Source organism: Papio anubis, chromosome 3, assembly GCF_008728515.1.
Source record: "Papio anubis isolate 15944 chromosome 3, Panubis1.0, whole genome shotgun sequence".
Taxonomy (NCBI): domain Eukaryota; kingdom Metazoa; phylum Chordata; class Mammalia; order Primates; family Cercopithecidae; genus Papio; species Papio anubis.
In genome coordinates, this window is record NC_044978.1 from 113,650,299 (window position 1) to 113,722,387 (window position 72,089).

Consider the following 72,089-nt stretch of genomic DNA (forward strand, 5'->3'; position numbering starts at 1 on the left):
GTTCATAGGAGTTTCACAAAGACTCATCTTGCTACCCCCGACCATGGCGTCCAGCTGGCTGTAAGCTAGACCTGCTCAGGCATGTCTAGTGACCTTTGCTATACTGCTTAGATGAAAAAGCAGGAACCTACAATCATTAACTATAGGGAAAACAGGACCTCATAAAACCTACAGAGCAAGGAGCAAGATATAATTACATAGCAGACAGGATGGAATTTGAGGTAGAAGTTCACTTACACTAAAGGAAAGATAGAACTTATCTCCTCACATCTCTATGTTGCAGGCATGCTGGGAGAGTCTTCAGAACACATCTCTTTGAACTCTGGCCCTAGATAACATTATCAAAACTTTGCCTGTTACTGCCTTTGAAATGAGTCTGCCTAACACAAACAGCTTGTTTTATTTTTTTCTTTTAATTTTTATTTCACTTTTCTTCCTTTAACATCCTGCCTCACTATATGTACCTAAGTACAAATTATGGTTCTGCAATTTATATGGAACCCTAGGCATGATACTTGGTTTCCTCATCTAAAACATATTATGATGTTTTAGATGAGGGATGTGATACCAGTCAACATCGTTGATATGAGAATTAAAATGTAATACTACGTAAAATACCTAGTTTCATGTGGCTGCATGGTGTACACTCAACATCTTAGTATGAAAATTGCTTTCAGGCCTACAAAATATCTCGTATTACAATACAGTGGCCAGAAAAGGCATGCTTTTGGAATACAATGTGATTTCCTGATAACAGACTTCTTACTTGTACAGATAACTTTGGTAGAATTTCCATGCATGACTGAAATCACTAAGGAACTTACTGTCTGGTTCCTTCATAAACAATTGAAGGCAAGTGTCAATCTGAAATTCTGAGTAGTTTCTTATGCAATGTACACTGTGCCAAGAGGTAAGTTGAGAAGCCTTGCCAACAAGTAAAGGAACAGTGAAGAAGATCAAAATATATTATAAGTTTAAGTAGCACATGCCTTTTCTTGCCATTTTTCCACTAATAATTTACTGAATATTAATCATAGGCTAAGTACTACCAGTTCTCTCCACTCTTTCACAGTCAATCTACTTGTAGGAACTTATATTCCTATTGTTTCTATTCCTTTTCCTCCCTTTCATGGGACTAACCCACGGAAACATGGATTCTTCTCGCACCATCTCACCACTCCACTGTCATTTGCAAATAATACTATGTTAAAATCTATCAAAGAATAATCACATTTGTTGTTACATTTAAAGCCAATACTTTCTAATTGTATCTACCTTCCCTATAGCATTTGACCATTTGACCACTCCCTCCTTTGAAAAGTTGTTTGTAGCTTAGCTTTAGTTGTATTGGTTTCTTCTGGTTTTCCTCCTTTATCTTGAAACATTCTGTTTTGGGGGGTTGCTTATTACCTCATTTTCTTCTGCCCATTCCCTACATATTGATAATTATCCAGATCCTACTCCTTCCAAGCTACAAGCCTTCTTTTCTGATAAAACTACACTTTCTCCCCTGGGAAATCTCCTATATCCACTTCTGTATTTAAGTCTCCTGAGCTCTAGGTTTGTATAGTAAGCTGATTACTGGACATCTTCTTTAGATATCTCATAACATTTCAAATTTGACACATTCAAAATTGAATTCATCATTGTATCCGTACCCTGCCTCAAACAAAGGGAGGAAAATACTTCTATTTTGCTATTTTTGTCAATGACAATCAGGCAATATCATAAACTATAACCTTGTCTTCTCTCACTTCCTTCATATTGCCTCAATTAGTCACCATGACATTTTTGGATCTATTCATGTAAACCATCTCTTCAATTGCCCACTTCTTATATTCAGTGTTCCTCTCAAGCTGCTGTCTTCTTTCAGTTGGATAACAACAGCTTCTTAACTGTTTTATCCATCTCTGATTTTATCTCTTCTAATAAGTGGTCTACTCTTAAGCCAGAGTGATCTTGGTAAATCACCAGTTTGTGAGAACCAATGAGTTAATTCATCTGTTTTGTTCCTCTAAAGTACTTTTAAAAAGGTGTCTATCACAGTTGTAGTAGTAACAGTAGCATCAGCAGGAGAAGAAAGTATAGAAGGAGAAAGAGCAGAAAGATATCCTTATTATAAATCTAATCCAGTGGTAAGATTAACAGTAGGATCATAAAATTTCCAAATAAATATCTTGCAGTCACAGGGAAAATCCCTGTTTCTATTTCCTCATTTTTATTTCACCCCTCATTCCCTGTCAGCATGGATCCTCTCCCTATATTTGATACTCCACTGAGTCTGCTGGTTACAAAGCTGCTGAAGAATTGTTACCACATCAAAAAGGCAAAAAAATTTTATGTTCTTTATTAATGCTCTCAAGTTTCTTTACTATCAAGAATATGCATAACTCCAGCCTTACCTCTTACTTTCTGCATCACATATTCTGAATTACATTACCCTAAACTCATTTACCTAGTGCTTCACACATATTTTTCCCTCTGCCTAGAACATCATGCTCCATTATTGTCCAGCTGATTGCTAATTGTCCTTCAGTTTCCATATCACTTTCCCTAAGAAACCTTCCATTTTTTGGGTAGGTATCCTTTATGTGTTTCCAAAGCATCCTGTTGTCATGCTAAATGCATATGGCTAATATTAGAGTTGATTGTTTAATTTATGTGGCATTACATCATAAATTCCATAAAGGTGGAACTGTGTGTGTCTTACTGTCCTTGCATGCTCAGCACTTAACGCTTTGGTACCACTGGATCTTGAATAGAGAGAGTAACTTGAACTATTATAAAAGTGTTAGAAACAGAAAGATAGCCATTATGTCTATTTGGAGAACTGGAAGATTCAAACTGAATTTATGATAAGTGGAGACAGAAAGTCTATGATTGGGACTGTAAAGAAGATAAAGGTGTAATAATAAACAGGAATAGTGACCAATGTACATTTATTAAAGAAAATAAATGTAGAAGATAAATATTTATCAAATACTGATTGATAGGTATGATTTCTGTTTCATACACTAACATTTCAACCTAATAATAATAGTTTTGAAATTCATAGTATCATTAGAAATGTTCAGTTACCAAATAGGTATCTTTGGGCAAATGAACTCTGTTATTGAGTAGAGGATTATTTATGTATTTTATTTTTATTTTTGTAGAGACTGTGTTGTTTTGTAGAAACTAGGCTGTTCTGCCCAGGCTGGTCTCAAACTCCTGGCCTCAAGCTATTCTCCCTCTTGGCATCCCAGTGTGCTGAGCCACAGTTCCTGGCCTAGGATTCTTTATCTTAGCAGATTCTTCATAGAATCATGCTATTATGTCTTTTTCATTGTTAAAATTTCATAAAAGGAATGATTTAACATGTAAATATTCAGTATGCTGTTTGGCGTGCAAAAATTACCCAATATAGCTTAATTATTACTAAAATTATTACATTATCACCATGTATGCTATCAGAATCTAAGAGTTAATTCTTTTTTCATTTCAATACTGCCTTAAAACAAAAGAAAATATATTAAATATATTATCTTTCACATAAAGAGCCATTCTCAATCCTCCATTCAGTCCCATTTAAAAAAGAGATAATGAGTTTAAGTTTTTATACTAAAACTCTTCCTACTAGTCAGTCTTGAACAAGTCATTTATCTTATAAGTGTTTGCCAATTTTAGACTTTAAGTGGAGATAATTGCATTTATTTGTTTTCATCTTACAGAGACATTCTAAGGTTAAATACACCTTGTCCTTTTGTATCCTCAGGCGCAAGTGTAGTCAAGAAGTAGGATGCCATTTGCTACTAGGCAAACATTCATTCTCAAGGTCTTCTAACACAGGTATTTGATGGTGAAGAGTTAATTACACTCTATTCCATCTGGAATCCCTGGGGCCTTATAATATTCAGAAAACAGTTCCCAATGAAAGAGATTGGTTAGATCATTATCTTCCTTCCTGAGAGTATAAACAACTCTGATTCATAAGAGATCTTCTTGCTTGTTTTGCAGTCTAAATGAAACATATTTCAAAAGCAAAACCTGTATCTTTATTAAAAATATAATTTTGTATACATGTGTTTGTGTATCTGTATTAATTTATTTTGTCTTTGTTTCCATAATAATACTATGTTCCTGTCATCATGCTTTTACGATAATATGGTTTTATCTGAAATTTTAAATTGGAGATTGAAATATCGACAATATCGAACAGCTTGTTATAAAACAATTAGCGAAAAGTTTTCTATTTTGTAAAATAAAAAGTAGGTCAGGGTTGAACCAAGCATGATAGCATCTGCCTATAGTCTCAGCTACTTGGGAAGCTGAGGTGGGAAAATGAAATAAGCCTAGGAGTTTGAGTTTGAGGCTGCAGTGAGCTATGATTGTGCCACTGTACTGTAGCCTGCATGACAGAGCGAGACCCTCCCTGTCTCAAAAAAAAAATTTAGGTAGGGGTTAGATAGATAGATGCAGAAATTACCATTTAGGGAACATCTACTATGGATCTGGGACCAGGTTTTCACAAGGACTTTCCATGTGTGATTTTTGGATAATTTGTATAGATTGTACAGATTTTCTTTGCCATAATGTCATTATCATTAAAATGGGAATGACTTTATGTTCCATTTTATTGAAGAGTTGTGACAATGAAATGAATAAAGCACTTGGAACAATCCGTGACACATACAATGATAAATAAAATATTAACAGTAATAATAATTATTATTTGTATTAAGTTTTTTTGGCTTTTTCCCTGAAAGAGAAGAAAAAAAAATTAATCAAGACCTTTTTATAGAGTCAAATAAAGTATTAGTTTAGGATGTTCAGAAAGGATGAAGATATAACTGTATCTTCATATTTTGTTAAATGAGAGGGTTCAACTTCAACTTTAAGTTCCATTATGGTGCAGATTGATAGACTTGAAAATTTAAAAACTTTGCCACTTCTCAGCATCATGATTCAAACCCTAAAGACAAAAAAGAACCACATAATAGAAAATATATTGGTTATGTGAAAAATTACAAGAATCTCAAACCAGTTATACATACATAGTAGAGATGGGGTCTCACTATGTTGCCCAGGCTAGTTTTAAACTCCTAGATTCAAGCAAACCTCCCACCTCGACTTCCCAAAGTGCTGGGATTACAGGTGTTAAGTCACTGCCCCTGGCCAGTTTTTAATATTTTAAGACAGGTATCATTACAATTACTAGGTGTCTTTTCTAAATGTTTCATAAAATTTGCTGAAGTCATCTAGGCTTTGGGAATTCTCTTTCAAGAGTATTTTATTACATGTGTAATGGTTATAGGACGATTCAGGTATTTTATTTTGTCTTCTACGAGTTTGGTAGTAGGTGGTTTTTAAGGAATTGGCCATTCTTTCTAAATTGTCAAATGTACTAGCATAAAGCTTACAGGCTTTTCTTCTTATGCTTTCACTGGTTATAGAATCTGTGGTTATATTTCGTATTTTATTGCTGATTTTAGTGATGTAGGTCCTTTGTTTTCCCATCTTTGTCAGTCTTTGTAGAGGTTTATTAATGTTATTAATCTTTTTTGAGAAATAGCTTTTGCTTTCATTAATTCTCTCCATTGTTTTCCTGTATCCAGTTTATTTCTGTTTTTGTTTTTATTTTTTACTTTATTCTGCTTATTTTAAGCTTATTTCATTTTGCTGCACTGAGAAGAAAATTTTTAAATATTGGGCCAAAACCTAGAAAGAACAGAATTCAAGAGAGTTAAATCTTGCTATTCCAATGAAGACATGTCTTGATTTCTCAGAAGTTACCTGAGACATGAACTAGAACCTTTCCAAGTCTTCTGGCTTATGAGGATAAGGTAGATGTCAGCAAAGGGAGAAGAAGGAGGTCTTTTATGACGCTGTACTTTTGATTGAACCCTGAAGACATTAGATCTAAAAATAAGTGAAAATTCCTTTTCTCTCTTCTTTTTGTTTCCATTTGTTTCTTTGAAAATGGTAGCATGACAAGGGGCTAAGGAGTTTCAGAGGCCTAGCAGACAGTAGCATCCCTGTGGAATGTGGAAGTGGCAGTGAGATCAGAGGTCTGATAGGGAGCAGAACACAGAAGGTGATCCGCGTGTTCAGGTAATTAGTCATATACAAAAGGGGAATTACCTGGCTGAGGTAGGGTTTCTCCACTCTAAAATTACTCTTCCACCCATACTGTACTCCTTGCCCTTTATAAGAAAATCCCTATATGAATCTCACACTTAAGGAATGGCATGGGGAACTATATGTAAGTAGGTGAAATTCTTCTATATGGTAGATTTATTTACCACATTTAATTATTTAATCATTTATTTATATCAACATGGATGCTTGTTTATTTCATGCTGCCAGGTATAGTCCCATACAATCTCATTTATTCATTTTTTAAGTTGAATTCTTAGGTATTTTAATCATATGAAGGAACTTTATGGGATGACTCCAATTATGAATAATTACCACACCCATAAGTGCTAACTGAGTACTTCCTAGTGTTGACAGATGTCGATTTTCTGTTACTATACAGAACACCATAAACTGGGATTTATAAAATCCAGAAGTTTCTTTGGCTCAGTTTGGGAAACTGAAAAGTCCAAGAGCATGGCACTGGCATCTGGTGAGGACCTTTTTGCTGCAACATAACATAAAAGGTATCACATGTGAGACAGCAAGAGCCAAAGAGGACTCACTTTTGTAACAAAGTCTCTCTGGCAATAATGAACCCACTGCTGGGATAGTGACATCAATCCATTCATGAGTGCAGAGCTCTCATTAGTCAATTAATCCATTCATGAGGGCAGATTAATTGAGTTTTCAACACATAAACTTTTGGGGAACACATTCAAATGATAACACATGATATTAGTCAGTCAACAAACCTTTAAAAAGTATTTCTATGAATTTATCTGGGCCTGAAGGCATTGCTCTAGAGATACAATTATTTGGAAATACTAAGCAATGAGATAAAAATTTCTGTAGGTTTCTTGGAAGCACAGAACCAAAACTACACTGGCCTCCTCTATGTATTTTACCACATGATGCTGTCCAAAGTTTTCATTGTCTCCAGTCCATATGGACTGTAAGCCCAGCTCCAGCAAGATGCCAAGAGCCTAAAGGGGTTGAAGTTTCCATGTGAAATTGAAGCTAGATCCCAGCCCTATTACTTCTCCAAAGAAGATACAACAGCTTCTGGGCAAGCTTTGGAAAGATGTAATTGGTTCAATTTTTATTCAGGCTAAACTGGAATATGTTATTCCACTAAGGACTGATGTCAGAAAGATATGTAGATTTATTATTTGCTTACTTACATCAATTATAATGTGGGCAACATCAACTATGAGTCTTACAAAATGCATGCTAACAAAGTTATTGGACATTATAATGTGAAACTTAAAATATTATGACTAAATGGGCACACAAAAAATGTATAACAACTGTTGTTTTCAGGGATTGATTCTGATTCCCCTGGCAAAGACTGTCCTCCGCAATATCTTAATAGTTTCCAAGACTCTCCAATTTTTGTATAATGAATAACTGTGTTAAACATTTAAAGAAAAACTTTGATTCTGAAAAACTGTAACTATTGAACAGGGTGCTCAGAAATCCATGAACTTTTCTCCAAAAAATAAGAAACTAAATCATCTGGATTTCTCCCCAGATTTGGCCTTTTAGTCTATTGTAGTCTAGATAAGTGTTCTACTGAAGACCCAAGGTAAATATGTAATGATCTTGTGTCTCCTCTGTGTTAATGAAAGGAGGCATTGACTAAACATAGTACAGAAAAAGAATAGAAAGGAACCCTAAAGCATAAATATTTCAAACTAGCTGAAGATAAATAACACTCATTGGAATTATTTTTAGATGTTTGGAAATCAGTTGTGTTATGTTAAAAAAAAATTGAGTTAGACTAAGGTAAATTTAAAATTAACTCATTTTGTAGAAAGTAAAAGAAAATGGGCTGGGCGCAGTGGCTCATGCCTATAATCCCAGCACGTTGGGAGGCTGAGGCGGGCGGATCACGAGGTCAGGAGATCGAGATCATCCTGGCTAACACGGTGAAACCCTGTCTCTACTAAAAATACAAAAAATTAGCCTGGCGAAGTGGCGGGCCCCTGTAGTCCAAGCTACTCAGAAGGCTGAGGCAGGAGAATGGCGTGAACCCGGGAGGCGGAGCTTGCAGTGAGCTGAGATGGCGCCACTGCACTCCAGCCTGGGCGACAGAGGGAGATTCCGTCTCAAAAAATAAATAAATAAATAAATAAATAAATAAAATAAATAAATAAATAAGAAAGAAAGAAAGAAAGTCAAAGAAAATAAGGAAGGAAATCATAGCTATAGTTATGCCTCCAAATTATATATTCTTTCATTCCTTCTTCTAGAGTCTTCAAAGTTCATGCACCATTTGTATTATGTACTAATGTCCTACTAAATGGAAAAATCAATCACAGAAATAATTTGAAATGCTTGTTTATTTTTAATACAACTGTAACAAGATGAATATTCTGTGTTACTACATCATTCCCATAGGTTATAGTTGTGCATAATATTTATAAAAAATAGAAAAGAAGAAGAGGAAGCAAAGAAAAAGAAAACAAAATTTAAGAGATGATATCAGGAAAAAAAAAAGTTTCTTATTTCTCATGTACATGTACAGCTCAATAAACATGTTACCTGGGCCAGGCATGGTGCCTCACGCCTGTAATCCCAGTATTCTGGGAGGCTGGTGTGGGAGGATCACTTGAACTCAAGGGATTGACACCAGCCTGGACAATATAGCAAGCCCCTGTCTGTACAAAAAAAAAAAAAAAAAAAAAAAATTAAAATTAGTTGAGCATGGTGGTGTGTGCCTGTTGTTGCAGCTACTTGGGAGGCTTGAGCCCAGGAATTCAAGATGAGCCTGGACAATATAGTAAGACCTCATCTCTACAAAAAAAAAAAAAAACACACACACACACACACACATTTAAAAAAATTAGCCAAGCATGGTTGCACATGCTTGTAGTCCTAGCTACTTGGGAGGCTGAGTGGGAGGATCACTTGAGTCAAGGAGGTCAAGGCTGTAATGAGCCATGATTGTGCCACTGTTCTCCAGCCTGGGCAAGAGAGTGAGACTCTGTCTCAAAAAAAAATGTTAAACAAAAATTTAAAAAGAAAATGTCACCGTAATCCATGATTATGTCTTTTCTAGCAATCTAAAACAAGAAAAAGTGGAGAATAATGAAAAGAAATCTTTAATATCAGATATTTTAAGTAAAGAAAAACCTTCTTAGATCTCAGTTCGAAACTTTAGTGTAGATTCCTTCATTTGCTCCTCATAGTGTTTATCAAATTTTTCATTCAGGGCTACTGTAAAGTGATTTTTCCAGTCTCCTGTAATTCCTGTAACAAAAAAGAAAGTGCAGTAAGTATTAAGTCTTCAAAAAAGAATCATTAGGTTTGCTAATTTCATAGCTTTCATTTACACCTAATCAAATATTATTCTTGTAATTCTCAATTTTAGGAATAAAATGTATACCATTAATGATATAGTTATTTGGGCTTACAAAGGTGGGCTTGTCCTAATTTGTTTAAAAAAATGACAAATTTAATTCTCTGATTCTTTCTTCTCATGCTACTTTATTTTTTCTTCTCAAGTTTCATCTTAGTTGTTGGGGCTCCCAGGATAAGATCCATGTTTTACCCGCTCTCGAGGTGTTAAATATCATCTTAATGCTGTTAGCACTAAAATCCAGACTTAAGCTTTATATACAACTGCCTACATGACTTTGCCACCTGAAAGATGGCCAAGTTTTTCAAATTCAATTAGTTCAAAAATAAATTCATTTTATTCCTTATCATATTGTGGTTTCTCCATGTACATTTTAATGACCTGTGCAATGTCAACACCAGGTATCTACACATAAGCTTGGAAGTTATTCCCTTAACCACATCTAATTCTTTACTGATATTCAGGCTTTCTTTATATCTACTGCCTCTTTACGACTTCTCCTGCTACTGCCAGCCAGAGAGTGCTTCCCTTCTGGGTAATTACAATAGTCCAGCAGGCTTTTCTTGTTTTGCTTTGCAATACACTTCCAACACTCACCTTGAAGAAGGAAGTCACCCTCTTTTTTAAACTGTTCAAGAGTTCACTTGCCCTCTGGCTCAAGGAGCTCTAAACTTTCCCACTGAAATAACCCAAAACCCAGAAGACAGAAAATGTGTATCCTAAAAAAATCAGATAGGTTCTGAGGGTATAGCAGCAAGCCACCATTTGCAAGTATGACAACTGTTTTAAATCCTTTGTAATATTTATATGTAGAATTTGGACAAAGGAAACAGATAGGCTGGGTGCGGTGGCTCACGCCTGTAATCCCAGCACTTTGGGAGGCTGAGGCGGGTGGATCATGAGGTCAGGAGTTTGAGACCAGCCTGACCAACATGGTGAAACCCCGTCTCTACTAAAAATACAAAAAAGCCGGGCGTGATGGCACACGCCTGTAATCCCAGCTACTCAGGAGGCTGAGGTAGGAGAACTGCTAATTCTGGGAGGCGAAGGTTGCAGTGAGCCGAGATTGTGCCACTGCACTCCAGCCTGAGCAACAGAGCGAGACTCTGTCTCAAAAAAAAAAAAAAAGGAAACAGATAATCAAAAGAGTACATAATTAAAATATAATTTGAGAATTGATTCTCTTTTCAGTGGCTCCTTGTTTTGTTTTGTTTTTCTCCAGTACCAGGTTTGTTATTTCTGTTATTTTAAAAAGTCCCTGATGCTCTCACTGACAATATGGTTCAAAGAGCAAGATTTGATTCTATTCTGTTTGTTTCTGCTTCCTCACATATCAATAGACTGGTGTCACAATACTCTGAATATCTGAATATCTGACATGCCTTTAAATTTGTTAACTGACTATATCTCATCAGGCTGTGCCTCCCCCCAAATAGAATATTTTTCTCCTTATATGTTGATAATTTTTGCTAAACAGAGCTATATTTGAATTTCTATTTTTTGCCACTTACCCTTGATAGGTGTTTGCCACTTATTAAAAAAAAAAATGTTGACGAACTATTCTAAACTTATTTCTTCAACGCAAAAAGAGATAGGAATAAAATGTTTCTGCGGAATTTCTGGTTAGAACTTAAAGGAACTATATGATATATGTTGTAACACTGAGGCACATAGGCTTGGTTAATGACAACTAGTAGGGTGTGATATTATTTCCAGTGCTGCGATTGAGGTGTCTGCTCGTTATTTTTAACATAATATGATGCATATACTAAATATCAACAGGTAATTGCAATATAATAGAAGTGTAACTTAAAGAGTGTGTTCAAATATGAGAGATTGTTGAAGAAAACTGAAGCTGGGTTCACAGGCATTAAAATAGCTCACTAGAGTTTTGCTTATAACCATATCACTTTGTGACTTCCTCTAGTATTGAGGCAAACCACAAGACTTTCTCACCCTTTCTCATGAAGGGCGACACTTTCTGGTTCATAATTTCATCTGGCAATGTTGTGTAATTTGTGGATGGATTGTTCTTCATCTCCTGGAATGAAGTATGATGTATAATCTTGTCCACAAGCTCCTCTGATGGCTTCCTCTCCAGGAAATGTATCAATTTTATCACCTCTTTTCTGATATCCTAGGGAGAAAAAATGTTTTGAGAACTAAATTGCTAAAATTGCTAAAACTGAATAAATCACTATCTAAATGAAAGAAAAAATAAACCTTTCTCTTTTCTCCTACTGATATTAGATTTAGATTTCTAATGAGGAAAAAGAACACTTTTGGAGAAAGTTTTTAAAATCTGTTTTAAGTATAATTTTCCTCATCCATAAAATGTTTATAAAAGATACCTTAAGAATTATTCAAAAAACTAAATGAGATAATATTTGCGAATGTTTATTGTAGTCCTTGATGCATAATCACACATAATAGATGTTATCTATGAATACAAATATCATACTCAAAACCTAAAGTCCCCTGTGAAAAATCAAGTTTGGGGGATAAAAATATGCAGGCAATTTTCATTTTTCTCCTAATTTATTGGTGTGAGAAACAAAGAAACAAGAAAAATTAAGAAAAGTTGTAAAAAGTCAAATACTCACAATGCAACATCAGTTGTCTATATACCATAGCTACAAACATCCCCATATCTGTGCCATTCCTATAATATACCCCATTATTCAGCTATATCACTCAGTGCAACTATTTGCAATACTAAAGTGGGGATAGTTAATAAGTACAAAAATAGAGCTAGATAGAATGATCTAGTATTTGATAGCACATCATGGTGACTACAGTCGACAATAATTTATTGTACATTTTAAAATAATTAAAAACTATAATTGGAATGTTTATAACACAAAGAAATGATAAATGCTTGAGGTGATAAATACCTCATTTACCCTGATGTGATTATTACGCATTGTGGGTCTATATAAAAATATGTCATGTACCCCTAAATATATACACCTACCGTGTACCGATAAAAATTAAAAATTAAAATTAAAAAAGACGATGCTTCAAGACACAAGAAAAAATATTATGTGTATATATGGGTGTAAAGTAAGCATCTCATATGTATGTGTACATATTTAATATACACACATAATCTTATTTTATATATACATATGTGTGTGTGTGTATATATATATACATATATATAGTGATAATATCTTGTTTTTTTTCCTACTGGATACATTGTAGAAACAAATAAAAATTAATTTGTGTATTCTTAGCCTTCTTATTAATTCAAATATAGAGGAAACCTAAACATGGCCATTATTGGCCAAAATCGGGAGTAAGCAGACATGGACAATTTGGAATGGAGGGAGTGGAGTAACTATTTAATTTTGTTTGTGTGCATTTCAAATTCACTGTCATTAGTAGTCTAGTTACAGAGCACAGTATTGGATAATATAATAAACTATAGGTCATGACTGCTTTTCTTATTCAAATTTGATCTAGTATTAAATTCTATAAATAATTTAACTTATAAAATATTATTTATGATTTTATTTTAAATAAATCCTCACCAAAAAAAACTCTAAAATTACTGAACTACTATAAAGGATTTTAAAGGTTATTCAAATATATGAATAAGACATGGAGATCAATCGCTTTTTTGGTGATAGTAAAGGATAGGAAAATAGAAGAAATTTCTCACCTCTTAATAAAGAAACTCATTATGTTTTCTTTGTTTTAAAAATTATGAGATATATGTATATATCTCATTTAAATAATAAAACTATGTACACCACCTACTACTTAACTTATGGAAAAAACGTTCACAGTTTTCTTAGTTTTTTTTTTTTTTTCTTTTGAATTCCCTTCACCCTCTACTCCCATCCCACAAAAACAAAACAACCAAAAAAAAAAAAAAAAGGCGGAGCAAGATGGCCGAATAGGAACAGCTCCAGTCTCCAACTCCCAGCACAAGCGACACAGAAGACCGGTGATTTCTGCATTTGCAACTGAGGTACTGGGTTCATCTCACTAGGGAGTGCCGGACAATCGGTGCTGGTCAACTGCTGCAGCCCGACCAGCGACAGCTGAAGCAGGACGAGGTATCACCTCACCTGGGAAGCGCAAGGGAAAAGGGAATCCCTTTTCCTAGCCAGGGGAACTGAGACACACAACACCTGGAAAATCGGGAAACTCCCACCCCAATACTGCACTTTAAGCAAACAGGCACACCTGGAGATCATATCCCACACCTGGCCGGGAGGGTCCCACGCCCACGGAGCCTCCCTCATTGCTAGCACAGCAGCCTGCGATATCGCGGCAAGGCAGCAGGGAGGCTGGGGGAGGGGCGCCCGCCATTGCTGAGGCTTAAGTAGGTAAACAAAGCCGCTGGGAAGCTGGAACTGGGTGGAGCTCACAGCAGCTCAAGGAAACCTGCCTGTCTCTGTAGACTCCACCTCTGGGGACAGGGCACAGATAACAACAAAAGCAGCAGAAACCTCTGCAGATGCAAACGACTCTGTCTTACAGCTTTGAAGAGAGCAGTGGATCTCCCAACACGGAGGTTGAGATCTGAGAAGGGACAGACTGCCTGCTCAAGTGGGTCCCTGACCCCTGAGTAGCCTAACTGGGAGACATCCCCCACTAGGGGCAGTCTGACACCCCACACCTCACAGGGTGGAGTACACCCCTGAGAGGAAGCCTCCAAAGCAAGAATCAGACAGGTACACTCGCTGTTCAGCAATATTCTATCTTCTGCAGTCTCTACTGCTGACACCCAGGCAAACAGGGTCTGGAGTGGACCTCAAGCAATCTCCAACAGACCTACAGCTGAGGGTCCTGACTGTTAGAAGGAAAACTATCAAACAGGAAGAACACCTACACCAAAACCCCATCAGTACATCACCATCATCAAAGACCAGAGGCAGATAAAACCACAAAGATGGGGAAAAAGCAAGGCAGAAAAGCTGGAAATTAAAAAAATAAGAGTGCATCTCCCCCGGCAAAGGAGCGCAGCTCATCGCCAGCAGCGGTTCAAAGCTTGACGGAGAATGACTTTGACGAGATGAGAGAAGAAGGCTTCAGTCCATCAAACTTCTCAGAGCTAAAGGAGGAATTACGTACCCAGTGCAAAGAAACTAAAAATCTTGAAAAAAAAGTGGAAGAATTGATGGCTAGAGTAATTAATGCAGAGAAGGTCCTAAACGAAATGAAACAGATGAAAACCATGACACGAGAAATACGTGACAAATGCACAAGCTTCAGTAACCGACTCGATCAACTGGAAGAAAGAGTATCAGCGATTGAAGATCAAATGAATGAAATGAAGCAAGAGGAGAAACCAAAAGAACAAAGAAGAAAAAGAAATGAACAAAGCCTGCAAGAAGTATGGGATTATGTAAAAAGACCAAATATACGTCTGATTGGGGTGCCTGAAAGCGAGGGAGAAAATGGAACCAAGTTGGAAAACACTCTTCAGGATATCATCCAGGAGAACTTCCCCAACCTAGTAGGGCAGGCCAACATTCAAATCCAGGAAATACAGAGAACGCCACAAAGATACTCCTCGAGAAGAGCAACTCCAAGACACATAATTGCCAGATTCACCAAAGTTGAAATGAAGGAAAAAATCTTAAGGGCAGCCAGAGAGAAAGGTCGGGTTACCCAGAAAGGGAAGCCCATCAGACTCACAGCAGATCTCTCGGCAGAAACTCTACAAGCCAGAAGAGAGTGGGGGCCAATATTCAACATTCTTAAAGAAAAGAATTTTAAACTCAGAATTTCATATCCAGCCAAACTAAGTTTCATAAGTGAAGGAGAAATAAAATCCTTTACAGATAAGCAAATGCTTAGAGATTTTGTCACCACTAGGCCTGCCTTACAAGAGACCCTGAAGGAAGCACTCAACATGGAAAGGAACAACCGGTACCAGCCATTGCAAAAACATGCCAAAATGTAAAGACCATCGAGGCTAGGAAGAAACTGCATCAACTAACGAGCAAAATAACCAGTTAATATCATAATGGCAGGATCAAGTTCACACATAACAATCTTAACCTTAAATGTAAATGGACTAAATGTTCCAATTAAAAGACATAGACTGGCAAACTGGATAAAGAGTCAAGACGCATCAGTCTGCTGTATTCAGGAGACCCATCTCACATGCAGAGACATACATAGGCTCAAAATAAAGGGATGGAGGAAGATTTACCAAGCAAATGGAGAACAAAAAAAAGCAGGGGTTGCAATACTAGTCTCTGATAAAATAGACTTTAAACCATCAAAGATCAAAAGAGACAAAGGCGGCCATTACATAATGGTAAAGGGATCAATTCAACAGGAAGAACTAACTATCCTAAATATATATGCACCCAATATAGAAGCACCCAGATTCATAAAGCAAGTCCTTAGAGACTTGCAAAGAGACTTAGACTCCCATACAATAATAATGGGAGACTTCAATACTCCACTGTCAACATTAGACAGATCAACGAGACAGAAAGTTAACAAGGATATCCAGGAATTGAACTCATCTCTGCAGCAAGCAGACCTAATAGACATCTATATTGGAAGTAAAGCACTCCTCAGCAAATGTACAAGAACAGAAATTATAACAAACTGTCTCTCAGACCACAGTGCAATCAAACTAGAACTCAGGACTAAGAAACTCAATCAAAACTGCTCAACTACATGGAAACTGAACAACCTGCTCCTGAATGACTACTGGGTACATAACGAAATGAAGGCAGAAATAAAGATGTTCTTTGAAACCAATGAGAACAAAGATACAACATACCAGAATCTCTGGGACACATTTAAAGCTGTGTGTAGAGGGAAATTTATAGCACTAAATGCCCACAAGAGAAAGCAGGAAAAATCTAAAATTGACACTCTAACATCACAATTAAAAGAACTAGAGAAGCAAGAGCAAACACATTCCAAAGCTAGCAGAAGGCAAGAAATAACTAAGATCAGAGCAGAACTGAAGGAGATAGAGACACAAAAAACCCTCCAAAAAATCAATGAATCCAGGAGTTGGTTTTTTGAAAAGATCAACAAAATTGACAGACTGCTAGCAAAACTAATAAAGAAGAAAAGAGAGAAGAATCAAATAGAGGCAATTAAAAATGATAAAGGGGATATCACCACCGACCCCACAGAAATACAAACTACCATCAGAGAATACTATAAACACCTCTACGCAAATAAACTAGAAAATCTAGAAGAAATGGATAATTTCCTGGACACTTACACTCTTCCAAGACTAAACCAGGAAGAAGTTGAATCCCTGAATAGACCAATAGCAGGCTCTGAAATTGAGGCAATAATTAATAGCCTACCAACCAAAAAAAGTCCAGGACCAGATGGATTCACAGCTGAATTCTACCAGAGGTACAAGGAGGAGCTGGTACCATTCCTTCTGAAACTATTCCAATCAATAGAAAAAGAGGGAATCCTCCCTAACTCATTTTATGAGGCCAACATCATCCTGATACCAAAGCCTGGCAGAGACACAACAAAAAAAGAGAATTGTAGACCAATATCCCTGATGAACATCGATGCAAAAATCCTCAATAAAATACTAGCAAACCAGATTCAGCAGCACATCAAAAAGCTTATCCACCATGATCAAGTGGGCTTCATCCCTGGGATGCAAGGCTGGTTCAACATTCGCAAATCAATAAACATAATCCAGCATATTAACAGAACCAAAGACAAGAACAACATGATTATCTCAATAGATGTAGAAAAGGCTTTTGACAAAACTCAACAGCCCTTCATGCTAAAAATGCTCAATAAATTCGGTATTGATGGAACGTACCTCAAAATCATAAGAGCTATTTATGACAAACCCACAGCCAATATCATACTGAATGGGCAAAAACTGGAAAAATTCCCTTTGAAAACTGGCACAAGACAGGGATGCCCTCTCTCACCACTCCTATTCAACATAGTGTTGGAAGTTCTGGCTAGGGCAATCAGGCAAGAGAAAGAAATCAAGGGTATTCAGTTAGGAAAAGAAGAAGTCAAATTGTCCCTGTTTGCAGATGACATGATTGTATATTTAGAAAACCCCATCATCTCAACCCAAAATCTCCTTAAGCTGATAAGCAACTTCAGCAAAGTCTCAGGATACAAAATTAATGTGCAAAAATCACAAGCATTCTTATACACCAGTAACAGACAAACAGAGAGCCAAATCAGGAATGAACTTCCATTCACAATTGCTTCAAAGAGAATAAAATACCTAGGAATCCAACTTACAAGGGATGTAAAGAACCTCTTCAAGGAGAACTACAAACCACTGCTCAGTGAAATAAAAGAGGACACAAACAAATGGAAGAACATACCATGCTCATGGATAGGAAGAATCAATATCGTGAAAATGGCCATACTGCCCAAGGTTATTTATAGATTCAATGCCATCCCCATCAAGCTACCAATGAGTTTCTTCACAGAATTGGAAAAAACTGCTTTAAAGTTCATATGGAACCAAAAAAGAGCCCGCATCTCCAAGACAATCCTAAGTCAAAAGAACAAAGCTGGAGGCATCACACTACCTGACTTCAAACTATACTACAAGGCTACAGTAACCAAAACAGCATGGTACTGGTACCAAAACAGAGATATAGACCAATGGAACAGAACAGAGCCCTCAGAAATAATACCACACATCTACAGCCATCTGATGTTTGACAAACCTGAGAGAAACAAGAAATGGGGAAAGGATTCCCTATTTAATAAATGGTGCTGGGAAAACTGGCTAGCCATAAGTAGAAAGCTGAAACTGGATCCTTTCCTTACTCCTTATACGAAAATTAATTCAAGATGGATTAGAGACTTAAATGTTAGACCTAATACCATAAAAACCCTAGAGGAAAACCTAGGTATTACCATTCAGGACATAGGCATGGGCAAAGACTTCATGTCTAAAACACCAAAAGCAACGGCAACAAAAGCCAAAATTGACAAATGGGATCTAATTAAACTAAAAAGCTTCTGTACAGCAAAAGAAACTACCATCAGAGTGAACAGGCAACCTACAGAATGGGAGAAAATTTTTGCAATCTACTCATCTGACAAAGGGCTAATATCCAGAACCTACAAAGAACTCAAACAAATTTACAAGAAAAAAACAAACAACCCCATCAAAAAGTGGGCAAAGGATATGAACAGACATTTCTCAAAAGAAGACATTCATACAGCCAACAGACACATGAAAAAATGTTCATCATCACTGGCCATCAGAGAAATGCAAATCAAAACCACAATGAGATACCATCTCACACCAGTTAGAATGGCAATCATTAAAAGGTCAGGAAACAACAGGTGCTGGAGAGGATGTGGAGAAATAGGAACACTTTTACACTGTTGGTGGGATTGTAAACTAGTTCAACCATTATGGAAAACAGTATGGCGATTCCTCAAGGATCTAGAACTAGATGTACCATATGACCCAGCCATCCCATTACTGGGTATATACCCAAAGGATTATAAATCATGCTGCTATAAAGACACATGCACACGTATGTTTATTGCAGCACTATTCACAATAGCAAAGACTTGGAATCAACCCAAACGTCCATCAGTGACAGACTGGATTAAGAAAATGTGGCACATATACACCATGGAATACTATGCAGCCATAAAAAAGGATGAGTTTGTGTCCTTTGTAGGGACATGGATGCAGGTGGAAACCATCATTCTTAGCAAACTATCACAAGAACAGAAAACCAAACACCACATGTTCTCACTCATAGGTGGGAACTGAACAATGAGATCACTTGGACTCGGGAAGGGGGACATCACACACCGGGGCCTATTATGGGGAGGGGGGAGTGGGGAGGGATTGCATAGGATTTATACCTGATGTAAATGACGAGTTGATGGGTGCAGCACAGCAACATGGCACAAGTATACATATGTAACAAACCTGCACGTTATGCACATGTACCCTAGAACTTAAAGTATAATAAGAATAAAAAAAAAAGATTAAAAAAAAAAGAAAAGAAAAGGAAAAGAAAAAAATCTGCTAATTTCAAATTTTTCAAATTATCTGCTCTATAGGTTTCACACTTAGGTATGTATCTGTAGACAACATATAGTTTGATTTTACCTAACTGATACGTGTTTTTGAAGCATATTCCCTTTGATTATAATATCTAATTATAATACAATGAAATACATTATATATAGATTCTTTGGTATATGTATATCTGGGTTGTTTTCAAATTTTACAGTTATTAAGAATGCTACTATGAAAATTGTTGAATATATAACATAATGTACACAAGTGAGAGTTTTTCTAGAGTATATGTCCAAGAGTAGAATTTCAGGATCTTAAACTATGTGCATGTTTGCCTTTGCTAGATGACAGGTTGTTTCCATGGTGTTTGTATCTTTTTATGCCATGATCAACAGTGTGTTACTTTTCACTGATTCGCATCCTAATATTTGTTATTGTCAGATATTTATTTATTTATTTATTTATTTATTTATTTATTTAGACAGAGTCTCACTGTCACCCAGGCTGGAGCGCAGTGGCATGGTCTCAGCTCACTGCAAGCTCCGCCTCCCAAGTTCACGCCATTCTCCTGCCTCAACCTCAAGAGTAGCTGGGACTGCAGGTGCCCGCCACCACGCCCGGCTAATTTTTTGTATTTTTTTTTTAGTAGAGACGGGGTTTCACAGCGTTAGCCAGAATGGTCTCGATCTCCTGACCTCATGATCCACCCGCCTCGGCCTCCCAACTGTTATCAGTGTAGTGGGTGCAAAATCGGTATCTCATAGTGATTTTTATTTCGGATTACACTGACTAACAATAAAACTGAAGAAAAACTAGATTATGGGAAAATGTTAAGCCCATAAAAATTTGTGTATTGATATTTCAACGTTCTCTTTACACTCTTCTTCTGGAAGTTTGAGTTGATATATGTGAGACCTTATCACTGTGTCTTACATACCAATAACTTTTTTATTTTTTAAGTGCTAATACTTAGTAAGAACCATTACTTTTCATCAAATAGCCTATTTATCTCACTGTGCTACGTTCTATGGAATTTCCTTAGCTCCATCTTTTACTTCAACTATTCACTATGTAGCCATGTCTAATCTATTATTGAACCCATCTCTTAATTTTCCATATTTATTTTTTAACTATTTTTAGAAATTATATTTGGTTAATTTTTTCAAATCTGCTCTGTCAATTTTAATAGCTTTTGTTTCTTTGTAATTTTTAAAATTTCATCTTTTATTTATTGAAACATAATAAGCATGGTTATTTTATAGTACCTATCTAACAATTGCAACATCTCTACATTTGAAGACTAGTTAATTACTTTCCCATGTTGATTCCTTGTGTGTGTGTGTGTGTGTGTCTATGTGTGTGTTTGTGTGTGTGTGTGTGTTGTTATTGTTTCATGAAGTCAAGTTCTTTCAAAGTTTTTCTTTGACATTTTTGAGACTTGCGGTTTAAAATGTATTTATTTTCAGAATATTTTTATTTGCTAGCTTCAAATCTATGCTAACGTATCTGGATTATTTTGGTCCTTTTCTTATAAAAATTTAGAAGATGGCTGTTATCATTTATTTAAAGGAATATTTTTGTATCCAGAGTATTTTCAAATGCCAACTCTTAGAAATTACCAAGTTGCTTATGTGTTTCAAGTTCCTCACCTCTTTCAGGTCTTCATAGAAAAGAAATAGTATACGTGGACTCTTTTCCTTTTTCCACCAAGATTTTACATGTTTATACCAGGAACCATAAGGAACTAAAATTAGAGAGAAAAACAGCGTGAAAGTGGTATCATCTGTAAAACTGCTTGAAAACTAGTGTTCAAGCAACAATAGCAACAAATAAATATAAATAGATGATCATGAAATGAGAATAGATCAGCTGTATATCCTAAGCAAAGTTCTCTGCAGCAAGAGAGGCAAAGTATGTTAAATAATCTGTGTATGTAAAAATAGTGTGAATTTTATCATTTAACATAGTTTATGACAAAAACAGTAGGGAAAGTTCTCTCATCAATTTGATTTAAAGCTTATGAGAAAATTGTTGAAACTGATGTGTGTGTGTGTGTGTGTGTGTGTAAAATCACGTTGTTAGTGAAGGGAGTTGACTTAGTGAAACTAGCAGTGGTCTAATAGTCAGAAGAATGCAGTTCTGGTCTCAAATTTACCATTTACAAACTAGATTTGGCAACTAAAACTAGTAACTATATGAGTATTTATTACACTATTATTTTACATGGTAAGGGGTGCTCTCCTAGGTACCCTTAGTGTCATTCTTACTCCAGAAAATTAGATTTTAGAAATGATGTAATATAACCAAATGCTGTCTCTTCCTTTTTCTTTCCCTTCCCTCACTTATACTAAAAATGTTTCATAAAATATAAAGCTGACAAAATAATATAATGTTGTGTGAGTTAAAAGGTTCTGCTTTGCCTGAAGTCATTGTATACCTCCTCTGTTCTTTGACTCCATTAGGGAATTTTTCTTTACAGAAAACATTCTACAATGAAATTTATAGTGATCTTATTTATCCCTTTGTAGTGATGCAAAATTATATTTGTCTGCCCTACAGTGGAGGTCTTGACAATCTTAAGGCATATGTTTTACTCATTATGCTTTAGTAGAACTTTTCCCAAAATGTAGCAACATACACAAAGCACATATACTTGTCTTGAGTTAATATTATCACGTGTAGATATGAAAACTCATTATTATTTTTCTTTATAATTGTTGCTACATGATCAGAATGGCCTTCTTTCGTGAATACTAGACTATCTTGCACCCTTTATTCCTCAAATCTAAACACTTGAGTCAAAATGTTTAATGAAAAAGAAAAACTTGCCAGAATATCTGCTCAAGTAACTCTTGACAAATTTGAGAAATCTGGTTAAAATATTCAGATTGCACACTGGGTAGAATGAGGAAGAGTTTTGTAGATAGTCAACCTTCTTTGTGAATTCCAGATTCATATAGAACCTAGCAATTTTATTGAAAATAAACGAACAGTCTCTCTTCTCTAATCTCTTCCCCCCTCCTTATTCAAGAGAGTTGTAATAACATAATGCAAAACATTTTTTCTACTAAAAAGAGACAAGGCTGAAAATCAGACACTGAGTCTCAATCTTATAAAGTAAAATTGCTACCCCCGACCCCAAACATACTTCTATATATTTATTTTTAGATGTTGGACCAGGGTGCTCAGATTCTGCCATCTATCTATATCTGGACACAGTATGGTTGCTCTAAACCTCCAGGTGCCTTTAGAATTTCTATGTTTTAACTATGAATCAGGGAAGAAAGCATACCAAAACAGATAAAAACTTTTACTCGGTGATGGCATTTGTCTTATATCACCTTGAAAAAATTCAGTGAAAAGAAGCTGTTCCTACCCTGTCCTTGCATGAATTTCTCCACAAACTCTGGAAAGGATCCAGGATTTGGATGACCAGCCACCATTAGAAAGAAATAATAAAAGGAAACAGCCACATCCTTTGCATTCCGGGAAAGATAGATTATCTAAGAGGATGAAATTGTATATTAAACCACTTAACATTTTTTTCAAACAATCTCATCAAGATTTTTTATAAAAAGGATTTATGTTTTCAAGTATAAACATAATGCATGTTCATTTTACAAAATACATAAAACATGTACAATTATTTATAAAGACATCTTCAATAACCTGAGATGGCAGTGGTTTTTGTAGTGTTGTTCTGTTTGTTCTCACTACAAACAGAATAACATTATTATGCCATTTTCACACATGATACCTCATTTGAGTGTTGTAAATTTTATCAATATAAATTAAGTCAGTTACATTATTTATTATTCTCAATCTAAAAGTGAAGAGACAAAGCTGAAATTTAGTAATAATATAGCATTGAGAGCAAATCAATGAGAGTAAACCATTTGACATATCATTCAGTCAACTATACTGTGTTCTGGTCTGTATACTACACCACCACTCTACATAATTAAAAAAATATATAGCTCTGAGGTCTCTTCACTTTCAATATTGCAGGAAAAAAAAATGCTTATGAGGTTCTAGTTATATGCACATTGATCTCAGTGAAAATATAATCTCTACCAACAGCTTGTTAGTTTCCATTTTACATGCAAAAGAAATACCAATGAATTAGTTATCAGAAAACTGTGGTTTTAGTTTCTAGTTTTGGCACTAAGAATACAAAGTACCAGTAATTTTTGACCTAAATGTTTTCTTTACTAAACAAATGATTTGAGTTAGATCATCTGTGGTCTACTCTAGGTCTGATACTCAATGTTACATGAAAAGACCTGTGAAAGTAAAGTCCAGTATCCTTATGGGCATCTACTTAGTTCCTCAGGCACCTAAGCAATGTCATGAAAGGATATTGTTGAGTCTCCACTGTTTGTGGAATATGATTAAAGTTACTAAATTGTCTTACCAATGACATTTTCTAACAATTTTATAGAAATCTAGCTTATTCTTAGATGTATAGCTCTCATTTTATAGCCCTCTTGTAAAAGCCCCTAAAACCTAGAGAATAAAAGTGAACATTTTTCATCTAAAATCCATCATTAGCCACATTGAACTTTTCCAATCTTACTTATAACTCTTCCTAGTTCTTTTCATCTGTTAGCTGAGAGGAACCCTTTGCCACAGTATGTATTAATTTACTTCAGAATTTTCACCCCTTGTCTTCTTTGTTCTAGTCTCTCTCTCTTGAATGTTTTCCGTTTCTCAAAATGCTATCCATATTTTGTAACTTGCCTTCAGGTCCTCCATGAGGTTTTTTATTTTCCCAGACAGAAAAAAAGAGTGATCTCTCTTTCCCTAAACTCCTATTCGTTTATATTCTTTCTTTTGGCAAATCTTATTCAATACCCCAAACTTTTTACTGTGCACGCTTATTTTTCTGTTCTCAAGGGAAATCCAGCTCTTTCCTGAAGATATGACTTGCACTGCATCTCTCTTGAGTCAAAGTTATCAGTTTCCCAATGATTCACTTGTGATTATAATCTATCTTAAAAATTCTGCACCTATTCCTATGATACTTTAACTAGTCTATACATCTCCTATCTGATGCCATTTCTAAGCGTGTAGTCATTCCCTTGCTTTAATTGAAGATGTGAATACCTGCCTCATGGTTTCATTCTCCATTCAAATTCTTTTATCATTCTGTGTAATATTATTGTTGGTATGTGTGATCTACTTGATTCTCTAAGTTCATGTAGTTATTGATCATTACTTCTATGTTACTTCAGACTTTTGTAATCACTTTTGTAACCAAATACTGAATAAAGCCTTTACCATAAAGGTTTCACTTTTGAAGCATAATCCTGAGCCATAATCTTTTCTTTCAAGAAATCTCGCTTCTTCCTTCTTCCCCATCAGTTATTCCACATACCTTTCCTACAATCACACCAATGGCTCAAATCCGTTGGCCTGTTATTTATATTATCCACTAGTCTGTTACTTTTTGTCATTTCCTTATCTTTATCACTTTTAGTTTCTGTTCCATCATTCCAAATATCCTTTATCTATTTGCATAAAGAATATTTACAAATATCCTCTATCTATTTGGTTTTTGTTGTTGCTGTTGTTGTTTCTCTGTAAATCACTCTGGAAATAACCAAACATGAATCCCTCCAATTATCTCCTACTCTTTGATAATGCTTGAAAAATAAGCAGTTTTGTGAAGGCTTGGACTATTATAAATGTATGGTACCTGTTTCCATTTGAGAAGTAAGGAGTTAACAGCAAGTCCACCACCTATCCTCCAAAGGAAAAACGTGTATTGGTCAAATCTCTTAAAAAATAATAATGACACATCTCCTGGAAAGTGTATAACTGGTGTTTACTAATGAGACTGCCCTTATGTATGGAATGACTTCAGCAGGACGCATATGGTCGATCTAGGATTGCTAATGATAAAAACAAACTAGCATGGAGATCTTTAATTTTTGTCTGTAGATCTATAGGAAATGTCAAATATGCCATGTAACAGATTACAAAATGGGAATATGTAATGACTGGGATACATCCCCTTTTTGTTAGTGACTGCAAATAGTACTATAAGATCTTGAAGAACAGCACTGGTGGCAGAAAGTTCTTGAAGAACAGAATTTGTGGTCTCAAACTTCATGTTTTTCCTGTATTTTGAGGTCATGTACAACATTATTTTTAAAGAGCAAAACTGATAGTATCAACTATCAGCTTAATATGTCTATTACTCCTCATTACCATTAAAATGGCAGAGTCCAAACATTTTAACTTGACTTTCAATATTTCTTATAATCAATTCCTAGCTAATCTCCCTTTACTTATTTAGCCAATGTGTACACTTAATCAAACTCAACTAATTTCAGATGCCCCCTCAGATTATCTCTGAATTGTCATCCCTCCTATACACCATTCAAATATCTGAGATGTTGCTCCTAGATGCCTTTCCTACCTACAGTGTCTAAGTTAGAATTATCTCTCTTACTTGACTTATGATACTTTTTGTCTTGTCTGTTAACCTGTCCTTTTTCTCCAATGGACTATGTGTCCATGAAGACAAGGCTTGCATGTATCTTATTGTTATGTCCCTAACACGTATTAGGCACTCGATACATAGTTATTATAGGACAATTATCTGACCTATCCTTTTCTGGTTCATTTGCATGCCTAACAACACCAAGCACAGTATTTTGCAAAGGGAGGACATTCAGTACAATTAGTAGTAACAACAAATACAAAAGTAGCTACCATTTATTGTTTACAACATGCTAGGAATTATGTGAAGCACTTTACAAGCATTATCATTTAAACCTTAGAACAACTCTATGAAAAAGATGTTATTATTATCTTTCTTCTACAGATGTAATAACTGAGGCTTAGCTTAGGGAGTTTAACTGGACTTTTTAGAACCACATCTGGCAAAACACAGAGTTGGAATTAAAATATAGACTCTCTGACAATATTGACTGTATTCCACATTTGTTAAATGCCTATAGATTCAACGAAAGAATAAATTAAAAAGTGTTTATAGCTGATGAGATCATTCGATCATTTCTTGGAGTTGGATGAAGTTTTGTGAACACTTGACGCTGGTTACCTTACAATTCTTTTCCCAAAATGAGGCAGGAAGAAGTTCAGGTGGCAAATGAGTCTTCACAATTCTAGGAGAATTCATCTCATCTAATTGTTTTACTCCTGATTTTTAAAAAAGTAAAGGTTAGGCAACTTCAAAAATTATAACTACTTATGTGGATTTATATAGATATTTATAAAACAGAAGTAACTCTAAGATTCTATATTGTAATTGGATTGTACATAACACAAAGTATAAATTCTTGGGGGAATGGACACCCCATATTCCATGGTGTAATTATTATGCATTGCATGCCTATATCAAAACATCTCATGTGCCCCGTTAATATTTACATCTAATATATATTCACAAAAACTAAAAATTAAAAAAGATTCTATGTTGTGTTCCTAATAATAATACTTACTATGAAAGAAAGAACTATAGAGAAAATTACAGAGAAAAATATAAAATGAAATAAAATTTCATCACCTGAGAGAAATCATTAATATTTTGGCAAGCAACCATCTATACAAATCTACTTATATTCTCAAATTTACAGCCATCTCAATACCATGCACACAGATGAATGTTTTGATAGCTCCTAATTCTTTTTCTCTTGATATATTATATTTAAACTGCACTATCAAGAAACATCCAAAAAGTTTTAATGATTTTATAGTGTTATTATACAACTTTTAACTATTCTTTTGTTGATTAGCATTTAGGTTGTTTCTAATTTTCCACAATATTAAAAGAATCTGTGGCAAATATACTTTTGCATGTATCATTGAAAAATGTATGGGTATTTTTCTCAGTATTTAAAATATCATCACATTTAACCCACAGAGAAATACATGTTTACATATTACTAAACTCTACTGAAGGCATATAAGAATTGTCCTTATTCACTATATTCCAGACACATGCCAAACATATGCTATACTGCAAAGCCTGTCAAACTTTAAATTTTTATATAAATTTATATGCTGTCTTATGTAGAAGACCTGATACTAATTTCCCTTCTTGCTTATGATCTTGTTGCTTGTACCATCTACATACACACCTTAGAATATATGCAAATAGTTTTTTAAATCAACTTGAACATTACCATTCATCAGGTCTTCTTTTCTGCATTCCAGGAAAGGTATTCGATTAAAAATTACATCTTCTTTACACTTTTCCACATCACCCTCTGTATAGATCATATATGCAATTTCACTAACCCAGGTTGTGCCTGTAAAAATTAAATAAACCTGAGTCTCCTGCTGACCATGTAGAGTTGATGACAGGAGTGCTGGATTTATAGATGGATAAAGTTGGCAGGTACCAATGCAATGCTATTTAAAGGGTGTCTGAATAGCCACAGACTCAGGAAATGTTTTCTATAATATTTTATGTTTAGGACACAAAAATAACCTCAAAAGATAAAGATAAATATTATAGTAGGGCACATCTGAGACCTGTGTCCAAATTTGTTCATGATGAATTGTGACATTGTGCAAGGTGGTAACAGTTTTGGACTTAAATTTTTGCATCTAAAAAGTAAGAAGTCTTGAATAATACGTGATGCACACAAGCATGTTTCCATTCAAAAATTCTATTGATGGCATATTATGTCTCACGTTGGTTCCTAGGTCAGAAAACTTAGCAACGGATAAATCTGGTTCCTGTCCTATGGGAGCTAACGGCCTTTTGAAGTCAGTGACATTGTTCAATAGCAAAATAAATTTTGTTTTTATTAAGATACTATTGTGTAGTATGGCACAGGGATTTAAATAACTGCAAAGAAGGAATCTATAACACAGTGTTCTGCTGCTACTGTTATTGCTGCTGACATGATATTTTGACAAGAAATGCTTTTGAGAGGATGTGATCTTCAACTTACCCTTAATAATTACTGGCATAAATTCCCCACTTGTGGGAGGTAAGAAACAGTTCTACCAGGCAGAAGCCCAGTCTCTCTTTTTAATCTAAAGTTGATACTTAAGAATGGTATAGTAGTTAGGAAAATAATTGGAAATAGACTATAAGACCTAAATCAAAGAGCCTATCTGAAGAGAGGAGTTGGGGTTCAGGCAAGCAGATAGCAAGCCTTGTAGTTCATACTAAAGAATCCAAGTTGTTTTTATAAAAATCGTGGAAAGTACTGACATATATTATATTAAGCAGAAGAGCAAGATTATCAGAATTGTGTTTTAGAAGAATTTCTTTGGTGCCAGAATAAACACAGTAGTGGAGTGAGGGATCAATAGAAAGGGAGACAAGAGACGTGTTAAGAGGCTGACTGTGAGACATATCTACCAGACTAAATGACCAAAACATTTTGATTGATTACAAATGCCAGATGAATAAGCAAGAAGGATTGAATCTAGAATAGCTCACGGGTTTCCTCTTCAGATGACTGGTATTGAGCTGCCATTTATTCCAATAGGGAAGAAAATAAAGAAGATTTAGAGTCAAGGTAATGAAGAGAATACTTAGTGTGTTTGACTCTATTTTCAAGTGGTAAATGGAACAACCAGATGGAGAAATATGAATTCAGACTAGTCTAATTTCTAGAAGTCTATAGTTGTAAAACTCCAGAACTCTGCTTAAAAATGGAGTTTTGTAGATAGACTTAAAGAGCTGGTGATCTGAAAGAGAGTTTTAGAGTATGTAAAAAGTGGTGGTTATACTCTGTATATACAACAACATTAATGATATAAGGTAAACAATTGGTAGTTTTAAATTTTCATTATGGAATGAATACAGGTTCCTTATGTAAGTTATGTAAGTTTCTAACTGTGCTCAACAACATCCATCTGTCAATATGCTATTCAAGTTATAGGTAAAAACTGTGGTCATGGAATAGAACTACCTTTTCTATGTTCATATCAAAACTACTGCATCTGTTCTTAATATAGAGAACGAGTGTGTATGACATGAACACCTTAATATTTACCATTTACAGTGAGTTTATTATTTTTAGGTGAAAAAAGAATAACAAAGAGATTTACCAGATTTAGGATAGGTGGCAATGACAAGATCATCTGGTCTTGCCTGGAATGTTTCCACATCTTCCCAATATTTGACAAAATCTTTATACATTAGAACCCCATGGAGTTCTTCAAACTTTTCGTAATAGTCAAGTTCAGAATTCATTGTGGTACACTGAAAAAAAAAACTGTGCTTTATACTTTATATGTATTTAACAATATTTTACCATTAACAACTGCATGTATCACGGGACCCTCCTACATACCTAGCACTTCTTAGTTGTTGCACATATGGGGCAAAAACATAGTAAAGTTGCATATGAAATAGTTTTGGCACATAGAGAGTTTTTAACCATATTAGAAAGATGTCTAACACATAAAAGAATAGGAAAGCACAAGTGATTATGAAGTAATATGCTTAAAACTAAATAAAAATATGGATATACTCAATTATATTTATTCTATGATAAATAAAAACCACAGAGCCTTCAATTTCTTTCAGAATTGCTGGGGCATATAAAAAGACAAAGAGGTCAAGAATTACAATATTTTAGCAAATTATCCAATTACGTATACATCAAATAACAATAAAGATCATTACATTTGATTATTATTGCTGGGTATCTAAGTCAAAGATTTTTGATTTCCTGAATATGTATCATTTTATTAAAATAAACCAAATGCTTGGTGAATGTATTTAAAAGAAAAGAAGATGAAATTAATGACCCTGTGGTGGTTATATCAAAGAAATGGAATCTTGAGAGTATAAAGGATTCCTCTGTGACCTTGAAAATTACTTTTTTCCCCATTTGATCAATAAGGTATTGGATACTCCCATTAAATGACTTGGCTAAAAATTATAACGTTAAGCAAGATGGTTATCATTTCCTAATTCATCTCCTGATCCCATGACAATCTATTTCATGTTCAAAGTTACTAACAGAATTTTTAATTAGGCAAACTTTCTTTCATTAGCTTTCAAATTCCTTTAGTATCTTTTTTTTTTCCAACTGCCAAACTTACTTTATTTCAAGTTTCTGACATAGCTTCCCAACATATTTTGCCCTTCCTGACATTAACCTTTCTAGATATTCCTCCTGTTCACATTTGCCCAAAAACCTGCCTAAGTTCTTCTACACACATAAATTGCCCCAGCCCTTAGGACAATCTCAAATTTTAAAAAACTCTCCTCTATGTCATATCAAATGTAATGTCACCAAAAATATGAGATTTCTATTTCCAAACTACAAATTAGTCTTATCAATAAATCACTTGTTCCCTAAGCCTTCTCCTTAGTCTCAGAAAATAGATCTTTCACTAGAAGAAATGTGTATAAAATGCACCACCATTTGTCCTGCCTATTGGTTTGTTTACTCATGTGAATTACTTTCTTGGTGTTCAGCCAAGTTTGTAAGAATTGGCTTATAGTCAGCTGGGAGTGGTAGATTTATCATTAAGTGATGGGCTGACTTCCAGCTACCCCTTCATAGTCTGTTTTGGTCTGAGAGGCAAAGTAGGTGGCATGTAATAAAATATCTATTCTCATTTTGTTCCTTTTGGTAAATGGTCTCATATTACAATGTATGGATTTACTTCCTATGTGATCCCCTTTTTCTCAAAAGATCTATTTCAGTTAGAAATTGTCTACTTCATATCCTGAGTACATAGGTCAGTTCTTCAGAAAGAAACATCAATAAAAATTGTTTACAATGTGACTTATAAATTCAATTATACTCAGAAAGTGTTTTTCCTTCCCTCTCTCCTTCCTCTCTTTCTTCCTTCCTTTCTGCATACTCCTCTCCTGCATCTTCCAACTTGCCTTTTATACAGCAAACACTCCCTGTGTGAATGCCTACCTTGTTCCTAGACCCTGTGGGCAGTGCTGGAATACTACGGTAGATATAGATACATAGGGTTCTTATAGTCCCCACTTTCTTAGATTTACCTGTATGAGGGCAAAGTGACTGAAAGTAGAGACTATTCTTTTGTACATCTTTCTATCTCAGTCTCCAGCACTATGACACAAAGTATATGTTGAGAAATATTTGTTAAGTTTGATTATTAGATCAAGGAGCTCTCTAGTTTCTACTAAGGATTCACAGATTTAAAAGGCAATATATGTCAATGACCTACATATTAATGATTTACCAAGTACTGTGGATTTCTGTCATGTTTATCTGAAGTTTCTTGCATGAAAGTAATGCCATCATTTGCAAGTCCCCCATCACAGGAACACAAAACTAAAATTCAATCTCTATTCTACCTGCTTATACGCTGATTGTTTTATTTTCTCATTAGTAAAATAGAAAACATGTCCAGCATTCAGCACTTTTAAGATAGCAATGCTACTGTAATATTACATTAAAGCAATAAGCAACAAAACACCATATAAACATAAAATATTATTTTTAACAGCAAACAAATCATTTTAAAAGGTTTTAAATACTTTACATCATTAATTAAAGTATCAATGAAGATTTTGGTCTTTGTATATTTCATTTTTTAACAGCTTTGTAATATACAATTTGCATTCTATATTTTCTATATCTAAAATCTAAGTATTGATATGAATAATAAAAAGTACAACCTGTTTAGTTGATCCTGTGAAAGAAATTGATCTAGTTTAGATCTCTTCAAATATCAAGGCAGATCTTAAGCTGCAAAAAAAGATGAGAACCACTTCTGCATTTGGAATGTTTCTGGTGAGTTTATATTCTGAATGCCAGAGAAGGAGGCGGAGATTAATTTGGGGGCTTGGCTTTGTGAAGTCCATGATGCAATAATTAATGTAGATATGAATCCATACGTGCAGCTGCAGTAGCCACACAGTCATGTTCATTCATAGAGATGTAGAAATATCCTGCTGTTATTTTTTAATTATTTGGCTCATATTCAAATTCCTAAGTCTGTTGTCAGGGGTTGGGGAAGAAAGAGGGAGAAAAATTAAGGAAAAGATGAGAAAGAAGAGACCTGGAGCAAAACACAAAAGAGACTGGGAAGGGGGAATCCTTTATTCACTCACTGACAAATAATAACATGACTATGGTTAACTGTCAAAAGAATAAACTTATTCGAGTGAAGAAAGAGAAGTCAATGAGGAAAGAAATAACACAGCAAGGACCCTCAGCCAGACCTAGCTCACTTTACTGAGGCCTGCCAAAGAAGTCATTGGGTTATATCCTAACACGTTCATTGGAAAATACCTATTTAAACTCTTTGCCTTTAACTCTTCAGCAGACCTGAGAAATTTAAAAAGCAGATGACAGCTAAAGAAAGAACGTAAACATCACTCACCTTTCGATTATTATTTTAGAAACCTGACTTTTCTCTGCTCAATCACAAAACAGCGTACTGTGAAATGTTCAGGTAACAGTAGCTACCGACACTTGGAATTTACACAAGAGAATTAGAAAAATAAATGGCCAAGAGTTTGTGGAATCCACCAATGCATTACCTTTCTTTTCATTTTTCTGCACCTACTCTGTCCCTTAATAAAATTCTCGGGCGGGGCGCGGTGGCTCAAGCCTGTAATCCCAGCACTTTGGGAGGCCGAGACGGGCGGATCATGAGGTCAGGAGATCGAGACCATCCTGGCTAACACGGTGAAACCCCGTCTCTACTAAAAATACAAGAAAATTAGCCGGGCGAGGTGGCGGGCGCCTGTAGTCCCAGCTACTCTGGAGGCTGATGCAGGAGAATGGCGTGAACCCAGGGGGGCGGAGCTTGCAGTGAGCTGAGATCGCGCTACTGCACTCCAGCCTGGGGCACAGAGCAAGACTCCGTCTCAAAATAAATAAAATAAAATAAAATAAAATAAAATAAAATAAAATAAAATAAAATTCTCCTTTGCTCCACCCCATCAACACCTCCAACCCTGTTATTTCTTATTTCTCTCTTAATTACAATTAGATAACATTCCTTTGAGAGACTGACTCTTACAAGACTCTATGCTTCTCTTAGTGACTTTTAAAAACTTTGAACTTTCTCCTAACTAGTATTTATTTTACTGTGTTGTAAATCAATGTTTACTTGTCCGGAGTACTTTTTAGATTATAAATAGCTTGAAAACAGGGTCTTACTCTGTAATTAGCATTTTTTCTGGCATCTAGTAGGCTAGGCATTGAATATGCATTTACTGAATAAAAGTGGCTGATTTATTCAAGAAATATAAGAAGTTAAGGGGGCAATAGTTGTTACAGAAAGCAATATCTATCTAGCCTTATGCAAAATGAGAGGTGTTAAGTGGTTTCTGAAAAATGGGGCTTTTCATAATAGAAAATCAAGGTAGAAAAAGAGTAACCAGGGACCCAAATTTAGATTTTGATTTTACTTCGTTTTATGCAGTCAGTCGTATTCTTTGTGTTAAATAAAATGTATATTAAAAAACAATCATTACATGTACAAATTTACTCATTCATATGCCTATTATGTACCTTTAAAAATTAAGTATATATATACAAATTTAATACAAAATATAATTTTTAACCTTGTGACATAGTTTCACCTTATTTTTTTAATGACAAGAATCTATGAAGTTTCCTTTATCGTTTAGCGAAAACATTCTTTAGTCCAAAAAAATCAGAAAATGAGCACAAGCTAATATAAACAGATTTAACCTCAAGATATCTGTCTGTTTTTCACTTGTAAACAATTGGTTGCAGAGATGTCACAAATGCTCCTAAGTCATGTGATTCTGGCAACCACAGATGTTCAATACACATTTATTCTTAGAAAATCTTTCTAACGTTAAGAATTCACCTACTGATAAAAACAAAACAATAGGCAAGATGGTCCTGAAACCTCATTCCTCTCCATGAGGAATGGGTACAGACTGAGTTACAAAATGTTTGAGTCAATGTAAAACAAACAAACAAACAAAAAAATAGATCTCAGAAAAGGACCAATTTTTTAATGTTTATCTTGACCCTCAGAATTTGGGCAGATATCTTGAAAACATGTACATTTATTAAGTATTATAATATTGTCAAACAAAAAGAATGTGGGCAGATATGCAGACAGACATACTGCTGTTATACTCTGAAACACTGAAAACAAGTGTAAAGCTGGCACTTCTGTGTGACAAAGAGTTCCCAAACCAATGGCTATTGCTTCTTTGTGACCATTGGGCTTTTTCTGTAGGACACACTTTCTTTGGATCAAGATTAACGGTCTTATAGAGTCTGTTTTTATAAATAGCAAGATTTCAATATTAATAATGTGAAAATAAGTTGCATGTTTAACTGAACCTTTGTCAAAGTTAACCTGTAATCCCCCTTACTTGGGAAGCTGAGGCAGGAGCATCTCTTGAACCCAGGATGCAGAGGTTGCAGTATGCCAACATGGTGCCATGGTGCCACTGCCCTCCATCCTGGGCAACAGAGCCAGACTAATTCTCAAAAAAAAAAAAAAAAAAACAGTATTGATACATCAGCATTAACTAAAGTCCATAGTTTACATTAGGATTTACTCTCTGTTGCATACAATTCTATAGCTGTTGATAAATGCATATTGCCACACATTTGTCAATACAGTATCATACAGAACAGTTTCACTGCCCTAAAGATCCCTTGTTCTAAACCTACTCTGAAATCCTAGAAATGACGGATCTTTTTATTGTCTGTAGTTTTGCCTTTTCCACAATGTCATGTAGTTGGAGTCAAACAGTATGCAACGTTTTCAGATTAGCTTCTTTGGCCTAACGATATTTATTCAAGAATTCTCCATGTTTTTTGGTGACCTAATAACTCTTTTTTTAGCTGCTGAGCAACACCCTATTATGTGGATATACCACACTTTTTTTTTATCCATTCAACTATTAGAGGACATCTTGGTTATCCCCAATTTTTGGCAATTAGGAATAAAATGGCTAAAAACAATTATGTGCAGGTTTTAGTGTGGACACAAGGTTATACCTCATTTGAGTAAATATCTAAGTGTGTGATTACTGGATGGTGTGGTAAAACAATGTTAAAAAAAAATGCCAAAATGTCTTCCAAAGTGGCTGCACTATTTTGCATTCCTACCAGCTATGAACATGAGTGCCTGTTGCTCCCCATTCTTGCCAGCATTTGGTATGGTCAGATTTTTGGATATTATCTGTTAGGCTGTGATTAATATTTGCTATAGCTAGAGTGTCACCGGCTTTGTGTTCCTTTAATTTCCCTGTATTTATCTCTTCTGTTGTCTTCCAGTTTCCCTAGAAATTCCTTCTAATATTTGTAGTTCTTTAGTTGTAAGCCACTATTATTGTATAGGACCCTTGTTGATATACCAGAAAGGTACTGGGGGTGGAGGTTCTAAAATCCTGTTATCAGGTCTCAGCCTTTCATGGAGCTGTCACCCTCACAAATGCTTCTCAGCCAGTCACGAAGCCTTTATGTCGAACAAGAAGTCTAGATTGGCCTTTATTTGGGTGCTTCCCTTCTCCCAGGTGTCAGAAAAGCCTCTGGTAATGTTATGCATTTGTGTGTGTGCACGTGCACACCCAGGTTTTTGTTGTGAAGAATACTCTAGGTTTATTTCAAAAGAATTATTTTGCCTCTCCTTTTCCCTAAAGCACAAGAGAAGATTTCTCTGTTCTTCATTGTGATTACTTTATGAGGGTCCTGGAAGTAAAGCTCACAAAAAATGTGAGGCATCTCTAAGACTGGACTCCCAAGAGTTTTTAACTCTCAAGTGAATCTCCACTTAGCCTCTAGTATTTATTTCATCAATTACTATTTAATTGTTTCTACCAATTACTGGTTCCAGTGGCTTCTGCTCTCTGTTTGTTCTCATTCTATGTATTTCATTGTATCTGCAGTTTTAGGGGCTGTAGTTCACACTGTGACCTCAATTCTCTGATGGATCTAAAAAGATTCATTGATTCTCATTTTGTTCAGTTTTCTTCTTCTTGTAAGGATATGAGTGACAACTCACATTGTCTTTACATGTCAGACATGAAACTGCAAGTCTCACTGTATGTTGATGCATCTGTGTGGCTTCAGTTTTCAATATTCCATGAGCCTAAAAATTGACTACACAGTCTTCTGTCTCTCATGGAATTCCATGAAAGTCTTATTAGAAAAGAAAGACATAATTAACTTTTTAGTAGCATTTATTTAAGCACATAGATATTAGGAAATTTCAGATATTTTAAATATCAAGTTTTTTAAAAATTCAAGACTTTGGGAGGCCAAAGTGGGCAGATCACCTGAGGTTAGGAGTTCGAGACCAGCCTGGCCAACATGGCGAAACCCTATTTCTACTAAAAATACAAAATTAGCCAGGAGTGGTGGTGGGCACCTGTAGTCCCAGCTACTCAGGAGGCTGAGGCAAAAGAATTGCTTGAATCCAGGAGGCAGAGGTTGCGGTGAGCTGAGGTTGCACCACTGCACTCCAGCCTGGGCGACAAGAGCGAGACTCCAGTTAAAAAAAAAAAAAAAAAAAAAACATTCAAAACTTATCATCTTTGTTTAATTTTAGTAAAAGAAACTTCAGATTTTTTCAACTACAAATTTAGTAGTCTGTTTATTGTCATTCCTATCAGATATATTTCTGCCATCCAATTGTTAGAGTGGGTTTTAAAACTCAAAACCATACTCACTGACATAAATTTTACTGTTAACACCAAATTAGCCTCATCTAATCATTTTGACAAACTGGGATGTTTTAAAATAATCAACCAATGTGAAATAGAATTCATATTGCTTTACTATATTGGTAATCACATAATTACTGCAGAAGCGTACTTCTATACTTATGAAAATGCCATTGCTAGTTTTGTAAATACTTTTGAAAATCCTCATAGTATGAATCTTTATTTGTATGGACTTACATACTTTGTGGATTTTTCCCATGAATTTAAGCTAGTATCAGCTGGTCAGAAGATTGGGAAATCTTATTTTTCTCTTGTTGTTTTGATACCTTCCTTTTTGTGATGGTTTATTTTATGTAACTTAATTGGATTAAGGGATGCCCAGGTAGCTCGTACAGGTTGAGTGTCCCAAATCCCAAATCCAAAATCCAAAATGCTCTAAAATCCAAAAATTTTTGAGCACCGACATGACACTAAAAGGGAATGTTCACTGTAGTATTTCAGATATTAGAATTTTGATACATCTAGTTCTAGATCCTTGAGGAATCGCCATACTGTTTTCCATAATGGTTGAACTAGATGTACCATATGACCCAGCCATCCCATTACTGGGTATATACCCAAAGGATTATAAATCATGCTGCTATAAAGACACATGCACACGTATGTTTATTGTGGCACTATTCACAATAGCAAAGACTTGGAATCAACCCAAATGTCCATCAGTGACAGATTGGATTAAGAAAATGTGGCACATATACACCATGGAATACTATGCAGCCATAAAAAAGGATGAGTTTGTGTCCTTTGTAGGGACATGGATGCAGCTGGAAACCATCATTCTTAGCAAACTATCACAAGAACAGAAAACCAAACACCGCATGTTCTCACTCATAGGTGGGAACTGAACAATGAGATCACTTGGACTCGGGAAGGGGAACATCACACACTGGGGCCTATCATGGGGAGGGGGGAGGGGGGAGGGATTGCATTGGGAGTTATACCTGATGTAAATGATGAATTGATGGGTGCTGATGAGTTGATGGCTGCAGCACACCAACATGGCACAAGTATACATATGTAACAAACCTGCACATTATGCACATGTACCCTAGAACTCAAAGTATAATAATAAAAAAAAATAAAAATAAAAATAAAATAAAATAAAATTTTAAAATAAAAAAAAAAAAATAAAAAAAAAAAAAAAAAATATTGACCATGAAAAAAAAAAAAAAAGAATTTTGAATTTGGGATACTCAACTCATATGTATAATGAAAATATTCCAAAATTGGGAAAAATCTGATATCTAAAACACTTCTGGTCTCAAGCATTTTGGATAAGGGATACTCGACCTGTAAAATATTATTTCTGGGCATGTCTGTGAGAGTGTTTCTGGAAGAGATTAGCATTTAAATTAATAAACTGATTAAAGAAAATTTGCACCCACCAATGTAGGTGGGTATCATCCAATCCACTGAGTGCTAGAATAGAACAAAAAGGTAGATGAAGGGGCATTTCTCTCTCTCTTTCTCCTTTCACATCCATCTTCTCTTGCCCTTGGACATAGGAATTCCTGGTTCTCAGGCCTTCAAACTCTGGGACTTATACCAGCAACCATCCTCCTACATCCCCTTGGTTCTCAGATCTTCAAACTTAAACTGAATAGTATCACCAACTTTCCTGGTTATCTCACTTCCAGACAGCAGATAGTGGGACTTCGCAGCCTCCATAATTACATGAGCCAAATCAACCCATATTAAATCTCCTCTTTTATATACATATATATCCTATTTGTTCTGTTTCTCTTAAGAACCATGATATGATATGTATATTTGTTCCCTCCAAATCTCATGGTGAAATTTGATCCCCAGTGACAGAGGTGGGAGGTGTTTGAGACATAGAGGCAGATGCTTCATGAAAGTATTGGTTCTACCCTCACAGAAATAAATGAGTTATTGCTCTATTAGTTCCCACAAGATCTAATAATAATAATTTTTTAAAAAAACTGAAAAAATACTGAGAAATAAACCTCCCTCCCCTCTCTCTTTACTCCTTTCTTGCAGTGTGATGCCTGTTTACATTTCTCGCTCACCATAACCATGGGCCAAATAATCCTCTTTTCTTTATAAATAACCCAGCTTCAGGTAGTCCTTTATAGTAATACAAATGGACTTAGACAAACTTTGACTAATACAGTATTCGGTACTGAGAGTAGTTCTAGATGAACACAACTGTAAGAATTAATTTTCTGAATCAGTTCTGGGGTTTCTGGAATTGACTAAGCTGATTAGATTTAAAGACACTAATGACTGTATTCCCAGTAGTAAAGAGAGTACTAATAGTCTATGGTGTGATCTATTCATAGAGATACTAAAAATATCTGTACTGGATATTCCGAATCAACCAATTTTAAGAAGCAAGGAATAAATTGACTCTCTATATAATAATTTTGAACATTTTTTTAAACTCAGGAATTTACCATTAGGTGGTTCCTTCTAACGTCACTGGACAAAATGGTGAAATAAAAGGATGAACTCACAGATTCAATTTTCAGTTCTAGTGATGAATAAATGATGTAAGAGCTTCTAGGTGTACCCTGAGGGAAAGCCATATCTCCTGTAACAATAGGGCTGAAATTGCTGAAAATCAACAGCAGGACTTCATCTTGCAACCAAACTGCAATCCTAGTTGGGTACAGTAAATTATAGCCCAAGTTAAACTCCCAGCTTTTCAGGGTATCTACTGTTAAAGTGAGGGCATTGATTGGGAAAGAATTGACATACTGTACGTTGGGAAAGCTGATATGTAGAAAGTTGATGAAGCTGGGGACATTAAGCCCTTAAATTTTTCCAGTGAAAGAGGTCTCTCTACCCTCATCACAATCTTCCATCCAGGCCCGCAGAAATTGTCTCTCTACCCCCATTGGAAGTGACATTCCCAACCCCAGTGGTAACAGCTTCCCATCTACAGTGATATCAGCCTTTCCACTTCTGTCTGATGAGATTATCCCAGAATTGCCTAAGGAAGCTGTAATGGCCTCTCCTGAGACAACTGCCAGGGAGGACAATGATAATTCTCCTCAGGACCCACTCTACAACCTCCTTTGCTTCTAAACTTAAGTCTTAGAAGACCTCTAAAGGCAAGGTAGAGCTCTAAAGAGCTAATTGACTTTTATAATTTATGCAAGCAGAAATATGGGGAACATATTTGGAAATGGATAATAACAATGTGGAATAATGGCAGAAGGAGTGTACAGTTGGATCAAGCCAAATTTATTAATACAGCCTCATTAAGTCAAAATTCCACATTTAATATTGCAGCTCAAGTAGATAGAAAGAATTCTAAAAATCTGTTTGGTTGGCTGAAACAGGTGCTACATTTACCATTGCAGCTCTGGGAAATAGAAGGAGCTCTAACATATTGTTTGTTTGGTAGGCTAAAACATGGATTAAAAGAAGACCCACCGTGTTTGAATTGGAAATGCCCAGTCTGCCTTGGTATAATGTATAGAAAGGGATTCAAAGGCTAGGGTGATTGGAATATTAATAATATATGTTTTATTTAAGACCTCACCTGGGAGGATCCAGAAGATAGACCTTTACTACTAACTTACCAATAATATACCTTTTAATTTATGAGGGGAGCTCCAACATCCTTGAAGAGCTCTATGATTGCCCTTCTCTGTATTTAGGACTTTCAGTGGGAACCACAGTCACTCAAATGAAGTACTTAAATGCAATGGGTGTAATAAAGTCCCATGGTGGCAATGGCTAAGTGGTGGTACTCAACCACCAAAAGGAAGGTAGGGTATAGTTACCATAATGGAGAGCACAGCCAAACTAGTGATCAGCATCACATAGGCCTACAACATTGGCTAGTTAATTATGGTATTACAGAAATGAAATAGACAGGAGGCCTACCAAATTTTTACTTGACCTGTACAAGAAGAAAACTTCCAGATCAAGTGAAAAAAAATTTACAAAAACAGAGAACTGCTAGTTTGGAGTGGTGTCCAGATTAAGAGAAGGCTCTGCAAAAGAGATCTAGGTCATTGTGCAAGCTGCTCTGCCATTTACACCTTATGATCCAGCAGATTCATAGTGCTTGCAGTTTCAGTGGTAGATAGAGATGCTGTTTGGAGCCCAAAAGTTAATTGCAGCAGAGGCCGTGCCATCATCTGCAGATAACTACTCTCCTTTTGAGAGACAGATCTTAGACTGCTACTGAGTCTCAGTAGAACCTGAATGCCTGATCAGGTACCACCAAGTTATGATGACTATTATTAACTGGATATTACCTGACCCACCAAGGTATGAATTTAAGTATGTGCAGCAATACTTCATCACCAAATGGAAGTGGTATAAATGTGACTAGGCACAATAAATTACATAAAGAAATAGCTCAAATGTCCATGGCTCCTACTACTGCTACACTGTCTTCTCTCTCCCAAACTGTATTTTTATGGCCTCATGGGGAATTCTCTACAATCAGTTGACAGGAAAGAGAAAACTTTGGCCTAGTTTATGGACACGACTGTATAATATGCAGGCATCACCTGAAGGTAGATTTATTACCTGATTTGTTTACTAAAATTGTTACTGCAACAGAGGCTACTCATGGGGTTATAAGGAAGAGTATAGTTTAGGCACTTAGAAATATCTTTGTTTAAAACAAAAATTTTTAAGTACACTGTAAAAGCATCATGTGGTCTAGCCTCATAATAATTCTCCCTCTTTGGAGACCCAGGATCCAGTGAGGGCTCTGCCCAGAGCTCAGAGGTCCAGTTAAAATGTAGGTAGTTCCTATTTAAAGAAAATTGGTCTCCTCATACAATCCTATGATAAATTTCTGTAATTTTATGTTTGATTTGGCATCCATCTTTAATTTCCCTCTAGAACTACCAGACTTTTTCTCTCTGTAACTTGATATGTAAATTTTGCTATCTGATTTTTTTTTAATCTAAGAGTTGTTTATTTTGAATATGCAGATTTAGGGTTATTTAGCTGACAACTGCTAGGATAATGAAACAGATTATTGAGTTTGCAGTCTAATTGGAAAAAAAAAAAAAGGAGGTCTTAGGAATCTATGAGATGTACTTCTATTGTTATGCCTAATACATCTATCTATTTATTTGTTGTGTACACAATATTTCACTACTGAAAATATATAAAAGAGCTGTAATTAATTGGCTTAAAGAAAAATAAAAGTACTTGAATCAAATAGTTTATGAGAAAAGAGGAAAGACTAGCCAAATGCTTTTTCACATTTACGAGACTTAAGTAAAATCTTTAATAAATCAGCTAGGTTTAAAATTATTGGTAAAGTAATAATAGAAATGCCTTAAGAGTTGCCAACATACCTTTTTGGTTCCATTTATTAACCAAGCAATTTTATGCTTATCCCTGCCAAATACTATAAGCAGTCAAAATTTGGCATAGGGATTACAAAACTGTGATCCCAGCCCAAAACAGAATGATCTCTGCTTATGTAATTTTTAATAAATAAGATATTTATATTGGTTTAATGAAAGTAGCTACATATATTAATAAATTATAAGAGATTTTAATTTTTTAACCCAAAGCTCAACTTTTATTGCATCTTGCCATTTTCAGTTTTCTCTCTCCTTTTAAAGGAAGTGAGAGAGTAACACTCTCCTTCAACTCATTTTCAGCTCATATAGGTTTTTTTTTTCCTCAAGTTCTGTTTGTTGTTGCCTGATGCTAACAATGTTTTCTTAAAGTCTGTAGGAAATGATTTCTTCCAAAGTAATGTTCTGTGCACTGCAGGAGGTCTTTTCTTTTGCATTTTGGTAACTGGCCTAACAGATTTTATAGTTTATCAAACAATTCCTATATCATTATTATTAAGTTTTGGCTTGCTTAAAAAAATAGATTAAAATAATTTTTAACTAAGGTTATTACATTGTGTGTCTTTCTATATGTGTTTTTAAAGTACTTGTGACATAGAGTCTTAAGCCTTTGACTTCTGGGCCTAAAAAGGACACCAAGTTCTGCTAAATCTTAAACACTGACAGCAATTAAAGTCTCATTTTCAGTCCTGGTAGAAGATGCCTGTTACGGTTAATACTGAATATCAATGTGATTAGATTGAAGGATGCAAAGTATTGATCCTGGGTGTGTCTATGAGGGTGTCGCCAAAGGAGATTAACATTTCAGTCAGGGCATCTGAAAGGCACACTTACTCTTAATTTAGGTGGGCAAAATCTAATTAGCTGCCAGCACAGCTAGAATAAAAGCAGGCAAAGACTAGACTGGCTTAGCCTCCAAGCCTCTTCCTGCCCTAGAATATCAGACCTCAAGTTCTTCAGCTTTGAGACTTGAACTGGTTTCCTTTCTCCTTGCTTGTTGATGGCCTATTGTGGGACCCTGTTTTCATGTGAATTTAAAACATATATATATATATATATATATGAGTATTTTATATTCTATATTCTATATATATAGTAGTCCTTATATATATAGGAGTCCTTAAAGTTCAAATATATCGGTGGCTCAAGCCTATAATCCCAGCACTTTGGGAGGCCGAGACGGGCAGATCACGAGGTCAGGAGATCGAGACCATACTGGCTAACCCAGTGAAACCCCGTCTCTACTAAAAAAAAATACAAAAAAACTAGCCGGGCGAGGTGGCGGGCGCCTGTAGTCCCAGCTACTCGGGAGGCTGAGGCAGGAGAATGGCGTAAACCCGGGAGGTGGAGCTTGCAGTGAGCTGAGATCCAGCCACTGCACTCCAGCCTGGGTGACACAGCGAGACTCCGTCTCAAAAAAAAAAAAGTTCATATATATATATATAGTTCTGTCCCTCTAGAGAACCCTAACTAATACAATGCCAAGCAAAATAAACTGCATTCCTGAGAAACAGTGACAGAAATTAAAGCTATTCAACTCCTCAAGACCTAGGGACTGTTGCAGAATAGGTGGGCGAGTGAGACTGTAAGGACCAACTTTGAGAGATAAAATAATTTCAGTTTCTCCATAAATTAACCATTACTGTCAAAGGCACATTGATGCAAGAGCAGTATATGGGCTTCTATGGCAGATTCACAAGGTTTCCTTGAAGCATTAACTGACTCCTTAATAAAGGTTATAAAGGTTATAAAATGCTTATGAAAGTTTTATCTTACAGTCAAGATGAAAATTTTATAGGTTGTTTATAAAATTTTGAAAAACAAATTTAATTGGCTTCATGCTGTTTTCTTTACAACTTATTGGTTGGAAAATTAAGTCCTCTCTCAAAGAATGAAGGTTTTCACGTTTTTATGAAATCCTTGAGTTATCACTTTGATTAAATAAATGACTAATTTAAAATGACTTGTGATCCTATTTTGTGATATCAAGTGTTTCAAATCTTTGATATTTGACAAGCTGTCTAAACTCAAATTATTAATTATGTCTTTTTCTGTCCTAATTAATCATTTAAGATATTAATCCTTTCAATCCTTAAAGTCCAAAAACTACGTATTTTGTTAATTTGTATAAAAATTATGCAGGAAGCATTACCAAATAGAAAATGGTGTTTGGTTTTCTTTGCACTGTATTTGTATAAATGTTATTGGTATGTATTCCAAAATTATGGGAAACTCCTATAATTGTGATATGACTTAGTGTATGTTGTCAGTAATAATTATATTTGTTATGTTAAATCATTCTGTGCCGCAGAGGTAACAGGTTTTCTTTTCACTTGTGTCTTTGACTATGGCTGTCCTAAAACTTTTTGTAATCCAGGGACAATTTTTGTCTTGTTTTTGTCCTCTTTAGAAAGTGGGTTTATAATCAGCTATAAAACTCTAATAGGTGCTCTTGAATATAAGTTTCTGATAACACTGGAGATTGTGACATCAGAGTAGAGGAAAACCTTTCAGGACTCAGGGAGAGCTGAAATGTTCATGAATATGAAGCAGAACAGGAATTACATGCATGGACTGAACTCACAAAAGACTGAAATAGTCTTTTTTACTTTTTACTTAAAACATTGCTGATCCTTTGCTTTGTTTTTCAGAGTCAAGAAAACTTATCTTTTGAGCTACTGATGGCTTTTAACAATTAAGTATACTCCTATGAACACAATTTGAAGCATATTTGTTATTCTTTACCTGACTTATCCAGAATTTGGAAACTATTTGTGAATATTCCTAATTTATGGAAGTACAGCTATTTTCATAAATGCAATAAGAATCTGTTTTCATTTGTAACAGGCCACAGTTGGAGAAACTGGTTATTTTACCCAGGTTTTGATTGGAAGGGTGTGCTTTTCTCTAAGGAATCAAACTTGACTTATAGAGCCAATAAAAGCCCTTTGAAAAAATTAACCTCATACCTTGACTACACAGACCCTGTACAGGGCTCCTGACTTGTGGTAAGTAAAGAATGACACTTTCTGACAGGTCCAGGATCCCCCAAATTATCTTGGAACCCCAAGAGAAGAATTCACCCAACTCATAGGTATTTGATGGTAAAAATCTATGGCTGGTCTTAGCTTGAAAAATAGTCTTATCTGAAATTTCTTCTATGGAACAAAGTTCCTTCAAAGCCAATTTAAAAAGCCTATGTGAAGAATAATTATTCTTGCTGCACTGTATACAAATAATCTGGACAAGTATAATAAAGCAAAACAGTCCTATTAAGAGTAGTCTTTAGTAAAAGTTGGAAACTGAAGAGAGAAAAGTTATGTTTCAAAAACTATAGTATACCTGTTGTTCGATTCTAGTCTTGCCTAATATTTTTCTGTTTTTCTTATTTTTTTACATTTTGGACTGAATTCTAATTTTTCCGGGCTACAAGTATCCAAAAGAGTTTTCGGTTTTTTTCTTCTTTTCTTTTTTCCTTCATTTTCCTAATTTGACGTCACTGAAAACTAACCTGTGCTTTTCTAAAGCCCTGCAAACTGATTCTAGATAACTTAAACTTCAGAAAAAACAACAACCTATTTACGTAATAAATTCTTTTCATATCTCCCTACTGAAGTATGAACTTCAGAGTGACGTGGCTTATGTTGATTTTCTAGGATTTTTGTTTGTTTGTTGTTGTTTTTCTCCCTTTCTCTCCCTATTTTCTCTTCATAGGACATGAGACTTCGTAACCTGCTAAAAAATGAGCTTTCCTAATAACTCAAGACCTACCTGTTAGGAATAAACCACGATAGACATGAAATATCAGACAAAACCTGAGATCAGAGACTCATTTTCTTCTAAAATGCTTTATCCAAAAGATTTTCAAAAAATAAAAGGGGGAAATGTGAAAGGAAAATAAATAATAGGGCCCCCAAAATCACTAAATTAAAGGGAAGCATCAAGCTGAAAACTGCTTAGGCAAATCTGCCTCTCATTCTATTCAAAGTCATCCCTCTGCTCATTGAAATAAATGCATATGTAATTGCCTCCTTTGGAAAGGCTAATCAGAAACTCAAAAGAATGCAACCGTTTGTCTCTCAGTAAGCTGAGACCCGGAAGCCCACTCCCTGCTTGAGTTGGCCCACCTTTCCAGGCAGAACCAATGTACATCTTACATATACTGATTGGTGTGTCACTTCTCCCCAAAATATATAGAACTAAGCTGTGCTGCGGCCACCTTGAGGATGTGTCATCAGGACCTCCTGAGGCTAAGCCATTGGTACACATCCTAACCTTGGCAATATAAACTTTCTAAATTACCTGACACCTGTCTCAGATATTCAGGGTTCACACCTCAAAACCAACACCACACAGTCAATGTTAAGTTAACAAGAAGACCCTTTTCTATAGAGGAGTGGAAAAGACACCTTAGTTTTTAAAAATAACCATAGTTAGAGAAACACAGCAAAAGAAGTTTATAGCCTCATGAGATTTTATTTTTCACTTTGATTTTCAGCATTTCTTAGCATTGGTTATTGAGAGTAAAGAGAATAATTTGTTCACCAAAGTTGGGGATATTCCTGGGAAAATCCCTGATCTTGCCTGTGATAACTCCGGAAAAATAGTGTGTTGAAAATAAAGTGGCAAGAATGAAAATGCTATACTTCTATCTGTTTTGTTTCTTTCATGGTTTTCACATTAGAAGTACCTAGAATATCAGTTGTGTTCAACTGAAAATAGCACTGGAGGCTGAAGAGAAGATGGTGTCACTTTCCATAACATCAACTGAGGTGTCATAGGATTGGTTCTTGAATGAGAAGACTCATGAAGTTCAGCAGAGCCTAGCTGAGTCATAGCAGTGTGAGCAGTAAAGAAATGTTTCTCCTTGTAAATCTCAGATGTTTTGCAGTGGTCTGTTCTTTCAGCAAATGCTGACTAAAACAGAAGGGGTCCTAGAAAATAAGACTATATCTCTCCAAATTAACATACCCAATTTCCAAATTAAAACTAGCTCAGAATCACTTGCAGACTTCCAATAATCCATATAGATCCATAGAGATGCTTCCTGAATTGTGCCTAAGCTTGGTTAGGTCGTTGGTCCCTGTGCCATGTAGTGCATGGTAATTTAATTGAATTGTTTTCAAGCCAGTCTACTTTATCCCAACTGGCTAGCCTCATCACCTGCTTTTGTTCCTTGTAATTTCAGAGGACACAATCAGAATAAAAATACAAGATTTATAAGCATGCTAATGACCTCTTAATACTTTCTAAAAGGATTAATTCTAATGTAGTTATTAGAAGACCATAGCATTATCTGACAATGATGACATCCTCCATTTTACTTGTCAATCTAATAAACAACTCTAACATTTATTAGAATTAAACAACAAGTATTTTATTATGCTTATAATTTCTGAGAGTTAGTAATGTATTCAGGGTAGAATACAGATGAGGGGTCTCTATAATGTCTGAAGCCTCTGCTAGGGTGGCTCAAATGGCTAGAAATTTCACTTAAAAAGTCCTTGATGGGAACAAAACATCTGGGACTTTAGTTCTTCTTATGTGTACTAGAGTTGAAAAAAATCAAGATTCACTTTTATCATTTAAATGGTCCACCCTGACTTAAGATGGCTGAAACAACTGAGAGATAGCCAGCATCACTCTCTTTCCATGTGTGCTCTTTGTGTGATTCACTTGAGTTTCCTCAGAGTAAGATGAACTCAGGTAGTAAGACGAACTAAGATTTCATATATGAAAATTGACTTCCCCCAGGGTTAATGTATCAATAATCCTAGAAAGAAGCTACTACACTTACAATGACAGCCTCAGGAAGCACAGTGTCATTTCTCTATTCTATTTGTCAAGGGCCAGCAGTACTATTGTGCAGGTTGAGTACAGGAATTTAACAGGGCATCATTACTATCATACCTAGAGGGGGTTTGAATATTTACTATATAATTGATTACATCAATTTTGTAAATCAGTAAAGTGCCTTGTTATTCCAAAAATGGGTACATTGCTGCAACTTTCAAAGAGATGAAAATAAGTTTTCCTGAGTAAAGATTGCCTCTTTTCACTTTGCACAAGGATACTGCAGGTAGAAATGGTGACCTTGGCTTTTTATAGGCTCTCTGCCATTAATTACTCATTTATCATCCCTTATTCTAATATATATATCCCCCACGCTTCTACCAAAAATGCTTTTTCTAAACCATTTCTTATCATCTTCACTTCTCTACTATCCTTTTTATTTGCAATAGCCAAATGCCATTTTCTTATCTGTAGTTACAAATCTAATCCTGAATTATTCAAGTTCACCTGTTAGATATACCCTATTTCAAATCTTGTTAGGAAATAATTTCCTCCTTTCAAAACTTGGCGTACATTTTGTAGACATCTTATTAAATCTATCCACCCTATACACTTGTATATTCACACAGTAAATGAAAGAAATACTTATTCAATGTCTATCGTATGCTAAACATGTTCCAAGTTGCTGAGTTACCAATAGTAGAGAAGATGCACAGATTCTTGCCTTTATGAACCTTTAGACTGTTGCTGATAATGGACATTAAATAATTGTTACATTAACTTATGTGGTGATATATAGACTAAGGAAATAACACTGCATTTTAAAAGTATAGTACAGGAGACGTTAAGTAATATAGCAGTATATTTCTTTGCATGGATTGAAGAAAAAATATGGTTTTATAAGACAATAACAGTCTCTGATTTTATCTAGGACATAAGTTATATGTAATTAGAGTGAGAAATAAGTCTGTAAACATTCAGGGCTAGTATTATGAAGTGGAATTGGGCAATTACTCACGTTCTTAGAGTTTAGAACATGGGAATAACAAGGTCAGATTAATGTTTCAAAAGAGCATTTGCTCTGGCAGTGATATGGAGAATGTTTCTTCTAAATTGTAATATTGTAATATTAAATACAAAACAAATCAGTATTTAAGAAGGACTTTATTTGAAAGGATTGTTTCAAGGAGGCAGAGGATAGAGTGACTATTGTAATATAGAAAGGTGAGCTATTATAATAGGGAGAATGTTCTGATGGCAAGATCAGCAAATGTTTTAAGAGTTTGGAAGAAAGAATTTTCTTTCATACAGACAAGTCAACTAGACTAGAAAGAAACATGTGTGGAGAAGTAGAATGAAAGGGTGTCCTGATAGAAGAGTAAATCAGAGAATGTTTTACCTTAAGGTCAGCCTACTCTCAGGATGGGATATTACAAAGGGGTTGTTTGCTGGTTCAAGTTTACGGTGGGTCGAAGTCTTGGACAATGGAGAAAATATTAACCACAGTTTATTTAACAACATTTTTTTCCACTGGTCAATGTGGTTAAACAGTTCAGCTAATTATTTACTAGGCAAAGGATGGGAATGTGGAGCATCTGTTTCTGCCCTTGTCATAGGTAAAGGGAGCCATGCTTAAGTCATATCTATGGCATAAGGGGAAGGATATATCTTTGCAGTGATGCATCTTCTGGAACATGAAAAGGTGAAGAGATTTACTTAACTTTCACTGTTTTCCAGGAACACAGGGCTCAGATAAAGTTTACATTATCAGCAGTGCTGAAAACTGTGAGTACACTGAGATGAGAAATCAAATGTTAATCATCTGTTCTCCTGGAAGTTCAAGGTGCCTTCCATAGACTACTGAACAATACAGGGTAGTAATGAGGACAGACATGATGGTGAGTCTGCCTTGTCTGATTGTCATGAATTAAGCAATGCAGGGTAATTATTTTAACTACTATTTTTAATATAAAAGATAACACTTACTTTCATTAAATGGAACAGGCAAAATATGAAAATATTAGTAAGCATGCTTTGTAAACTGCAATTCATCATACGTGTTATTTTAATATGTGCAAAATGAACACTTGCTAAAGAAATGAGTGAGCACAGAGGTGTGAGGGGCCAAGAAGAGCTCCATGTTCTCTCTTTGCTCCTTGGTTAGGACATACTGCTTCCTCTGCCCATGCTTCCCTCTGTATCTTGCTCAAGTAAGAAAGAACAAGTCAAGCATAACTTGCCAGAGATAATAACTTTGAATTATCTTCTGTCCAGTACTTATTAACAGCCTGGTTGTGATAAGCAATATTTATGGAGAGTAGTTTGAAGGGAGTAAATTTCATCTGTTCCCCCAGATATTTAAGATGTTATCCTGGGTTAAAGCCAGGGCCTCAAAGAGCTATAGAATTAGACTGAACTGTTTTGTCTCCTCACAGAGTAACTTTTTGAGCCTAGCCTTCAGGGAAGTATACAGTGAAAGGGTTTAGAGCTCTGATTCTAGACTTAGGGCAGACTTGAAGTTGAATCCTAGTTCTGTCAATCGCTGTGACCTTAAGCAATTTATTTAACCTCCTCGAGCACTATCTGTAGATGCAGTCTATATACCTTCTTCACAGATTTTCTGAAAGGCTATGTAAAATTATATATTCAAAAATGTTATCACAACTCCTGGAGATAATAAACTTATTTCAGGGTTTCTTTCCAGCTAAAAAAATAATGTTCTGAACGTTACAGACTTAGAAACTCAACAATCAAGTTTGTAAGAGTGAGCCTTTCTCTTTGACCACAGATGACCAGGAAGGAAGTAGACATTCTCTCAATTAAGGCTATCAGATGGGGAATGAGAAATCTGTATCCAGGCATTCAAGATCTTTTCGGGTTGGTCCCTAGAATATGCAAGTTAATGCATTTGGCACCAGAGGAGCCAAATTTTATTTGCAATGTGAATTAAGGAGAAGAAGGAGACAAAGAGAAAAAAAGACTGGATTTAAGAAAAATAGGTGTCTGACAACTTTTCACGTGGGTCTGCAGTTCTTTTCTAAAGCTGCACCTTTTGGATCCAAGAGCAGCATCAAGGGGAAACTACATGTCTAGTTTTAGAAGCTGTATATTTCTATTACATAAACTTTAATTATTCATCCTTTTCATTTTTAGAATAGAAAGTTCCAAATTATATCACAATAAAATTAAATATGAAAGAGAAGCCAGGTACCATGGCCCATGCCTCTAATCCCAGATGCTTGGAAGTCTGAGGCAGGAAGATGATTGAATCCAGAAATTCCAGGCTATAGATATGCAGTGATTGTGCATGCAAATAGTCACTACACTCCAGCCTGGGCAACGGAGCAAAACTTGTCACCCAAAAAATCAATGTATAAAATGATATACTATAAAGAATCTCTCCCATCCTTGTTTTCTGTCTGAGTCATTCTCTTTTTTCACCCCCATTAGATAACCACTATTATCAGAGCTTGCATATCCTTCCTGATATTTGTTAAATGCGGAGTTCCACATAGTTTTTATACAAATAATGCCTGTTTTGTACCTTGCTCTTTACATATAACAGGTGTTTCTATGGCAACACATATAAAACTTTCTTTTTTTTTTTTTTTCTTCTATTTTTGAGACAGGAGCTGTGTGACTTTGTTACCCAGGCTGGAATGTAGTGGTGCAATCACTGCTCACTCCATCCTCGACCTTCCAGCTCAAGCTGTTCTCCCACCTTAGCCTCTCATGTAGCTGAGACCACAGGCATGCACCACCACATCTGGCCCATTTTTTAATTTGCAAGGGGGATGAGGTCTCACAAATAGAAGGGGTGGCCTTAACTCCTGCGAACAAGCAATCCTCCTGTCTCAGCTTCCCAAAGTGCTTGGGTTACAGGCTTGAGCCACTGTACCCAGTCATGTTTCCTTATTTCTGAAAGCATTTCTACTGTGATGTATTTACTAGATGTTACTGACTATATTATTTCCTATCTTTTATTAACATAAGAAATGCTGATACTAATAATCTTGTAAATGTATTATTCTGCATGTTTGCAAGTATATCTGTAAGGTAATGTCCCATAACTAGAATTGTTGGCTCAAAATATTTATTAGTTTTAATTTTTCTAGATATTGATCAGTGGTCTTTTATAGGAGTTGTAATAAAGTGTTATTATTGGGGTAGAAAAATGTTACCTAGCATAGTTTTAGCTAACATTTATTTTACTGTGAGTGAGGTTGAATGTGTATTAATATGTTTGAGAGCCATGTGTCTTTCTTTTTCTCTAAATTTTTTTACATTCTTTTTCAGATTTGTCTTCAGTTGTTGTCTGTTCCTAACTGATTTTTTTGGAGCTATGTTATGTACTAGAAGCATTACCCCTTACTCCATATTAAGAGTTACCAATATTTAATCTCATTTATCACCTATCTTTGTACGTTTGAATTGATTTTTTAGAATGCAAAATGTTTTGATTTAATTTCATTTTTGCCAGATATTTATTATTTTTTATTTTTTTAACTTTTATTTTAAATTCAGGGGTACATGTGCAGGACGTGCAGCTTTGTTACATAGGTAAACGTGTGCCATAGTGTTTTGTTGTACAGATTATTTCATCACCTAGTATTAAGCCTAGTATCCATTAGTTATTTTTCCTGATCCTCTCCCTCCTCTTACCCTCTGCCCTCCAATAGGGCCCAGTGTGTGCTGTTTCCCTCTATATGTCCATGTGTTCTCATCATTAGTTCCCACTTATAAATGGGAACTTGTGGTATTTGATTTTCTGTTCCTGCATTAGTTTTCTAAGAATAATTTCCTCCAACTCCATCTATGTCCCTGCAAAGGACATGATCTCACTCTTTTTTGATGGCTGCATGATATTCCGTGGTGTATATGTACCACATTTTTTTTATCCAATCTATCATTGATGGACACTTGGGTTGATTCCATGTCTTTGTTGTTGCTGCAATGAACACATAAGTGCATGTGTCTTTATAATATAACAATATATATTATTTTTGGTATATACCCAGTAATGGGATTGTAGGGTCAAATAGTATCTGTGTCTTTAGGTCTTTGAGGAATTGCTACACTGTCTAAAAAGCTCAATATCACAGATCATTAGAAAAATGCAAATCAAAACTGCAATGCAATACCATCTCACACCAGTCAAAATGGCTATTATTAAAAGTCGAAAAATAACAGGTGCTGGTAAGGTTGTAGAGAAAAGGGAATGCTTATACACTGTTGGTGGGGTGTACATTAGTTCAAACATTGTGAAATGTTTTGATCTTATGTGGTCAATCTTATCTATGGTTCTTATGTGGTGTCTGATTTTGAGTTCTGAATAGAAAAGCCTTCCCTACTCTAAGTTCACCAAAACAAAACAAATAAATAAACAAAAAACTGGATTGTGGCCAAGTAGGAATATAATTTCACTCAACGGGATCTGGTTGAAGATAGTTTAATGAAGGAACTATTCATGAAAATACAGACAACATAAAGAAAGTGGTGAGAGGTGCTGAGAACCCCAGGGACCAGCTTTAGTGGGAAGCCATCACCACTCCTGGCCTGAAGGGGTAAGAAGACAAGGTGTGCCTGCAACCATGTGAGACCTGAAGTAGGGGCCTCCTTGAAAGAGCTTAAGTGCAGCTGTTCTTGATTTTTTTGTATGAACCTGGAATCAGCATGTTTAATTAAAATATAAAACAAATCTTTTATTTTTATTGCTTTTGCTTTATTAATTAATTTAGGAAGACTTGTTATCTGTATGAGTTTATGTCTTCCTATATACAATCATCATACCTCTCAATTGTTCAAGGCTTAGTTTTCATCCTTCTGTAGGTTTCATTTTTTTTTTTTTTTTTTTTCGGAGAAGTCTTATATGATCCTAGCTATATGGGGAAGGGGATTTTATCTTTTGGCATTGTTGTTGTCGTATTGCTTTTACAAATTGTTGGTTTTTGTCCAGCATTTATTCTTTCAAGTGGTTCCATGATCGACTGAAAGCTCTTGCACCAGCAGTTCCATTTCAATGTGAGCTTTGCACCTGCAGGAGCTCAGGTGACACTGTTCACTAGTGAGTTCTCTTCCTGCCCTTCTTCTCTTCATTTCTTTGCTATCAGATTTGGCCAATCTCAACCAGTGCGAGCAAAATGACACCAAAATATCTTAATTATTTCCCTGATATTTACATTTTAATTACAAAATATATATGTTGTCATTGTAGGAAAATAAAAAAGAACATAGAAGCCAAAAATATTACTGTAATATGTGAAATAAAAAGATCCCTTCCACTTATTAATCACTTAATTATTATTTTTTCCTTTCATGGTCTATGTATTTTTTTTTGAAACAGTCGAACAAAACTAATGCTATATCAATACAAAGATAAAAATAGACTACTTACCAATTACCTATTATATAAAAATGAACTCCTTGGAGGCAAAAATCATATATTTTAATTGTTTAAATAATTGTTCATCTATATAAAGCAGTAGAATAATTTTCTGTTGAAGACTTTGCGTCATCTGAACAACCCCAGAATAGACTGAGGTTTCAGACTATGCTGGCAGCACAGTGTCCTGCTGCTCTCTAGTGGCATATTTCAATATCTGCAGGTAGATTGACTAGGCAATGTTATTTCATTTTTGAATTTCTGGCTTGGAGCAAAGGAAAAATAAAAAATGATCAAAATGTTTAGAGATAGTCAAAGCTATTAATTTGCTGGTGTTTTATTAAGTTCTGTGAGAGTGAATGAGTCTGAGTATCTTTTTTGTTCCATTCAAATAGTTGTTTCAATTAAATTATATAAGACTATTTAAAAATTAATTCAAGAAACATTTTATTAGCATTAGCTAAGTGCCAGGCATTATGCTAGCCAGTGAAAACACAATTCAGTAAAAGGTAAACCTTTATTTTGAAAGAGGTCACATAATAATAACACTACCACAACGTGTCATACTGAATATAACAGCGCAGTACAAAGAAAGTACAAAGAGGAAAAATAAATGTCTTCTCATTCCCTATTCTTGATCAATTTCAGATAGAAGGCCTTAATTTACAATGGTGTTATTTCCTCTAGTGCTTGATATAAACTCAACAGAGTTTGGTAGAAAAGAATAGAGCTTTTAATTAGTTTTCTCATTTTAAGACCATTTCCTCAAAGCATCACTTAAATCACTATTATCTAGTCTTTTCTATGAACTTCAAAAGTGTGCTAATCCATGTGAAACAACTTACTTGCTCCTCTCCTCGACTGGGATTCTGTGCTACTTTGTGCTAATTGGAGGAGAACCTCATGTGTGCTCCAATTGCATCTCCTTTAGGATCAGATGTTTTTCCTGGTCATTCCAATTACTGGAGAAAATCCTATTTCAAAAACCAAAGAAATCTGGAACCCTAACACAGTGCCTTCCCACTCCTACCCACTGATTTACAAACTTCGCCATTATAAGAGACCTTCTACTTAAAACCTTTTTCTCCAGTGGACACGACTACCATCTACAATCACACTCCAGGTTGTCACACTCCACACTAGAATTTGTACTTTTATTTGTGAACACTCCTACAGGGATGGTAAGCTCTGAAGATGGCTTAGTTCCCTTAATACTGTGCTTACTCCTCTTCTTAACAGCTTCCCTGGTCCTTAGAGCGGAATAATGGCTAAGCTTGAAGAGTGAGGAAAGTGTCCACAAAAAAGACAATATTTGAGCTGAGTTTTAAATGACAGCTCAGATTTCTCAAAAGAAGAAAGAAGAAAGGAATAAACAACATTCTATTTAGGGAGAAAATCAGGTAAGGTTTTCTGTATTAGTCTGTTTTCACACTGCTATAAAGAACTGTCCAAGACTCAGTAATTTATAAAGGGAAGAAGTTTAATTGACTCACAGTTCCGCATGGCTAGGGAGGCCTCAGAAAACTTATAATCAAGGCGGAAGGTCAAGGGGAAACAAGACAATTTCTTCACGAGGTGGCAGGAAGAAGAATGAATGCAGGAGGAACTATAAAACACTTGTAAAACCATCATATATTGTAAGAACTCACTCACTATCCTGATAGCAGCATGAGGAAAACTGCTCCAAGGATCCAATTACCTCTGCCTGGTCTCTCCCTTGACACGTAGGGATTGAGGGGATTATAATTCAAGATGAGATTTGGAGGGTACATAAAGCCTACCATATTCCCCTCCTGGCCCCTCCACAAATCTTATGTCCCTTTCACATTTCAAAGCCAATCACGCCTTCCCAAAAGGGAAATAAAGACTCCCCTTTTGAGAAGGCTTAACTTCCCAAAAATTAAGACTCCCCTTTTGGAAAGACATGATTGTTTTGAAATGTATTAACTCATTCCAGCATTAACTCAAAAGTTCAAATTCTTAACTCATTTCAGCATTAACCCAAAAGTCCAAGTCTCATCTGAGACAAGGCAAGTCCCTTCCACCTAGGAGCCTGTAAAGTCAAAAGCGAGTTAGTTTCTTCCAAGATACAATGGAGGTACAGGTATTGGTTAAATGTTACCATTCAAATTGGAGAAAGTGGCCAAAACAAAGGGGCTACAGGTCCAATACAAGTCCAAATCTGGCTAGTCAGTTATTTGGTTAGTTCCAAAATGATCTCCTTTGAATCCATGTCTCACATCCATGTCACACTGATGCAAGAGGTGGGCTCCCATGGCCTTGGGCAGTTTGTGGCTATGCAGACTACAGCCCCTGTGGCTGATTTCATGGGCTCACATTGAGTGCCTGTAGCTTTTCTATATGCACAGTACAAGCTGTCAGTGGATCTACCATTCTGGGTACTGGAGGATCATGGCCCTCTTCTCACAATTTCACTAGTCAGTGTCCTAGTGGGGACTCTTTGTGGCAGCTCCAACCCCAACATTTCCCTTCTGCACTGCCCTAGCAGAGGTTCTCCATGAGAGCTCCACACTTGTGGCAAACTTCTCCCAGGACATCCAGGCATTTCTATACATCTTCTGAAATCTAGGTGGAGGTTTCCAAACCTCAGTTATTGACTTGTGTATACCCACAGGCCCAAAACCATGTGTAAGCCACCAAGGCTTGGGACTTGTCCCCTCAGAATCAATGCCCTGAGCAGTACATTGGCCACTTTTAACCATAGTTGGGACACAGAATACCAAGTTCTGAAACTGCACAAAACAGCAAGGCCCTGGGCCCAGCTCAGAAAGACATTTTCTACTCCTAGGCATCCAGACCTGTGATGGGAGGGCCCTCAGTAAAGACCTCTGACTTGCCCTGGGAACATTTTCTCCATTCTCTTGGTGATTAACATTTGGTTTATCATTATTCATGCAAATTTCTGCTGCCAGCTTGAATTTCTGCCCAGAAGATGGATTTCTCTTTTCTATTGCATCATCAGTCCACAAATTTTCCAAACTTTTATGCTCTGCTTCCCTTTAAAATATAAGTTCCAATTCCAAACCATCTCATTGTTAATGCATGAACTGAATACTTTTAAGAGCACCCAGGTCACATCTTGAATGCTTTGCTGCTTAGAAATTTCTTCCCCCAGATACCCTAAATTATCTCTTTTAAGTTGAAAGTTCCACAGATCTTTAGGACAGGAACGAAATGCCACCAGTCTCTTTGCTAAAGCATAGCAAGCATCACCTTTATTTCAGTTCCCAAAAAGTTCCTTCACTGCATCTGAGACTACCTTAGCCTGAACTTCATTGTTCATATCACTATTAGCATTTTGGTCAAAGTCATTCACCAAGTCTATAGGAAGTTCCAAACTTTCCCACATCTTCCTGTCTTCTGAGCCCTCCAAATTATTCCAACCTTTGTCTGTTACCCAGGTCCAAATTTCCTTTCACCTTTTTGGATATTTTTATAGCAGTACTCCACATCTGGTACTAATTAACTGTGTCTGTTTTCACACTGTTCTAAAGGACCACCTGAGAATGGGTAATTTATAAAGGAAAGAGGTTTAATTGACTCACAGTTTCACATGGCTGTGGAGGCCTCAGGAAACTTAGAATTACAGAGGAAGGTGAACGGGAAGCAAGTCACCTTCTTCACAGGCAGCAGGAAGGAGAGTGAACACAGGAGGAATCAAACAATTATAAAACCATCAGACTTTATAAGAACCCACTCACCATGATGAGAACACGGAGGAACTGCCCCCATGATCCAATTATCTCCACCTGTTCTCTCCCTTGACATGTGGGGATTATGGGGATTATAATTCAAAATGAGATTTGGGTGTAGGCACAAAGCCTAACCATATCAGTATCAAACCATTTAATAGTAATATAATTTTGCTTTTTGTGTTTCACATTAAGGAGCTCACACTCTATTCATTGTTTTTCCTCCAGTTTGTGTCATTTGAAAACATCTTAGACATATTATACATGTCTAATATAAACCTCGGTATTTTTATGTCTTAATATATGTCTATATATTTTAGTATATGGATATATACAGGAAAATGCTTACAAATGGATTTGGAAGTATCTCAGAACAAGAATGTGAAATGGAGTGACACCAATGAGTGACTTTGCTTAATCTAATTGTTTGAAATTATATAATGTACAGGATTGTGTGTGTGTGCATGTCTGTGTATTACTTGGTGAATTGAAAACTACTTGTAAAGCAAAAAGACTAAAACTATACTATATTTGAGAACAGCATAAGTCAAAAGATGGCTGGATGGTAGTACTATAGAAGAAAGTGTTTTAAAATTTTTGTATTTCTAAGGCTTTCTGAGCAAAGAAACCAATGATGTAAGTTAACAAACAAGCCTTGGCAATTAAACTGTGTATGAACAGACAGTGGGAACTGAAATTCACTCTCTCAGAGGCATGTGTTTACATTTCAAAGAGGAATAAAATCAAGAATCAAGGAAATGTCAGGGTTTTCAGAGCTACAGGCACTTGGCTTATGTTCTACCTAAAGATATTTATTAATATTCCAAAGGTTAAGAACCCAGGACCCTCTCGTTCTCTTCCCAATTATGATTTGTTTATATTAGGGATATAGGTCTCTCTCTCTCAATCTCTCTCTCTCTCTCTCTCTCTCTCACGATAACATTTATATAAACTCCCAAATTCATATTTTGGGTGTTTTCTCTTTTATAGTGTAGTAACTAACTTCCAACTTTTAGGTCTGCCCATTTGTTTCTTATCATGTTTCTTCAGAAGGAGAAAGGAAAGAGTGATAAGGTTATTATTCTAAGTAATAGTATCTCTAATCCCTGCTCCACAAGCTTCATGTTCACCTTTAGATAATATAAACAAATACAAATATTAAAAATGTACCCTTGCACCAATACTTAATTTCATTGAGAATCATACTTTTGTGGTAAGGTTGCAGGGTTGGTGTTGGGTGTTTCCTCAGTTTTTTTTAAATCCCATCATTTCAAAACAAAGATTAAATGACATTATATTTATTTATTTCACACATATTTATTGAGGGCCTAGTAGGCATGCAAGTACAGCCTACTAAATAGAAAACAAATAAGCCTCAATCATCACAATCTATTGAGATAAGTCAGACAATTGTTCAATTCCAGAGAAACAACCCACATTCATAAATTCAGCTTCAAAACTACCCCAAATTTTTAGTGTGCAACTAACAAACTGTGTCTTAGATGTCTCACAACTCATAAGGCTTTAACATAAATCCTAGATAGTTTTATTGTTCTCTTTTTACAGATGTGGTCTTCCAAGCTTAAAGAGGCTTGATATATATTTGCTGTGAGGATTACATAAAATAACCTATTCTTGGCCATAGTAAGTGCTCTCTCAGTTTTGCTGTTATTAAAATTACTTGTGTTATATTATACCATTTTTATGCATGTACATTATAACATATTGTCTCTTACACTTCATCTGCCTCAGGATATAATTTGATAATAGTAAAAGAGGCATGTTGTTGTAAATTTTATAAATTAGGAATATAATCCAATCAACATTGGTTTACTTTAAATAGCTGTATTTATTCCTTAGTTCACAAATTTATCTAAAGACATCTACTTAATGTGAATGAGTAATCTGTTCCAGAAAATTAAGAGTTTCTGAATGAAAACTATTGGCAGCCTCTTTCATAATGAAAAAAATTATAAAGAGCTATATATCAATTCTAAAACAACAAATTTCTGAAAACATAAAAACAATTGAAGTTATATATATATATAAAATTAATATAAAATCAAAATATTTAAGTGCTAACAATATTATTTCTAATCACAGATCAGTAGATATGGCTACTAACAAACAAACGCTTTGCAGTAATGCCTTAGTTCAAACAACAGCCCCCATACACTGTCCCTTTATTAACTTCAAAACAGGTATGTTTTACTCTAATGATAATCAGTTTTACTTGGAAAATATTTCAATATTTTATCAGGGCAAAATTTTCTAAAAGAGTTGTCTTAATTTGGGGTATGTAAACAATTTTCCTTAAATAAACGTTGGCCAAAAAAAGTATAAATACAAACATGCATACACACACAAACATATATTAAAAAGATAACAATGATGTTAGCTTTTCAATATAAAGCTTTTACTACTGTCATATCCTTTTAATATCTTTATATTTAAAATGTAGAAATATAAAGAAAGTCATATCTCATATGACATGAGGATAGATCTAATTTCCACTCGTTACAAGGTTATCTATATTGCTAATATTATGGTCATTTTTTACCATCTTCATAATTTTTTAAAAGTGCTAATTTTAATTTAGAGGTTGTTGAAAATAAAAAGGTAATTTTTTCTCTCATTTGAGTTCACAGACTTTGATTCTCTTCGCAGATCTCAGATTAAGAATCTATGAAGAAATGTTTTTGTTTGTTTGCTCATAGCAGAGGAAGAGAGAATGACAGGAGATGACGGGAGTCATGTCATGGACATTGCTTCTTATAAAAATTTTCCCATGGAAAAAAATTTTTAACTTTTTAGGTATTGAACACTTTGGCAATGACTTTTTTATGGAAGCAATCATCATACCTATTTTAAGAAGGGTAAACACCAACAGTGAGGGAGGGCAGGACATTATCTGCAACCTGAGATCGAAGGCGATTCCAGAAGAATTTGGTGTATATTGACACATGCTGCTCCGTGTATGAAGGTTTTGTGCGTGGACCACACACCAGGGGTTATCAAGGTGCAGTCAAATAGGAGAGTTTCAGGAAGAAAATAGGTCATCTGGAATCTTTGTCCTGCAGCACCCTGGCTATACACCAACCATATAGTACCTAGGGACAAAATTCTGAAAGCATTGACTTTTAGGTGTTTAGAGTAACAGTATCAAATTTATTGTTCATTCATAAAATTCCTTCAGCTAAGTATCTCCCAATTCACAGTATCATATAGAGGATAAAATAATATAAACACTTTATTATATATTTTATGAACTAAGAGATGAAAAATGAGTATGGGAAAGTTGAAATAAAGAAAATATATGAAAGTCTGGTAGCCTATAAAATTTACATATTATAGATTCAGCTTTTAACCAGAAAATCTTCCTTAGAGCACCTGATATTCTTCATTATCATTGTCATCATCTTTATATCTTATTGAACCCTTTTTATGCACCAGGAAATATCCTGTGTGCTTTGCTCAAAACTCATCAGTATTCACTGTGATTCACAGATGGGGAATCCCATTTTCCAGGGAGGAAGTTGCGACTTAGTGAATCTTTTTAAAATTGTCTATTGTTGCCGGGCGCGGTGGCTCAAGCCTGTAATCCCAGCATTTTGGGAGGCTGAGACGGGCGGATCACAAGGTCAGGAGATCGAGACCATCCTGGCTAACACGGTGAAACCCCGTCTCTACTAAAAAATACAAAAAACTAGCCGGGCGAGGTGGCGGGCGCCTGTGGTCCCAGCTACTCCGGAGGCTGAGGCAGGAGAATGGCGTAAACCCGGGAGGTGGAGCTTGCAGTGACCTGAGATCCGGCCACTGCACTCCAGCCTGGGCGACAGAGCGAGACTCCATCTCAAAAAAAATAAAATAAAATAAAAAAATAAAAAAATAAAATTGTCTATTGTTATTCAGAAAATCAATGAGATTTAAACTCAATTCTGCATCATTCTGACTTCGGGAAGAAAATTACGCCTTCTTGGCTGGGCGCGGTGGCTCACGCCTGTAATCCCAGCACTCTGGGAGGCCGAGGCGGGCAGATCACCAGGTCAAGAGATCGAGACCATCCTGGCTAACACAGTGAAACCCCATCTCTACTAAAAATACAAAACATTAGCTGGACATGGTGGTGGGCGCCTGTAGTCCCAGCTACTCAGGAGGCTGAGGCAGGGGAATGGCGTGAACTCGGGGGGCGGAGCTTGCAGTGAGCCGAGATCGCACCACTGCACTCCAGCCTGAGAGACAGAGCAAAGACTCCGTCTCAAAAAAAAAAAAAAAAAAAAAAAAAAAAAAAAAAAAAAAGAAAGAAAGAAAGAAAGAAAGAAAATTATGCATTCTCTATGCATTTTGATTCTAGTTATTCCACATTCAACGAGACATTTCCATAAGTGTGAAATTTACTACAATATGAACTGCTACAGTGCAATGACAGTGCAGCTTCTATTTGTTCATCACAATACCTATCAGTTCGTTGCATTTAGCAAGTATTGAAATATTCATCAAATTAATTATTACATAAATAGTTGTTGAGGTTTTTTTGGTAAAATTTCATTTTGGTGTTTTTTGCTAGTATACTTTCATTATTCTCACCAAACTTCTAAACCCTTCTTTTAACAATCACAATCAAAGAATGATTCAGAATTTTGTTTGATGGGAACAGAATAGAAAAAAATAGGGGCCACAGTCGGTAAAATCTTTATTATCTTACCTACTGACAAGCCTATAAACCTCCTTGCACTTGCATAAATCTTATTACTTTCTGTTAAGTGGAAGAAGCATTCCTTCTCTTATCAAAGGCCAGGACTGTGACATGTGCCTTGTGTCCCATCCCCTCTTGCTTTCTTAGGGACCCTCAGTCTTTGCTAGGTGTTATCCTTTGTTCTCATCTTTGTTGTATAAACAAATGTGACACATTATAATGATAGGAAGAGCATCAGTTTTAGATTTTCTTTGATTTTTTCGTGAGACAAAAGTGAAGCGGTCACCTGGAATCTTTGTCCTGCAGCACCTTGGCTATACACCAACCACATAGCACCTAGGGACAAAATTCTAATTTAAGTACACAGAATAAATAGTACAACAAGTAAGCAAAAGTCAGGTTTTAAAACATTAAATTGTAAAATTTTCTACAGTAAAGTATACTAATTTTTAAAGAATTTTTTTCAAAAATTGTATGAAGTGTGTTTCAACTGCTAGTTTGCACTCCTGGGACTAATAGGTGATCAAGGCCTTTAATAATTTATCAGTACTGGTTCACTAATTGTAACAAATGTACTACACTAAGGCATTAGTAACAGGAAAAAACTGGATATAGATGATATATGGAAACTCTCTGTGCCATCTTCACTAATTTTCTGTATGTATAGAACTGTTCTAAAATTAAATGTTTATTAAAATAAATGAGATAATATATCTAAAAATTAGAAAAAAGTAATGTTTCAGACACTCAAAGTATGCAAAACTCAACATTAAACACAAGAGCAGAAAATAAAAGAACACTTGGAGAAGAAAAAGTGATTTTTGAAATAAGAATTGAAATTGAGGAAATTCAGATAAAATAGATTGAGGAAAACTATGGTGTATATAAATAATACTAGAAATGAGAATCAGTGATTTATACAAAGAAACGATTGAGAGACATTGAAGAATTCTTTTTTGCCAATACACTAAAAATACACAGGAAATGGAGCTATTCTGGATAAAATATAACTCTACTCAATAATAAATATAAAGAAATAACTATAAATGCCACATTTTGATAACATTTGTTTAATATTTATTGAATACTATATGGTCATAACCATTAAGAAATTTAACAATTTAATTAGTAATTAAATAATGCTAGAGCCTCCAAAGAAATTTAATTAGCAATTTACTAATTTACAAAAAATACATATCAGATTAAGATGGTTTTATAGATGAGGTCTACTAAATATTTAAAGAAAAAAAAATTCCTGTTTTTAAATTTCTGATGTTAACAGTGATATTCCCTTTAGTTCCAGTAGGAGGAGGTAAAAACCTAAGAAGTTTTCAAGAAAGCTGACCCAACTGTTAAAAGCTAACAGCAAATCCCGACTTTGGGATTTATTTTAACTTCAAACACCTTTTTGTGACATACATGAAGTCTTTAAAAGGTGCAAAGTCTTACTTTATAGATTTAAGTATTCTCTGTCCAGTCCAAATAGAAATATTTTAATTTTTCATTTGGGGAATAGTTGTAGTGACCAAGTAATATTAATGAATGGACTAAGGAAAACTACAAAGTACCATCTTTCCCCCCAGTACTCCCCTTTTCTCCATCACCCTACCCCTGCCTACCACACATACACACACACACACAAAAAAAAAACAAAAACTGGGGAGACTTAATAATCCTCTCTATACCTTATGTACTTGAGAAGTTTTGTGGGTAAGAAATCTATTTTTATTGTGATCCCTTTCTTTCCATAAAGGGAGTATCAACTTTGATCATTAGGTGACATCAAAGGGCAACATAATATACTCAGATGACTAAGTGCAAAGTAACTGAAAAACTAAATAGGTCTTGCAGTAAATCATCTTTCTTTAACTAGACAGTCAGAAATTCTGTATCTAGCTGGAAATAATATTAAACATTTTTTTATTTCCTAAAAGATAACCTATCCTCCAAATCATAACAAATCCTTCAGTCATAAATTCTTCAATTAAATACATGACTTCAGAATGTGAATTATTTTATCTTTCTTTGTTGAGAGATAAGCATCACCAATTTTATTTGTCTACACATTTCTATCATTACTGAATTAGATCCTAGACATTTAAACTCAACGGGTATTAGTCATCAAAACATACAAAGAAATTGTTAACTACAAGCATGTTCTTATTTGTTCCTTTGAGTTGATGTCAAGGCTATGGGGTTAGGGATGAATATCTAATTCAATTTCAATTTCATTAAAAACAATAAATTTGTGGCCATGTATATTTCAAGTACTACAAGTTGCTGATGATACCGCAATGTCTCTACTTGTCCTCAAAGAATTTATTGTAGGGAAAGACAAACATGTAGATAGTCAGTTAAAGTGTTGGTAAGATACAATGCTGATACACATGAAAATTAGACCTCAGAAAAGGGTCATGTAACAAACACTGGAAGGAAATTGATGATAAAGCAGGTGTAGGCTAGGCAAGAGCAAGAATAGAGTGGAATAATACAACATGGAAATATTCCAGGAGAAGGGAACAGCACGTGCATAGAGCTAAAGGAGTAAGAGCTTCATGCATTCTTAAAACTGAGGGAAGTCTGTTGTGATTGTATCCCTGAGAAAAAATGGATGATGCAGGGTGGTATGAAGTGAGGCTAAAGATCTAAACAAGACCCATATTATGCAGAGACTTATAGGTGATTTAGCTGTTTGACTATCATCCTAGAGCAATGGGGAGCCAGTAAGTAAACATACTTTAATAATTAAAAAAAAAAAAATCCGCTTTGCACTTTACTGTAGTGGTGGCAAGGAGGCTCAAAGTAAATTTTTAGGTTTCTACCTTGAGAAGATGAGGACTCATAATATGAGAAATGACCAAAATACAGGAAATGGTGATCAAAAGATGTTGTACACCATCCCCCTCCACCATGCACACACACAAAGCAAACATGTAAAATGGCTGGAAAAAAAATTCTGAAAATGTCAATCTATAAGGAATGGTTAAGGAAGGAAAGCTATCCAAGAAAACAAGAGGAAGAAAAGCAAGAAAGGTATTTTATCTTATTAGAGATATCATGAGAAGAGGAAATTCCTTGAAAATAAGAGGGTCAGTAATAAATGCTGCAGAGGAGTTAATAGTACACAGACTGTAGAGGTCATTAATAGAGTACAGTCTTTGTGATACTCAGTATTGTGGAATACTTGATTTAAAGAAGTAGACGGACACTTGTTCTATTGAAAAAAGAAAAAGAGCAAAGGAGAGTGCAGACAAATGAATTTGCAGGTTTGATGGCAAGAACAGTGAATGCAGATCTGATGCAGTCAGGTTTTCATGGCAGAGGGACCACCAAATTAGCAGAATGGAAAATAGGAAATACATTAGTTTTTGTGGGCAATATTTATGATCCAGATGCCTTTGGAGCTCATAAATAAATAAAAGCAGCAATGTGCATAATATTGCTGTTGCTGTTGTTGTTGTTGTTGTTGTTGCTGTGTTCAGTAGGGTTCAACAGTCCTGTTGCTGGGATAGATAATTCAGACCAGAGGCATCTTAGATGGAATTGAAGGAAAACGTGTTCTTCCGGTGCAAACCAGATTTCTTTCAAAGCATTTCAGAGCATTCATTCAAGAGGCTAATAGAAAGGAAGGTTATATTTAACATGAAATTATAATTTCATGGAACAATAGTCGTTAAACTAATAGGTACATACCTGGGGGCTCATAAATATATTCTGAGGGCTATCAAACACGTGTACTTTTAAGAAATCATTTCACAGAAATTCAACTTTCAATCATACTCTTCCCTAAACTTCTATTCAGCACACACATGGTAGAGGCACCATATTAGTCCTCCTTTCTCACCCACCCTTTTACAATCACATTCCTTTTACTTAAAGGATAATAAAGACATACCCTTTATTCAACCCAAATCTAAATATAATATGTTGCTGTAAAATAGAAATGAAAAAAAAAAAAAAAAAACCTTTGGGGCACAAAATAAATGAAAAATTCAAACGATAAGTGTCAGCAAATCCGCCTATAACCAAGGCACCAGAAATCCTATCACCCATATCATTATAAGAAGAATTTCTACTACAATTTCAGCTTTTTGATAAGTAACAAATATATAAGCAAATGCGTATGTGTTGTTTTGATCAAACACACAAGAATAACTCAAACTACATCATATTTTAACACTAAGAAAAGTATAGTCACTAAAAATGTTTTTAAGACTACTAATTTGCATTGTATTAATACAGTCTTATGATTGAGGAGTATAAAAGTATAATAGAAGGCTTCCTATGTTAGAAATATATGATATTGAAATAAAATTATGTACAATAAGTAAGAAAATGAATGATGTATATTTTCTGAAAGCTAAGGAAGAGCTTGTTCATGACTTTCTTTTTTTTTTTTTTTTTTTTTGAGACAAAATTTCATTCTTGTTGCCCAGCTGGAGTGCAGTGGCATGATCTCAGCTCACTGCACACTCCGCCTCCCAGGTTCAAGGGATTGTCCTACCTGAGTCTCCTGAATAGCTGGAATTACAGGCGTCCGCCACCATGCCTGGCTAATTTTTATATTTTTAATAGAGACAGGGTTTCACCATGTCGGCCAGGCTAGTTTTGAAATCCTGACCTAATGTGATGGAGGGCATCAAATTGCAATAGTATTTCAATTCCTTTGATTATTTTAAAAGATTGACGTCACCATTCTTTTTTCGAATCAGTACATACAATGTGCTGAAATTAGATCCAATGTAGCTAACTAAATTTATGATAAAAATATTTTATATTGACATAATTATGTATAAAGGATTACATAATTTTTAAAAAATTAGCAAGTATATAATGAAAACCATTAAAAATGTGGAAAAGCTATGAAGACCATGGTTAAAGAAATTAAAATGGAATTATTAAAGTTTTATAAGAAGTGTAGGAGAGGTCAGTAAAAGAAAATACAGGTTTTCCTTTTGAGGTTAATTACTTGAGGTTAATTATGTGGGAAAGTGTAAAGGACTGAGAGAGTTGCATGGCTAGTGCTCATATGTCCTCAGTGGGTGTTTGTCGACTGACCAATTTTTACAATGGTGTTTATTATGGGAAAAGTGAAATTTCTTTTGTTGTTGTTTTTTAATATATTATAGTTGTGCATATTTTGAAAGTTTCTGTCTATAAATCAAACAGTAGCAACACTGTCAATCACATTTACATGCAGGCAATACTTCAAAAAATATTTTAGTTAAAAAACTTTCATTATCAAATCTAGAAAAGGTATAAAAAGATGACTGTTTTTATGTACAGATAAGTTTGCATCAAGATAAAAATAGACTTGAAAAACTAAACCAAACAAAAGAGAATTTTTCAGAATTTGTTAAACTGCAGAGAGAGGAGGAAATGAAATATAATACATATCTTTCCTTTAGGTAAATTTTAGTTTTTATTTAATAAATGAATAAAATACTTTACAGACTTTTTCAAAAATAAGATTCTATAGCCAAATTTAATCTAACTTAAAATTTTTAATATTTAGAATTTAGAATTTTAATAATTTTTATTTGGGGAAATTTCTTCCTTATAAAAATTCAATGCTTCCTGGTTGATGCTTATGCATGTTTTTTCTTTCTTTTTTGTTCACATGTTTTCATAAATAAATTAGTCTTCCATTTGAACCAATTTATCCTGAGTACATACGTAGGCCAGTAAATTATTTATTTTGAGGCTTCGTAGAATTTAAGTTCTCTGAGATTTTAACAGAATTGAGTCCTGCTCTGAACTCTAGAATTCCCTCTACATCTGATCTGTGGCTTCTCAAGATTAATTTCCCTTTTAACTATAGACATCCCTGTCAACAGAAATTATTTTTGAGCAATCATTTTTCTCTCATATTTTACAGGACATTTCTCATATTATAGAGTATAGATGAATAAGTGGATCTTTCTTATTCAAGTGAAAATATGTAAAGGAGCAAATTATTCAATTATAACACTTTACATGTCACTTAAACATGTGTTTTTAATTCAATTTCATAACATACTAGACTGATGTAAGGCTAAATGAGATCAGGAACCAAAGACCACATCTCACACTGAGGATAGTAATCTCAGTTGCTGATTATTAATTGTAAAATAGGAAAATTTATGCAACTAATAGTATTGTTTCAGCATGAAATCTCCAAACTGTTTAAAGTGCTCTTTGTATATATAAATGGAAGCTGGGCAAAAAGAAATTGAATAAAGAGGAAATGTTATACATCTACATTTTGACGCATAAAATTTCATTTGAAATGTTCATTGCAATGTTATTTTTAATGAGAATTATTCTGATTTGCTGTACTGTACATAGTATATGCTATAATATACATGATTCTGAGAGAAATTGCCATACAGTATTACTGAAAGATAATACTATATGAGCTGAATCACAAAATGTTAGGCTCAGAAGAAATTCTTCAGGGTTTTTAGACCAATAACTTGCATGCCTTGGATCCTTCTTGAACATCTCCTGTAAGAGACGACTAGTCTAGGTTTCAACACATTTATTGAGGGGATCTTATCTCAATACAAAGTATTTCAAAATACTGTTACCCAGACTAATTTGTAAGCATTCAAAATACTTAAATGAATCAAAAGAAATAAAATGATATCTATTCTATTATATATTTAAAATATTCCACATCATTAAAGTATTTTTAAAAATTGAGAACCTAATGAGAGTAAGGAAATCAAAGGATAACAAATGATCTCACAACTTTAGGGGTAAACTTTAAAACAAAAATGTATCTCAAACTAGTACCAGATTATAGTTTTGTTAAATACGCTCTATTTTGTTATGTATTATTTTATACTTATTTTCAGAGGTACTCTTAGTTATTGTTTTCCAACTATTATAAAATGAAGATTATAATGAAATTCACAGGAAACAAATTTGGCTCCCTAGAGCAATCTTTAGAGTATGTGACAAATGGAGTTTTAAAAACTGATCCATTGTCATAATGAATATACTTCCTTGTCTCTGTGGAAAGCATTTAATGTGATGTTTTAAATGTCATACCCTTTAACTTTATCTCTCATTTATGTATTCATTCAATGATTAGTCACTGTCAACTGTGTCAGGCAATGTGTTCTTCCTCCCCGTCAGGAACTTACAGCTTAATCTGGAAAAAAAATAGTAAATTACTAGTATAAGTGAAATAAATGTTAAAATAACATAGGCATCAGAGATTGAGAATATAGAGGAGAAATATCTAACTCAACTTTAGTTGTCATGGAAGGTTTAGTGTTCTAGACAAGAGAGTGACATTTTAGATTCAAGCTTTGAAAACATCACAGTAGCTGCAGTGTGGAAAAGTTGTCTGTTATAGAAAATGGAGAGAGATGGAGACAGTGGGAAGATTACACTGAGAAGAATGGAGATACAGTAAATTTGCAAGGTACTAAGAAGGAAGGTTTGATAGAGCTGGTATTTAATTGAATGAAGGGTTACTGAAAACAGACAAATCAAAAAACAGACGAAATCTTGGTCTGGACCCCTAGTTGCAACTGACCTTTTTTGTTAAAAGAGTATCATAGACGATAAAATTTTGCTAACCCAACAGATTAATCTAATGTATTATTTTCTTCCCTAAATTTCCATTCACTTAACATGCCCTATTATTTTGTATTAATATACAATTTCTGGGTCTTCAAGAAAGTATTTTAATGTTTAAAGAGATAGGTTGGCTGGGTGCAATGGCTCACGCCTGTAATCCCAGCGCTTTGGGAGGCCAAAACAAGCAGATCACTTGAGGTCAGGAGTTTGAGACTAGCCTGGCCAACATTCTGAAACCCTGTCTCTACTAAAATTACAAAAATTAGGTGGGCATGGTGGCGGGTGTGGTAATCCCAGTTACTCGGGAGGCCAAGGCAGGAGAATCGCTTGAACCTGAGAGGTGGAGGTTGCAGTGAGCCAAGATCACGCCAGTGCACTCCCGCCAGGGTGACAGAAGGAGACTCTGTCTCAAAAAAAAAAAAAAAAAAAAAAGGTCACAGGACATTTCAAATTCTGTTTTACATTTTTCAGCACAGTGATCTTGAGAATTCCGAGGAAGGGGTTGCTCTTTATTTCTAGAGAGGAGACTCAAGAGAAATTAACAAATCAACATTTAAAGAAGAACTGATACCAATCCTATGAAAACTATTCTGAAAAATAGAAGAGGAAGGAATACCTCCAAACTCATTCTACAAGGCTAGTATCACCCTGATACCAAAACCAGAAAAAAAAGGAAAACTATAATCCAGTATTGCTTATATATTTTGATGCAAATATCCTCAACAAAATACTAGCAAACCAAATTCAACAATACATTAGAAAGATCATTCACCATGACCAAGTGGGATATATTCCTGGAATGCAAGCGTGGTTCCACATATGTGAATCAACAAGGTGATACAGCATATCAACAGAATGAGAGATAAAAACCATGTGATCATTTCAATTGACGCTGAAAATATATTTGATAAAATGTAACATCCATTCATCATAAAAACTCTAAAAAAACAGAATATAAAAGGAATATACCACAAAACAATAAAAGCCATCTATGATAGATCTACAGCTAGTATCAGACTGAATGTGGAAAACCTGAAAACCTTTTCTCTAAAATCTGTAACAAGACAAGAATGCTCACTTTCACTGCTGTTATTTAACACAGAACTGGAAGACTGAAGACCTAACTAGAGCAATGAAACAAGAGATTAAAAAAAAAAATGTGCATTTGAATTGGACAGAAAGAAGTCAAATTATCCATGTTTTCAGATAACACGATCTTGTACTTGAGTAAACCTAAGACCTCATCAAAAAACTATTAGAACTAATAAACAAATTCAGGGCTGGGCACGGTAGCTCACGCCTGTAATCCAAGCACTTTGGGAGGTCAAGGCGGGCAGATCACGAGGTCAGCAGTTTGAGAACATCCTGGCTAACACGGTGAAACCCCGTCTCTACTAAAAATACAAAAAATTAGCCAGGTGTGGTGGCAGGTGCCTGTAGTCCCAGCTACACAGGAGGCTGAGGCAGGAGAATGGTGTGAACCTGGGAGGCAGAGGCGGAGC

At 35.2% G+C, this 72,089-nt stretch overlaps 1 protein-coding gene and 1 long non-coding RNA gene across 4 annotated transcripts; one reads left to right on the forward strand and one right to left on the reverse strand.

Annotated features, from left to right (window-relative positions):
* Positions 1 to 4,724: 4,724 nt before the first annotated feature.
* SULT1E1 (sulfotransferase family 1E member 1) lies at positions 4,725 to 33,054 on the reverse strand. Of its 3 annotated transcripts, XM_017958784.3 has the most exons (9): positions 32,074 to 32,718; positions 29,508 to 29,661; positions 27,620 to 27,745; positions 26,536 to 26,633; positions 22,843 to 22,969; positions 21,116 to 21,210; positions 11,435 to 11,615; positions 9,253 to 9,369; positions 4,725 to 4,951 (listed from the first exon to the last, which is right to left on the reverse strand). In XM_017958784.3, the coding sequence occupies exons 2-8, from the start codon at positions 29,650 to 29,652 to the stop codon at positions 9,257 to 9,259; spliced, it is 885 nt and encodes a 294-aa protein (XP_017814273.1). In that variant the 5' UTR covers positions 29,653 to 29,661; positions 32,074 to 32,718; the 3' UTR covers positions 4,725 to 4,951; positions 9,253 to 9,256. The 3 variants fall into 3 exon arrangements, with proteins under 3 accessions (XP_017814273.1, XP_009205263.2, XP_003898864.3); XM_009206999.4 differs by lacking the exons at positions 4,725 to 4,951; positions 32,074 to 32,718 and adding an exon at positions 32,781 to 33,054 and having other exon boundaries at positions 9,205 to 9,369; XM_003898815.5 differs by lacking the exon at positions 4,725 to 4,951 and having other exon boundaries at positions 9,205 to 9,369; positions 32,074 to 32,716.
* An 11,551-nt stretch (positions 33,055 to 44,605) lies between these two features.
* LOC103884419 lies at positions 44,606 to 61,945 on the forward strand. Its single transcript, XR_647007.4, has 4 exons — positions 44,606 to 49,926; positions 55,846 to 56,006; positions 59,886 to 59,963; positions 60,987 to 61,945. It is a non-coding gene; the product is annotated as an uncharacterized LOC103884419 (long non-coding RNA).
* The last annotated feature ends 10,144 nt before the right edge of the window (positions 61,946 to 72,089 follow it).

Coding starts and splice junctions, on each gene's coding strand:
- SULT1E1 (XM_017958784.3), bottom strand. CDS start 29,652: ATGAATTCTGAACTTGACTATTACGAAAAGTTTGAAGAACTCCATGGG. Junction 27,746..29,507: donor TGCCACCTATCCTAAATCTG/GTAAATCTCTTT, acceptor TAATTTTTACAG/GCACAACCTGGGTTAGTGAA. Junction 21,211..22,842: donor GAAATTCATGCAAGGACAGG/GTAGGAACAGCT, acceptor CTCTAATTTTAG/TTCCTTATGGTTCCTGGTAT.